The 72089-nt window shown below is 37.4% G+C and overlaps 4 protein-coding genes and 1 pseudogene across 5 annotated transcripts in view; all 5 read left to right on the top strand.

Annotated features, from left to right (window-relative positions):
* The window catches only part of LOC147511100 (protein HOTHEAD-like), a 3525-nt pseudogene extending 880 nt beyond the window's left edge, over nt 1-2645 (top strand). Inside the window, exons 2-5 of the transcript XR_015216029.1 lie at nt 546-843; nt 961-1271; nt 1366-1755; nt 1853-2645. The product of XR_015216029.1 is annotated as a protein HOTHEAD-like (transcript). The remainder of the gene's footprint in view (nt 1-545; nt 844-960; nt 1272-1365; nt 1756-1852) is intronic.
* A 10066-nt stretch (nt 2646-12711) lies between these two features.
* On the top strand, nt 12712-16843 carry LOC147511099 (uncharacterized). Its single transcript, XM_086598361.1, has 2 exons — nt 12712-13299; nt 16811-16843. Exons 1-2 carry the CDS (start codon nt 12712-12714, stop codon nt 16841-16843), a joined length of 621 nt encoding a protein of 206 aa, XP_086454487.1.
* Nucleotides 16844-18033: 1190 nt separating this feature from the next.
* LOC147511098 (uncharacterized) lies at nt 18034-19012 on the top strand. The gene is made up of 2 exons (XM_086598359.1): nt 18034-18039; nt 18086-19012. Exons 1-2 carry the CDS (start codon nt 18034-18036, stop codon nt 19010-19012), a joined length of 933 nt encoding a protein of 310 aa, XP_086454485.1.
* Nucleotides 19013-19419: 407 nt separating this feature from the next.
* On the top strand, nt 19420-26306 carry LOC147511097 (uncharacterized). The gene is made up of 3 exons (XM_086598358.1): nt 19420-20161; nt 21037-21088; nt 26138-26306. The coding sequence occupies exons 1-3, from the start codon at nt 19420-19422 to the stop codon at nt 26304-26306; spliced, it is 963 nt and encodes a 320-aa protein (XP_086454484.1).
* A 6241-nt stretch (nt 26307-32547) lies between these two features.
* On the top strand, nt 32548-34879 carry LOC147511096 (replication protein A 70 kDa DNA-binding subunit C-like). Its single transcript, XM_086598357.1, has 10 exons — nt 32548-32619; nt 32686-32974; nt 33101-33185; nt 33305-33381; nt 33487-33568; nt 33870-33999; nt 34077-34222; nt 34336-34453; nt 34542-34709; nt 34790-34879. The coding sequence occupies exons 1-10, from the start codon at nt 32548-32550 to the stop codon at nt 34877-34879; spliced, it is 1257 nt and encodes a 418-aa protein (XP_086454483.1).
* The last annotated feature ends 37210 nt before the right edge of the window (nt 34880-72089 follow it).

Raw genomic sequence — 72089 nt, 5'->3', positions numbered from 1 at the left:
GGGTCATCAGAAGCAAACAGTCTATGGTAGCGGGTGGAACTGTGGAACTCCACATTGCAGAATTGTTGTAACATTTTTTAGATTATTCCTGATGATCCAATTAAACTCGTTACTTGTGAGCCAAAAAATACGACCAATTTATCAGACATGCATAAGTGGATTTTGATCACCAGTAGCAAGCCTGGAGGAGGGGACCATATATGCATCAGATGAGCACCAAAAGTTAAAGTGGATGTGTACACCCTAGCTACTACTCCTCCAACCGTACACAATTAATGAGACGAAACCTTAAAACCTTCACAAATCACAAGTCATTGATTCCCATTCCTGCTCATGTGTCACTATAAATATGAGTTCATTTGTTGGAGACTGAAGAACCCATCCATCTCTCTCTTCTTGTCTCAACTCCACCGTACCATGGCTTCCTCTTTCCTTCTCATTTACATACTCATCATCCTCTCTAGCGTACAATTTTCTTGTTCTGCTTCTGATAATGGGAGGCATTTCCCAAATATTAAAGCTGCCAGTGAGTACAAATAAAAAAGAACCATTGCAAATCTCGTTGTTTCAAACCGTTATGATTACATCATCATTGGCGGAGGAACAGCTGGGTGTCCTTTAGTAGCGACTCTATCACCGTTTGCTACTTGAGAGAGGGGGTGTGCCTTTCAACAACCCAAATATCTTAAGACTTGAGAACTTTCACCTATCCCTTGCTGATACATCGCCACATTCTGCTTCCCAAACATTTATATCAACAGATGGTGTGATAAATGCAAGGGCCAAGGTCTTGGGTGGAGGTTCTGCCATCAATGCTGGTTTCTACACGAGGGCAGACCCAAGGTAAGGATCGGAACATATATATATTGGGATCTTTAAACTGTTTTATTTACTTTTCTTGAATCTTAGTTTGGACATGATTTCTAACGCTTTTTTTGCTTTACAAATGATCTTCTGCAGCTTTATTGAGAAAGCAGGCTGGGATGCTGAACTCGTCAACCAATCCTACCCCTGGGTTGAAGAGCAGATCGTGAAACAGCCAAATATTGCCCCTTGGCAAGAAGCAGTGAGGAGGGGGGTCCTTGAAGTTGGTGTAGTTCCTGATAATGGAAATTCTTATGAGCACAAGTATGGAACAAAAGTTGGAGGCACCATCTTTGATGAGGATGGTACCCGTCACACTGCTGCCGAGCTGCTAGCTTCGGCTAATCCTAATAACCTACACGTCTATATTCATGCTAACGTTGAGAAAATCATTTTTAATAGTACAGGTAAAAAACAACACAAAAAGACAAACTTTTATTTATATTTCTGCTAGTAATTAGTTAGTACACGCACTGACTTAACTTTGTGTTGCACTTACAGACGAGATGAAACCACCTAGGACTGCTGCTGTGAAGTTCCGTGATGAAAAAGGTAAGAGGCATTTGGCTTTTCTCTCAAGTAAAGAACACAGTGAGGTTTTTCTGTCATCTGGAGCAATTGGCTCTCCGCAGCTACTGCTTTTAAGTGGAGTTGGACCTGCAGCAAACCTCAAGAGACTGAAAATACCAGTGGTCCAAGACAACAGAAATGTGGGAAAAGGCCTAGCTGACAATCCCTTAAACTCTATCTTCATTCCAACGAAGAAACCTGTAAAGCAGTCTCTTATAAGGACTGTGGGGATCACAAAATTAGGTGTTTTCATTGAAGCTAGTAGTGGTTTTAGCCAATCATCAGACAGCATTCAGACATCACGGAATTACGTCCGCAGAGGTCAGTAGTTACTTATTAGAACCTGGAAAAGGGTACTTGGTTTTCAATTAACACTTCAATCAATAAACTAAATTATATGTTATTGCACAATGATCAGATTGGGAAACTTTCAACCATCCCTCCAAAGCAACGGACAGAAGCAGCCATACAAGCCTACAGGAAAAGGAAACCAGACTTACCACATGAAGTATTCAACGGTGGTTTTATTCTGGAGAAGATAGCTGGACCACTATCAACTGGTGAGCTGAGATTAAAAAACACCAACATCAGTGACAATCCCATCGTCACATTCAACTACTTCACCCATCCCTACGATTTGAAACGATGTGTCGATGGGATTCGCTTGGTTGAGAAGATTGTGCGCACAAAATGCTTTGCAAAGCTCACAAATGATGACAAGTTGACAATGGATATGATACTGAACATGAGCGTGACGGCTAATGTGAATCTGATACCAAAGCACACGAATGACACCAAGTCCTTGAAGCAGTTTTGCAAGGATACAGTGATCACTATTTGGCATTATCATGGAGGGTGTCATGTAGACAAAGTGGTGGATCGAAACCATAGGGTTCTGGGTGTGGATGGACTCCGCGTCGTCGACGGTTCAGTTTTCAGTGAAACCCCAGGCACAAATCCTCAAGCTACTGTCATGATGAGGGAAAGGCTGGAAAGGGCAGGCAAGTATTTTTGAAACTATTATATTGTTTTTGGAGTGGATGTAGGTATATGGGTTTGACCATTATGAGGGAAAGGCTGGAAAGGGGGCTGGTTAGTATGGGCCAGGACTGATCGAAGAGACGAAGACACTTTAGGCTGGAAAGGGGGCTGGTTAGTATGGGCCAGATCGAACTGTTTTTATCTCTATTAATGGAATGAAATAATTTCCACTCGCTTGTATCTCTTTTGTTAATTAATGTTGATTTTCGTATTTCGTTATTTTGTTTCCATGATTTTGGGTTCTGTTATATGGTTGCATGCGGTTGTTTTCTTCTCTATTTCGCGCGATAATAGCTTTACTTAAATAAGATGTATAATCCTTTTTATTGAATTGGAACACAATTAGATTTAGTGCTCTTCATTTTTATATTGAATTTGGACGCAGCAATTTATTGTTACCTCAGCTCCTACTGAAACGATTAACAGTACGTGGATTTTGAGTAAGATTATACCCCTACATGGTAAGCTTCATAGGTCAGCCAATTGCACACCATTGACTATGTATCTCCATGTAGAACAAGAGGTGTTACAGCGCTGTTGGGTGATAGCTAAGCGATATCTTCTCTCTAAATCCCAACATATAAAGTAGTATAGACTGAATTGGTAAAAAGGATTATTGCAAATGAAACTTTAAATGACCAAAAAATATATTGAATTTTTTACTTGGTTTCAAAACAGACAACGTATTTTTTTTTTTATATCTTAATTAGTAGAGTATACTATAATTAACATGGACATTTAAATTGGACTAACCTTTTTTCTATCATGAAATACCCTTGATAAAATATTAAAATCAATTATTCAATGCCTTTAAGAAGGACTACTTAGTCATTTCAAAATTTACTACCATCTATACCTTTAAGATTATATAGTAACTTAAGGACGTATGTGTAAATTCAGGTCGAAATCAACTATACGCCCCTATTCAATTGTTCGCGACTTACCCATTATTGATTGCCCAAATAATTACCTTTTATGAAATTAAAATCGAGAAACCAACTGTCTCTCTTCCACTTTACAGCTCCCCCTCTTTTGCAAACAGAAAATGAAATAATATCAGCCATCGTTCTCTCTCTTCCAATTGAGTTCTCCCACAAATAATCGAACCTCTCAACCAAGCCTTCAGTCAAGACAATTCAGGTAGGCCTTTTTGTTTCTTAACATCCTTTTTTCTGCTTTAGCTAGAGAGTTGATCAATTTGCTGTTGCTGTAGCGTCCTGATGGCGATATAATAGATTGTGTTCTATAAGCTTTCTAAAAAACACGTAATACATATCGATGTTGAGTTATTTATATGTGTTTTGTTTGGAGCAACAGAACTTCAACTGGATGCACAGGAAATTCCATCGCACTGCTGGTGGCTACATGGTTTCTCCAAAGAAAGGTACGAAGCAAATATTAAATCTTAATTCTTAATACTGCACATTTATATTCTTCAAGTGATTATTTGGAGTGAGGGTGTAACTTTTAAATATTCATCAGCTAAGTAAGCCATTTTCGTTATCTGTGAAAGTAATCCAATGTATACAAATAGAAGCCAAAGAACGAGTTTGTAGTTCACTTTCTTCCATTCTATTTAGCCTAATAGAGTACTTTAGATGTGTGAACAATTTCTTTTAAGGTGATACGACTTTTGGCTAGCGAATGGCCAGAGTCTAACAGGCTAAGCACCACAAGCGCATCTCTGCTTTGCATAAGTCCATACATAGTTATATACACGCAACAGAGAACAATGGCATCACAACTTTTCAACACCAATTTGTTTTCTCGACACTTAAATGTACAGAATAAAAGGACACTGGGTAGGCAAAAACTGTAGAATATATCCAATTTAGATTTTGATCGCCCTCAGTTACTCTAGAGAGTTGATCAAGTTGCTGTTGCTGTATAGTCCTGATGTCGATATAATAGATTATGTTCTATCTCACCAACAACTAGCTTTTGATCACCGTCATTTACAAGGACAAAAACCTTTGGTAATGGATATTGGTGCTTGGATTTTCTCTTAATGCAAGAAACATGTAAGAGAACATATCGTTAAAAACATAAAGTTTTTCCTTATCTCTGCTTTGTAGAATCCACCGGAAAGACCAAATGGCTACAACGCGATGAATGTTAAGGTTTGCAGTTATGGTCACTTTATGGTGAATTATGTCCTGAAGGAACAATTCCCATTAGAAGAATAACAGAAGAAGATATAGTAAGAGCAAGTTTTGTGCAAAGATTTGGAAGTAAAATAGGCAAGGCCGGTTAGACGCGATTCATCAAGCAGTGACCATGAGGTTGGTACATAATCTTTCATTAAGGTTTTTCCATGAAATTCAACCAAGCTCAATCACCAAATTAAAGTGTACGTACCACTTCAATTAAATTCCTCTTTTCTTAATGGCTGGAATGCTTTTGCTCATCAATTTTTAGTAACTTTCCACCCACAATGAAAGTGTATGTATCTCTTAAAAAACGTTTATAGAGTAATCCATTGAATGCAAATGTTCTGACTAAGAAATTGATTGGACAAGTTCCACTATCATATAATGAAATATAAGAAATTAGGCAGTGAAGCTTTAGAAAACAAGATAACAGACAAAAACATAGTGGAAAAGAGAGTATGGTGATTGCTTATTGAACACAATTTGAAAATCATGTATGTTTCGATTAGCAAGTTACATAATTTGAAATCGGGTATGTTTCCTTTTTTCCCCCAAATCTCTCAGTCAAACAAATTTCAAAGTCAATTTCTATTTTATTAGTTCTTATGGTTTTTACCTTCCATCGGATTTGGTCCTATTGTAGGTATCCATCGGATTTGGTCCTATTGCAGGTACGGGATTATCAAAAGGCTTTATCTGACTCAGAGATATTTGTGCTTGATTAAATTTTCCCACCCTCAACTAGGTGAGAGATGTTGGTTTCTATTTCTATGTGCACTTAGGGTTTGAATATCACTAACACTTGCAGAGGTGCCCCGACAAGCTATCTCCTATTTTATTTTATGTTGATTGGATTATTGTTCTATTTGGAAGCATATTTACATAGTTAATCCTTTCTTGCTATCAGGTTATTAGTATAAAGGAAGCAATGCTTGATAAAGATAGCTGAATGTTACAACTTATGCATTGATTTTAATATATTGTGACATGAGACTTGATTGTTTATAATTTTTTCTATGTTGTTGTTCATACATTGATGGGTATTTACACATAAGGTTCGGATTATCTAGAATTGAATACAAGCCTGAGTGTGGTCATTAGTCATTATTGGTATTCTTTTGATCAATCTTTTGTAGTTTAGATTTTATAACTTTTCATTTTAACGATTTATGTGCCATGATTTCACCATGAAAGAGACTAATTTCACCTGTAGCAGCCGAGTCCGCTTTGAATTCTAATGTGTTCCTCCTGGTTGTTAAACCTTGCTACGATCGCCTACTATCATTGTATTCCCCTTCTTAAAACTTGACACTATTCGAACAAGCCCGCCCCTTAGGAGATGCCCTCTTTTCAAAACTTTCCAACCTTCTCCCGCTTCCTAAATTTGATGATTTGCTTTCATAATCGTTTTAATTTGATGATTTTGAATTGCGTTTTTTTTTTAATTTCATTTTCATTATCTCATACTTGGGAATGTTGAATATTTTTTGTCTGGTTTGGTAATAGTGGTGACTTACTAAGTCTTCATTTGGGCTTGCATTTGGGTTTAATGCTCATTTTTATTAGTGGTTTCCCAGTGCCTTAACGACTGAAATGGAGCCATGGGTTTGAGAAACATATGAACGCGGCTATCATTATTGTGCAGGATGAGGATGTACACATTTTCCTAATGTGTCAACGAGCATATGTGTAAGATTCTAAATACTCATACATCTGTGTATTATAACTTGACAATCCTGGAATGAAGCTGTGCTATATGATTAAGAGAACGACATTGCACTTTAGTTGGATATACTATGATAAACCTTTTAAGAAGACATTGCACTTAAAATAGTCCATATTAGACAACTTTTAATTTAGCTTATCATACTAAAAATGGACATAGCAAATTTAGTTGAACATAGCACCTTCAATCCAGGCGGTTTATACTGTATGTGATAATGGGTAGATGTTCTGTAAATTTGTTATGTTTTCTTTATTCTGGATGGTATAATTATTTCACTTTCTTTGCTCTTTTGACTTTGATGTTTATAATAGAATATATGGTTTGTTTATTAAAGTTGCATGCTTCGATATGCTTAAGTCTTAGCCGATTTTCTATATCACCATTTAGTAACAAACAAGAACAATGTCCTCTTGGTATCATTTATGTTATGTTCATTGGATGGGCTTGGTAAAAAAAGGATCTCTTTGACAACTCTAATCTCATCCTTTATGGTTATCCAATCATGTATGGGGCTTGCAAAGTTCATTACATATTAAATCAGCTGGCATCGATTCTAATACAATTGATTCTATTGTCGTTATGTTGTTAGCCTTTGGACATAGTATGATTTGCTAAATGGAAATTGACATCTTACAATAGCCACGCATTAAATCAATGGCTACCATGTTCACAAAGTGATAATTTTGCCTTTTGTGTGCGTGTGTTTTTTCGAATCATAACTGCCATAATCTCAGTGCTGATAAGCTAACCGGATGCTTTTTTAAAATGGCCATGCCTCTGGTGCTTTTGTTTTTGAGCCATTCAGGTGCAAGACAAGCTTACATGTATACTTGGAACAATCATTTTTTAAATATTTATCGAACTCTTTGATCAGTATGCAAACCATAACTGTTTGCGACTTCTGCGACTTCTCTTAGATTTGTTGTTTTTATATATTTCTGGTTTTGATTTCGCCTGTTTTGCTTTGTGGCCAACTACACTATGCTTTCGTGGTCCTTTGCCCTTTACCGCACCTTTAACCAAGTAGGTTTTGTGTTTCATTTTTAATGTTTCCAACATGCCTTGATTCGTTACCAAAACAAAGTCTACAATGATTAAGTAACTGGAAGTCTGACAATTCTTCACACCTACCTACGCATATTTGATGTCCCTTCACATTCTTTACCATGACTGGGAATATGCCTAATCTAACACTATGTGACCATCTTCTTGGTTGGAATGATTTAAAACCTAATTCCGTATATGCATGTTTAATTATTTATAACTTCTTTGTTTATAGGCCATTCCATGTTTAATGTGACGTGATACACAATCCCTCTACGGCGTCTGATTTTGTTTGATGTGGTTCAGCCCGTATGGCTTTACTCTACCACTAGAATTATGGTCAAGTGTCATTGTGCCCCTCATAGTCATCGACACAGTTGTCATGGATAGTTTTTTTATTCATCTCGGCTATGATTAGGTTTTTCATTAACATTGTTTAGATCAAAATCACTTACGTTATAAAAAGCATTTTGAGCCTTATAAGGATCATTCCAAATACAGTCTTTACATATTCATTGGATGCTGTGATATAAAAAAGGTTTAAATAAAAAAGGATGATCCCAGTTCACTTTCAAATTTATACTATAATTATAATTATTAGATTAGTGTTACATAGAAAGGGCCCAAGGTAGGATCAAGTCAAGCAGCCGTCATAGGCAATGCTTCTACAACATCAATAGCCAATTTTCCCCCATTGGGAGGGGTATGGAGCCTTTTGTACGTTTCCACAAGTATTTTTTACCTTTTCTCTTTTGTCGTTTGTAGTCAATACAGTTCAGAAGCACTTGACAAAACATAAAAATATAGTTTACCTACGAAATGAACGATGAAACTCAAAACGTAAGTAAAACTAAACGATATTACGTGCCTATATTTATCAAAGTTTTCTACTTTCAATCCTATGAGATATAGTGGAGTAGATGATTCGTTCCACTCCTAGTCCTTCCGCAAAGTAATGTTCTCTACGTATAAGTAAACTTAACTCTAAAGTCTAATGAGAGATTTACGAAATGGCAACTAGACTACGATGCAACTACCCACAAGATGCAACTAGTCGACTATTAGAACAACTATGAGAATGCTATGTCGATTCTATGATAGGGAGTTAGAGGGGGATTGATTCCACCTTAACTCGACTTAATCCTACTAACGACGAATCGTCGTAATCCGAATTGAACTGCTTCGCAGAATAATCTGGTTACTCCTAATCCCTAATTACACATGACATTTCTACCAATTCATAACTAGCATGTGAACGATTACACCCATTCTCATGGTGAACTAATCATTTCTAGAGTGGAAAGGAAATTACGACGACTCTACGATAATCGGAATCAAGCTTTCATCAAGGCTTCTCAACCCCCTCTAATGGAGGTTTAGCCAAGAATCATTACGCAATCATTCCCAATGGAATTCAAACAAGACATGATATAAAGATTGAAACTTTGCTTGTTTAAACTCAATTCAAAACTACTCATGTAATAATTGAATTTAACTAATAATGACAAACAATTGAATCTAAGAATTGAACTAAATAAGTAAATGGAAAATGAACTAGATTACCAAGAACACTATTTTATTAATCTAATGAATAATAAAACAATTATTCAAATACTAAATTAATAATCTACTTGTTCTAAAGTAATTAATTAAATATGAAACTAGATCTAAAACAAGATATGAAAAACTAATTAATTAACTAATTGAAATTTTGAAACTAATTAATGGAGGCTAACTAATCTAGGTCTAACTATCTACCATTAACAAATAGTCAAGCTCTTGTTTTTATACTTTCAGATCCAAAAATCGTGCATGGGCTTGGAGCCATGTTTTGGGCCAGAGAATTAGGCCCAAAACCCAATTCTTCCAGTCCAAAAGGGCCTCTTCAACTGCAGTTGGCTTCAATAGACTTTTCGTCTACTTCTGCTCCTCTGATTGGATCAAGGCTTAGACCATTGGAAAGCTCTTTCCGAGCCGGTCGTTTTGACATAGGGTAGGACCAATTCCGAGGTCTGAGTCTAAAGATACGGCCTTCAGAAGTTCTGCTGACTTTGTGTGCTGTTTCTGCCCGCGTCGACTTTTCAGCTTTTGACCGGGCTTTAGAAAGGCTTTGTCTTCTTGAATCTTGGCCTTTAATCACAGAACTCCTTAGCAACCGACCTTTGCTCCTTTATCTCCCTAAAGTGGCACATTTCTGCACATAATGGACTTTGAAGCCTGAAATGCATAAAAACACGTAATCAGTATTAACTCTTAATTATTACTCACATAATTGGTCTAAAAGTATGACTGTTACAGGGTTAAAACTACAATTTTGGGCTTTTATCAGCACTTTGTCGATCTTTTGAGATGTGTGCATCGCTATAAGGATAAGTTTATCTTCGCCCAATTTGAATTTTAGGTGAGTTGGCTTCACTCTTGAACATCTTCTTCCTTCTTGAAACCGGTATTGTTCGAATAAAAGTCGTCTATTGGGATATTTAGGATCACCTTTTGATTGTGTTCCTCTCTTTAATCAAATGAAATACATTCTCATATTTACCATCTTTGCATGAATCACATTTAATCAATTTCGATAATAAATTTGTTAGCGTGCACTTCTGGATAAACATAACTACATTCCGCAACTTATTTTAGTTTTAGAATTACTTGCGTACCTAACCAAATATGATGATGTTATTTTAATTGTCTAGACCATCAACAACTATATATTTAATTCTTTATTCTTATTAGCCTCGTGTGCTTTAAGGTATGTTTAACTTATTTGTGTTTTCTATTCAAATGTGGACTATTATATCTTTTCGTTTTCTTTTATTAATCTGTTAAATTTTTGTTGTCTGCACTGTTTCGTATCTCTACATTTTCAAATCTGTTAAGCTAGGTGTGGATTAGTAACTCCCTAGATATCATTTCTTTTCCTACCTTTGAAAAGTGGTCTGTGCAGGCAACATATTTTCCGTTTACAACCATTTAGACATGGATGCGCATGAGGAGCACCCAAGCTTGAGTTCCCTTAGTGATCGTGACGTACAACAACAACAACAACAAAACCGGCGTAATCGAGAAAGAGAAAGAGTAAGCAATATGAGCTCAGAACAGATGGCCCAACGAAGGGAATGTAGGCGAATCAATTATTATCAACGAATCCGAAACCAAAGAAATGAATAATTGACTTCTCAGAGAGAGCGCATACGTGTAGCGTGGCGTGCCCCTCAATCGTTTCTTGCTGATTGATCATTGGACTCCAACAATTCGACGCCTCCTGAGTTAATCCAAGGCCGACACCCATCTAGAGATGTTTCACACATGTTGCTTTATGGAGAACGTGATTTGCAATGAAGACGTCTGACTCATATAAGGTAATATGCTAGGAACTGTATTAATGCAACGACATCTACATCAGAAATTGGTGGCAATGATGGTAACTACCCCTACTAATTACTTATCCGCTTAGATTCACAACCAATTATTTATCTAGGGAAAATGAATGGACTATAATAAGGTTTGGGCATCCTTGCTGATGATATTCCTGACGACTATGATATCAATAACGTTGGCTTGAATGGGGTCGACATCCAGATCAGCAGTGGCAGCGAAGGTGAGCTTTTTGAAGGTTACATGTGGACCTTACTCTTTACCCAATAATAAATTTGTTCTTTTCGTTTACGTATCTTGCAATACAAGGACCTTTATTTATTTTGTAGACATTGACGCTGATCATGGGGATTTCTGTGTTGATGTCATTAATCCATTCAATGGGATTAATAATGTAATGCACTCTGATGATGTCGGGGGGAACCATGAGGGTTCAAGAGAAGAAGTACTTCCTATGCAAGGTTAAACTTTGCCCTTGAATTAAGTGTATCTATTTTATGTCTTTTGGGGTTTTTTTTTCTACTAGGCTTTCGTGATTAATACATTGACTTAGATGAGTGTGTTGCCTTAGATAACGGTCAGATCGGTCGGAGGAGGGGAGACACGGATAGAAAAAGGCGGAATCATAATTGTGCACGAGGCTATGACAACTCTTCAGATGTTCAGACACATCGTTTACCACAAGCTATGAATTGTCCACGATGCCAAGCGAAATTGTTCTGTCGTGAACCGCCTAGTTTTTGCTACTCAAATTGGACAATAAGCTTGCCAGCTTTAGCCGCACCGACTGAGTTGGTTAATTTATTTACATCTCCATCAACTACTGCTGTCGATTTTAGGAAGAACATACGTGCATATAATCATGTCTTCTCATTTACTTCTATGGGGGTTAAGATAGACGATACTCTAGCTGACGGTTGAGAAGGAATTTACACGTATAAAGCCCGGGGCTCTATTTATCACTGTATCGGTAGCCTTTTGCCCAGTCCTGGTCACAGACCTAGATTTCTTCAAATGTATATATACGATACAGATCATGAGCTTGACAATCGTATGGCTGAAAATGGAGTGTTGGAAAGATGGGTATTGGCTATCATTCATAATGTTTTAAAGGAGAATCCGTATGTCAAGATTTTTCGCCAAGTTTCCCAAAGGTTGTCATCACCGAATCTTCGTCTGCTTATTAGAGATAACCTAACAGGAGCACATCAATATAGCATGCCTACATCTTCTCAAGTAGCAGCGATCTTAGTTGGTGGTGAGGATCCAAGTAACCTAAATGAAAGGGACATCATAGCTCAAAGAATATCTGGAGAGTTTGAGAATGTTCCCGACACGGCTGGCTATTATGATCCACTTCAATATCCTCTTCTACTCCCTTATGGCAGCCCGGGATAGAATTTGCATATGTTCCGTTCTAATAGAAAACGACTCACGAGTCAACAATTTTATTGTTACTTGCTCCAAGTAAGCTTTCAACTTCGATCTATTTAGTGTTTTGTTCTGTATTGGTTTTTCAAAACAATTACCTGACCAATGTCTTCTCCCATTGTTAGATTCAACCAAATAATCCACTTCTACTTCTCCGTAGTGGCCGTCTTTTGCAACAATACATAGTTGACAACTATGTTAAAATATCAACTCTGAGATTAAGGTGGATACGTGATCACCAACAAGAAATTAGGGCTAAGCTTTATCAAGGACTGCAAGACTCTTTAAGCTCAGGAGAAATCCATTCAGGTGTATATTAAGTTTTATAATTTATTACCATATAACCGGTTAGAAATCCTTATACCCATCTTTTAAAAATATTTAGGTAATGTTGGACGCAAAACAATCTTGCCTGCATCTTTTGTTGAATGTCCCCGTGACATGCACCGGCGATATCACGATGCTATGACATTAGTTTAAAAGTATGGGAGGCCGGATTTGTTTATCACAATGACTTGCAATCCGTCTTGGGAGGAGATCACTGATGAGTTGTTAGAAGGTCAAGTTCCAAATGACAGGCCAGATTTGATAGTAAGGATCTTTCGTGCAAAGCTTGAAGAGTTGAAGAATGATTTGTTTACTAAAGGAGTTCTTAGGAAAGTAGTGGCACACGTTCATGTTATTGAATTCCAGAAAAGAGGAATGCCTCATGCACACATCCTTCTAATTCTTGACGAGAATGACAAGCTAACAACTACAAACGATTATGACCAAATTGTTAGAGCGGAAATTCCAGATCCAAATATTGAACCAGAGCTATATGAGATTGTTGTCAAACACATGATTCATGAACCGTGTGGTGTTGTGAATCCAACATGTGTTTCCATGAAAGATCAGAAATGTACAAGAAATTTCCCAAAACAATTTGCACCAGTAACTAATCAAGGAATTGATTCCTATGCTACATATATGAGGCGAGACAATGGTGCTTTTGCAATTGTCCAGAATCATCGTCGTCGTTACCGTGTTGATAATCGTTGGGTTGTACCCTATAACCCGTGGTTGTTAAAAAAATACAATTGCCATATCAATGTTGAGGTATGCTCACTACTAAAAAAAAGTCATATTATGACGCATGTTTTTCATCTATTTTGACAGCTTTATTGAAAACCGTCAAGATAGGTATTTTGGTAAAATTTTTATGACGGCCGCTGCAACATTATGTCGTATAACACAAGCGTCAAGCAAATATGATGGTTTTATGGCGGGTGTTATAACATTATGTCGCCGATATAACACAAACGTCAAGAAAATATGATGGTTTTATGATGGTTGTTGCAATATTATGTCGCGTCTAACACAAGCGTCAATCAAATTTGATAATTTGATGACAGGTGTCCTAAAACAGTCAAGTTAGAAATATAATAAACCAAAGTACTTAAAAATTTCTTGACGGTTTTGTTCAATTTTGACATAACCAACACAGGTGTCATTATAATATTATAATTTATGACTTACTTGGCAAAACCATCAGCTGATATAGTTCAATTTCGATTAAAATAAGATAGGCCCATCAAGAATTATTTTGGCGGTTCTAGCACAGCCGATAACCCTATAATTCCTAAACCGTCAAACATTTGGCTGGTTAACATTTTATTCAGGACTCTTAAATTAGTGTTTCTATTTTATAGTCATGAGAAATACCATGAAGAAAGAGTGTAAAACTTACGGGTTGCGGTCGTTTAATCGAAGCATCAACAACTCAAGGCTCGAGTCCTTAGAAGAAAACCTTTTAATCAAGAAAACCAAGCCAAACAGAAAATCGAGAAAGCCCTTAATTATTCGCCGCCTTCTTCTTGAGATTAAAAGGGATTGAGAAGAAGCCCAACCCTCCAACCCCCGACTCCACCTCCGTAACAACAAAACCACCTCCTTTGCTACTTGAAACCCTAGCTAAGCTCTCTCTCTCTATCTAAATCACACTTGTCTTGAAACAATCGAGAACAAGGGGATTTGCACTCGAACTTAAAATGGGAAGAGGCGATTTTGAGAAGAACGACTCGGTTTTTGCCTGAAGGGGTTTTCAATCGTAGGAGTGGAAAACAGAAAAACGAGAGGTAAAGATGCAGAGAATAATCAAAAGCCAAAAAGATCTCAACTTCAAGCTAATTGTTGGTTTCAGAATTACTCCCTAAATGCTAAGGTACCCACCGCGAAACCCCAACTGAAATCTCACCCTTTTTCTGTGCTTGTTTGTTATTTGATGTTTTTTATTTCATTAAATTTCTTTAGTCTTAAAGATTGTTTTAGATGATATATAGAAATTAGAGAAAGTGATGCACTATTTTTAATTTTTACAAATAATTCTTAATGGCATGCGGTTTAGAGATGAATTTTTTTTTTTTTCGTTGGCGTTAATATGAAAGGGGCACATTATCTGTTCAACTACCTATAGTAAAAAATGTAGATTGTATGCATCAATGCATGTATTCTATTGATATGGGGAGTGTTGTATTATTATTGTCATGATTAACAGTTGATATGGTGAGTGTTGTATATGGTGAGTGTTGTATTATTAGTTAGTGGGCATTAGCTGCAATTGGAATTTGCTAGCATTGTATAACTTGGAGCTTAGTAGGCCTTGTCCTTACTGTCTTCATTTCATAGTCATACACTCATCTTAGAAATGCAAGGGTTACTCTAGGTGGATCCATTAGTTATTCTATATATGTGAATCCATTACTCCTTTGTTCTATTGGTACACTCAGTACCGTACCTTTCACAAGAGTGTCTTGGTAGATCTGTAGCTTACAGTTTTTGCCCCGACATATTACATGTCTGCTTAGGCATCTAAGTTGAAGGCTAATAGTTAAGCATGACATTGGTCATCTATATCTTACTAATTTAAGTCTAGTATCTTTTATTATTGCACTTGGTGAGCCTGAGTTGTTTGCCTCATATAACCTCTTTTATATTAGTCTTTCCGGACCTCTACTTCCATGATCTCATTTACTTGCACACAATGTAAACCATAGACAATAAAGTATATATTATGCTCTCCCGTCAATCCGGTATGTAAGCTTAAAGGAACTACTTTTTGGTTTTATATTTGTTGTCTCCAGATGTGTTTCTCTATCTGCTTAAGCCCTTTACTGATGAAACACGAGACTTGTAGCTATATAATATAGTTAAATCTTCATAAAACAATTTATTCTTCTCCATATTAAGTGACTATTTGTGCGGGAGGATGTTGGACATCTGCCAGACAATGAGAAGAAATTGTTACACTTGATTGATATGGATTTCTCAATAGACGAGTCTTCTTCAGCTATTGATGCATTTGGTGTGTATCTAGCAATTACAATGTTGATCTTTATGTTTTCAGAACTTGTATGCATAAGATTTTAGATGGTCTTAGTGTTTTATTATATTACCTAGTAAAAGAAAAGGAGCGAGTTATTTCTGATTTCTTTAGACCATTGTGGAAGGATATAACATGTGTATAAGTGTTTGTCGTGGCTAATTGGTTATCAACTGCCTCACAAACGGCTTCTAGAGGCTCAAAATGTATTTACTTATTCCTACTTGTATGAATTCCTTTTGTACTGTCAAAAATATTTACTTTTTATAGCTATTTCCTTCTCTGTTTTGATTCCATAATAAGTTTATATATTTGCGTGTCCCCGACACCTTAGTTACAGATCTGCTAGATTTTATATATGCTTGCTTTCGAGTGCAAAAGGTAGCTGATTCTCCTATACGAGAACCTCCTCGTCAAATTCAAGATGATGTTGAGGTGCGCTTGGTAGACATCCACTTGTGTTTGATATTCTAATTTTTCCTTGGTGCACTGAATTTTTTCATTAGGGAAAGCCGAATATAATCAATATTATTCTTTTGGTTGAAAGGTGCAAGTAGTACCTAGTAGACCTTGTTCTTGTTCTTCATAACAACTATTTTTTTTTTTTTTTTTTTTTTTATAGACCCGACACTGTATATTACGGTGGATGTTACACTTCTGATTTGAGAAGAGGAAAAATATCTTTGATCAGAGGGACGATTAGAGAGAAAAAATACAAATTAGAATAAGGAAAGCAAGGGAATCCAGGAATTATAAAAGAGTATGCCTAGAAGAGGAGAATGGAATTCACATACCGAAGTTCATTATCGGTTTGGAGTCCCAAATGAGCCAAGGCCAATGTTCCGGAGGAAGCTCCCGATCATGACCATTGGACCTCCTTACTTTTATTTTGAAAATGTGCCATGTACTTTGAAAGGGATTTGCGATACAATTTCTCGCTTCCTATATGAGATTGAACCTGAATTTGTTGACTCGATGCATTTTAGTGCGGTACACGGAAAAGGGTATGTTCACAACCTTCCAATCCACAACGGATACCCTCTCCAACCTGTTCCTCCACTTACAATTCGGGAAGCGTTACCAAGAAACTAAGAAATGGTGGCCATCATGGGATTTGTAGACAAAAGTTTAACTGCTTGGGTACTTGCATTGAAAGTGCAAAAACAACACAATGAATTAAAGATGCTTTTGAATGTTGGGATGATGATCGCCTTTTTAAGACTCAAAAGTATGTTCTTCTGAATGTAGGAAATGGAATTTGGTGTGGATAGGGAAGAATAAAGGCAAAGACCGCTTGAGCCCAACGAAGTTAGAGATGATTATGGGATATCTAGAGAACCACACTAGGGTCTTTGGCATTAGTCAGACTGACAGATATAAAGCCCTTGCGAATGCATTTCAGGTTTGTGCTCAAAGGTCTCTTCCTATTTATCTTTTATCATGTCCTAAGATTTTATATTCACTTGGGCATAAAACAAATGCAGGTTGACACAGTGGCGTACCATTTCTCTATTTTAAAAAGTGTTTCCCCCAATGGAATCACGTTATTATCTCTTTTTTCTGGGATTGGAGGTGCGGAAGTTGCACTACATAGACTCGGTATACTATTGAAGACTTGTTTCTGTAGAAATATCTGCAGAAATATCGGACGGCAATGACTGTTGTTTTAGCTAGCATTCTTTTTGGATTCTTATATAATTACATTTTTAGTATACTTATTAAACAAGCTAACATATAATTACATTTTTAGTTTAATAATTCTTCTTCACATTGTTTTTTAGGTTATGAATCGATGCATGCTCGAAAAGGAAAAGAGTTATAAGGAAACACTAGCTTGGTATCTCGTTTAAGTTTGTTTGAGGTGGATCAGTATCATCAGTTGCTTTGTATTTTGTTGGATGAGTTATGTAAATTGAATTATTAGGATTATGCGACTTTGTTCGAGTTATTTATTATTTTCTTTGTGAGTATATCATGTAATATGAACAAGTTGTTGGAGTACGTGATTTATGTTGGTAATAAAAATATATATGATTCTAGTTTTTGTAATGGAGTTTGATTTGTTAGGGTGTATGTATGCATGGGTTTATTGGGTATCTCCAGATTTGTAGGAAAATTTGTGGTGCAAAAACATTTGCAGGATATATGCACTACGGGTGCGGAAAATAAAAATAAAAAGGAGACAAGATTATGACGGTTTTCAAAGAACTGTCGTTACACATGCTAGTTCTTGACATTTTTCAGTGTTTAGTTCTTGACGCTTTCCTTAAAACTATCATAATCCGAATTATTTCTTGACGCTTTTCCTAGTAAAATTATGACAGTTGAGTAAAAGTTGTCATTGAAATAGACCAAGTTATGACATTTGGAACTGAATTTATGTCATGTAAGTAGGAGTTCTTATGTCAGCTTCTCGAGAACCGTCATCAAACTAATGATGGTTTTTGTAAACTTTTATGTCGGGCTCTATAATGACGGTTATTTATTTAATGAAAAAACGTCATTAAACCTATTTTATGACAGCTTTTAGCTGTCATTATAAGTGATTTTTTTAGTAGTGGCTCGAGCATTAAAAGTGTCAAATATTTGTACAAGTATATCTACAAGGGTTCAGATCGAGTGACAGTGGAAGTAACATCTACAGACATAGAAGAACAAGATGAAATAAAGCAGTATGTAGATGGATGTTGGATTTGCCCACAGGAAGCCCTTTGGAGAATTTTTGAATTCCCGCTTAGTCAGATATACCCATCTGTGTATTCTTTGCAGGTCCATCTTAAGAATATGCATGAGGTAACCTATGAAGGCAACCAACTCATTGAGGATGTTTTGGCTGATGATAAGAACTCCCGCACAATGTTAACAGAATTTTTTAAACTTAATAGCATTGATGAGGCTGCTCGGCTATATCTTTATCGTGAGATCCCTGGACATTATGTATGGAATAAGACGTCTAATCATTGGAAAGAAAGAAATGGACATAATCGTGTCATTGGAAAGCTTTATGCAGTATCCCCTCTTGAAGGTGAGAGGTACTACTTGAGGGTATTGCTTAATCATGTCCGAGGACCAACATCATTTGAGCATCTACGAACGGTCGGATCTAATGCATACCCCACATTCAAAGAGTCGGTTGAAGCATTAGGCCTGCTTGAAAGGGATAATGATGTTCACGAATGTTTGCTTGAAGCATCGAGGATACAAATGCCCTCTTCTCTACGGAAATTATTTGTTACAATCTTAGTCTATTGTAATCCATCTGAGTTCGTGATTTGTGGAATGAATTCTATAGCTATATATATGGTCGAAGATTACACTGCGTCGGGTTTGAACTCAACGTATGCAACAGATCGTTTGTTATGCGAACTTCAAGTGTTATTGGAACAACATGGTCAAAATATTTCGGGCTACGATTTGCCAGCAATCACCGGTGATCAGGTTGTGACCTAGATGATATATCCAATTTGGTTAGAGAGGAACTGTCTATTCCCATTACTTCAGAAGACATTACTTCTATAAGTAAACTTACTAATGATAAAAAAAATGCTTATGAAAAGATTATCAGTTCGGTCCAACGGAGAGAGGGTGGGGTATATTTTGTTGACGGACTAGGCGGAACAGGCAAAACCTACTTATATAAATCCATTCTAGCAAAACTCCGGAGCGAGGGCCAAATTGCTATTGCAACAGCAACTTCAGGAATTGCCGCTATAATGATGCCTGGCGGTCGTACGACCCATTCTGGGTTCAAGATTCCAATACCAATTACATCTACGTCCACTTGCAAAATAAGCAAGAAGGGCAAATTGGCATGTTTGTTACAATAAGCGAGTATACTGATATGGGATGAGGCTACAATGACACATCGTTATGCGTTTGAGGCACTGGACAGAACTTTAAAAGACATCACAGGTAGTGAATTGCCTTTTGGAGGGAAGGTTTTCGTTATGGGTGGAGATTTCCGTCAAGTACTCCATATTGTTTCACGTGGAACAAGAGCACAAACTATTGATGCATGTATTACAAACTTACCACTTTGGGAGAAAGTGCATGTGATACATCTTAAGGAAAACATGCGAGCGAAAAATGATCCCGCTTTTGCGGAGTTTCTTATGAGCATAAGCGATGGGACTAGACCATTTATTGATGGGGACATGATTGAACTTCCTAGAGATATTGTCATGTCGTGGGAGAATGAGCATTCACGTGTGAATCTTATAAATGAGATCTTTCCAAGATTACATGAAAATGTTGGTGACACTGACTACATGATTAAGAGGGCAATAATAACTCCTAGGAATGAAACTGTTGAATTAGTGAATGATGAAATAATTGATCAGTTTCCAGGTGAAGAAGTGTCGTATTACTCTTTTGATTCGGTGGGAAATGATTTGTGTGGTTTGTACCCACAAGAGTACTTAAATTCTATCTGTCCCAGTGGTCTGCCTCCTCACCAGTTGAAACTCAAGCTAGGAGCTCCAGTTATTCTAATGAGAAATTTAGATCCTAAGAATGGACTATGTAATGGAACACGACTAATATGTAGAGGGTTCGACACACATGTAATTGATGCTAAAATCGTTACTGGATATTCAGCTGGTGCTAGAGTTTTCTTGCCCTGCATTCCGTGCACCCTTCTCAAGATGCAAGGCTACCATTTGAGCTGACTAGGAAACAATTTCCTATAAAGCTAAGCTTCGCTCTTACAATAAACAAATCACAAGGTCAAACAATACCAAATGTTGGAGTATATTTACCCGAGCATGTTTTCTCCCACGGCTAACTCTATGTTGCTTTATCAAGAGGAGTTTCACAATCTTCGACTAGAGTTTTAGTTAAGAGGGGAACATTGAGGGGTCTCTCTGGAACTTACACTAAAAATGTTGTCTACAACGACATCCTCCGTTCTTCTGCAAAGGTAATGAGCCGTTGGTGTCTTCTGTTCTTAGCTGCCTAATTATTGCTTCATATATCTGTATGTTATTTTAATCTTCCTTACTTCGTACGTTGATTGTGTCTCTTATGTATACAATATAGAACTACAGTTGCCTCTGCAATTTCCTTGCGTTGTGCACTGGTTAATCCATCGAACGAGGCTTAATGATGTGTAATCATTTGGTGTGCAATTTGACAAGTCAATTGCACTATTTTTTGTTATAGCAAGGAATTTACATAGGTTTTTCCAAGATAAAAATTAATTTTTATGTTGTTCCATTAAGTTCATTTCTGTTAAGAAGATATATGAATTTGTGAAATTATGCCTATACATATCCATTCATATGTGTAACCAAAGGAATTGATATTGTACTGCATGTGTTCCTACAGCAATATTAACTACGCGAATTAGGTTTTCCTGATATCACTACATCAAGATTATGTTTGACGTGTTTACGTTTGCTGGGAAGTTATTATATAAACTGCGGAGTGGATAATGTGTTGTTACAGTTTGTGATCGTTTCTTTAACTGAATGCAGCTTACTTAAATTTGGAGGCAACAAATTTTTCACAAGCGCCAAGGAAGAGGAGGTAATTATAGCTACCTTAAATTCTACTGTTTGCGTTGTACACTGTTGGTTGCAATGGTATGAGTGCGGAGAGCTCACTTACCTTATTGTTGGGTCTGGGATACCCTGGTGTCAGGGTCAGGAGCCTACTACTACCCTTATTGCTTCCAATATATGTTGAAGCCTATGCCAATTCCTAATTTTTTTGAAGCCTTTATCTACTACCAAGTCTTGAATTACAGTAGAATGGATGGATTCGTCACCACGAAGGGTACTAAACCTGATACTTCTGCTCGGCTGGCTGTGAGGTCAACTGAATAATCAACTCAACTGGGAATCCCGAAACAAAATATGCTGACGAGATTACGTGAAACATAGGCGATAATGTTGCTCACATGCCCCATCGCAAACTAAAAAGCAGAGATGAGTTCTTCGGTCGAAAGGCTCCGAGGATATAGGTTAGGTGGACGTTTTGCATGAATGGTTTACCTAAGAATAGGGTACTATATGATACGGGCAGATTAACCTAACAACAAAAGCAGGCACTCGTGAAAGTCAGTTTCGGTTTTGCTTAGCAGGTCAGGGCACGGGAAGTGATTCCCACAAGGAAGTAGTATCCATTGGGTCAATCATAGTCCCTTGGGTACCTAGCTATGTGTGGAACACCCGGGGGCAATGTTCGGAGCAAATAGATGCCACTGGTCCGAGCTTAGGGAAGCGTCCCGGCATGGGTTACATACAGATCCAGTCGATTATATAAGATATAAGATCCCCTGCATCAGTTCTTGGTCACGCTACGACGAAAGAGTAATTGTGTGGTCAGTCCTTTAGCACTTAAAAGCTGTACCGGCCCTTCTCCCGGGCTTTTAAGATTTTGAAGTCATCGTGGATGGCACGAGTTGAGGACTAGAGTCGGGTGGACGTTAAAGGCTCTCTTTCGTAAAATCTCTTTTTGTGAAATAATAGGTTCTCCCCTTCTTTACTTTTATCTCTATGAGGTGTAGTGGAGAAAGCACTGGTCAGAGAAAGACACCCACACTAAGAGCCGAAGAATCGCGGATCGCCCTGTGCGAGGCGAGAAAAGAGCACCTTGGTCAGTTACATCCGCTAGAGCGTAGGAATCTGATTAGGACGTTGAGTTCTTCCGGTAAGAGCCTATCGGGTCGGGTTTCTTTGATCCTTTGATCTTGGCCCTTTCCTCTATGAGTTTCTCTTCGACCAGGTGAAGTTGCAACGCTCTCTTGGATAGGCCAATGGCCAAGGCTTGCTCTAAGAATGCCCGTTGTTAATAAACATTAACATTATCTTGCTCATCCATATTGAGAAGTTTTTACATTTTGAAATCTTCATTTTTGTAATGTTCTGGAATGTTAAGTACCTCAACTGGCAAGGAAGTTTGATCAATCTTCCTCTCTTAGCAGAAACGGGAAGGTTGTGACTTTCTTTGCCCTACAGGACTTTGGGCATTTGATTAGCAAAGGCCAGGTTAGGGTCAGCCCTGACTCCATTCGCAAGCATGGCAGATTTCCTTTCTTTTCTATTCAGTGGTGAGCAATTATTTCTTTCTTTTTAAGGGTGTGGCTCATCAGTATACCTTGCTTGTCTCTAAGAGGCCTCCCTATCCCTAACCCAGGGAGTGGGTTGAAAGGACGACAACATTCAATCCTACAGGAAACTTGCACGTGTGGCTCAGAGCGTTTAATGAGGCTAGCTCGGACTATGCTAAGAATGAATCTTTTGTGCCGTTCATATGATCATTGTTATGGTCGGCATAACAGCCAACTACAGCTGTAACTGGAACAGCAATCAGTTATTCAGCTGAGTATTAGCTGATGAGACTTGGTGGGTACACATATTCAAAGATGAAATGGAGCATGATGATAACGAGTGTGTGGGAATCCGAGAAGCCATTTACCCCGCATTTGAGCCCCAATGCGGAGAAGTGTTAGACAATTACTCTTTACACTTAGTCTTCATTTCATTGAGAATGTACCTAGACTCCTAGAGAGTAGAGACCTGATCGTCCAGTCTTAGGCCCAAATTCGGATTTTCAGTTCTTCCAATGAATACTGTCTCCCTTGCTATAATGAGAACTTTCCAAGGGACAAGGAAAACTCCATTGATTTTTAGATAAATAACCAGGTTCTGATTGCGGTTGTGATAGGCTTTTCATCTTATGTAGATAAATATCCTTTGCTACTTTATCTTCTGTGTACAAAAAATAATCTAAAGAAAAAAGGTCATAAAGGTTAGTTGTAGGCAGATTGATTATGCAAGGTAGACATATTAGTTCTATTTTGTTGCAACTTTAGAAAAATTTGGTCCAAGATGAAAATAAAATTTAGCGCTTGTGAATATTTGGTTGCAATTATGCATATGTGGGTTGTTGGCTCGCTTCATGAAAATTTTCAAGGTATAGGCGGACAACGAATTTGTTGGGTTTAGAGATATAGATATGAAGACATCAACTTCAACAATGGAAGCTATATGAGATGTTTAATCACAAGTTATTTGATAAAGGCTGTGATTAATCATAGCCATCTAACTCCTTTGCTTAAGAGTTGTTTGAAATTACACATGAAAATATTAGTTAGAAGGTATTGGGTATTTTATTTCTTTTTTTCCCTCACTTATTGCTATTTTTTATGTAGTTTTTAGGGCTGTTTTTCCCTTTTTACGGTGGTCTTGGTCAAGCATTCTTTTGTTCCTGATCTAGCCCTCTATCCCTCCATGATCACTAGACAGTTTAATGAATATACTACATCCCACCCACTAATTGAAATTGGAAGGGACCCTCAGAAAGAGTTATCCTGAAGGTGGATTCCAAAGGTCCAAGTGGTTGGAGGCTAAGGGGGCCGGGAATAAAATTATGGTTTCAATAAATATGTAGCACATTTGATTTGGTATAATTTGGTATACTTTTCTTATTTTTTCTTTATGGTACTTTTTTTCATTAAATGAATGGGGTTGTTGTAATCTAACTATCGATAGGGATCATTTCAGTCTGAATCTTAAGATGCTCACATAGCTATAGGCTCATTGCATCCAACCCATAAAGGAGTTATATATTGGTGCATGTTTAGGTGTTAATTGTGCTTTTCACACATGTAAGATGGAACAAGCCATTCTAATTGTTCCCATTCTCCTTTGGTCTTGGGAAAGACATGCGGACATCTGAAAATTTGATTTAGCAAATTACTTGCTGACATTGAAATGTAGAGGCAGAAGATTGGAGGTTAATGCTTTCTCGACATTCTTTTTCTTGCAAAATTTTTATTCTACAATTGTGCTTGAATCGTTGCTTCATATATCTATTGAACATTTTTTCTAAAATACTGTAGCTGAGCTTACAAAAGTTGGTTCTACTACAATTTAAAGGGGCCAAGCAATAAGGGTATATTATTGATGTAATGATTTTCAACTTTTTACTATAAGTTGGAATGTTTTTTAGGACAATAGAACATCTTACAGTATTTTTTATTTATTTATTTATTTGTTTATATAATATCAGTGGATTTATAGAAGCAACATTTTAGCTTAAACCTATGAAGTCTTTAGTTCTTATCTCTCATATTTTCCTTCTAGGAAAGGTTATATGATCTTATGCCATATTTTTGATATGATGATTCTTAATCGACTTCGTTGATTGGTTTCTCCATTTTTTGTAAAGTTCTTCTCTTAGTATATTCTGTTTAGTCCTCTAAAGCGACATTGCATTCTGATCAGCTTTCCCAGCTGAGATGATCGTACATGGGTCATGGGGACCTTATACATTTGATAACAATACAAGAAGTTATTGCAGTACACTTTACTGATGTTTCAATGTTAGATGGTAATGACATCCGGAACAGTCACAGTGGCAATAAATTAAACGTTAAGTTTTTCTCATTTTGAACTTCATCTAGGAGTCTATCTGATCTGCCGTAGGAGAATTCAATTGGTGATTAGATTGTTCAATAAGTAGATTCCTAGAATATTGCTCAAGTTGAGTCCTGCATGGATTGCCTATCTGCATATTTGGCTCCTACATGGTCAAACACAATTTGATCTTAGTTCCACAACCATTCAATTCGTGCTCTCCCGTGACTACATACTATGCTTCTCACCATTGATAAAAGGAAAATGATAGAGTCCTACAACTTCTTTTTGTTAGTAACAAGCTCAACATATTATGTGGCGTCAAGGTTGCAACTTCGTTAATATAGCTGTCAGACTACCTCCGATTCTCTGAATGTCAGAACTAAATGATACGAAAGAACAGTAAAAGAAGAGTTTTAACGATTGTAGATGCACCTTACATAACTTGAGCAATGGATTCAGCAACCCATGTAGCATCACCAAAGCAATTTCTTTTTTTCTGATTTGTTTTAGCGCTTTTGATTTTAATTTGTTTCCTATGCTGTTTAATCAAATTATTCATAGGGTCATTGATTAGTTGTTTGGCCTTTTTTTTTCCCATGATAGTTTGGAGGCTATGATTTACGTACATCTACTTATTTTCAGTTAGGCTGATGGATTCATATCGATTTTTCCAGGGTTTCTAGGACCAGTTGACATTGATGCTGAGCAATGTCAGGTAAGTTACATTTCTTTTCGATTTAGTTTGTTTCATCCCTGTTGTATCTAACTTGAATTTTTTATGCATTAATTTAAATGAATAACAATAAGAACCAATAAGAACATATGTTATGGAACAAATGTAGCTACCGTCTAAACGTTCAAACATACACATTTCTCTGGAACGGATATGGTCACTTTTACAAATGTAATAGCATTACAACTGGATAACATAAACAAAGCAATTGACTTTACGTTAGCAATATAACCTCGAAGGCAGCCAAGAATACTGAAAGGGATTCAAAAGTAGCTGTGATCCTTCTTAATTTCATAGGACATTATGTTTCTAAAACCTCAGAAAGAATATATTGCAATAACTGAAAAAGTAGCTTAGAGCCAACATTGTTAGGCTCTAACACACCTTAAACATATTATACGCAGAAAACACATGGAACCATACCATAATATATATTCAATGATTTGTTGATTAATGAATTTCTACCTGTTGTTTCAGGGATGATTTTGGCGAGTTTGCCAACTTTTGTTCCAAACTATTCGGTGACAGGGTCAAGAAGTGGGGTTCCGTAAATGAACCTTCAATCTTGGCTACTCATGGCTATTTAAATGGAATTAATGCTCCTGGTAGACGTTCACCACCAAATGGAAACTGTACATCAAAGTAACCAAATAGTGGTTCATGTATGGAAGCCACCTTGAATTGATGCTACTGCAACATCTTTTAAGAGGACTGATGGTGAACAAACATATTGATATACAAAAACACCAGTTCTCCTTATATTTAATAGCAATCGACTTGATCTATTCCTCATGTGAGAGCCTATATTTCTATTGTGCGCTGTGGTCGTGTGATTACATCTTTTCAGTTTTCTTTTTGTTTTTTTAAAGATATTGTTATTTATGCTAGGAGATACATATGGTGGTTAGCTTGTTAGGTTAAAGGGATTGAGTGTGTAGAAGAAGAAGAAGAAATTATGGAGGCACAAGAAGAAGGTAGGGTTTAAAGTATATTTACCCTAACCTACAATACATATATTTATACTAGAGATGGAATAACCTAAATAGCAACAAGCTAAATAAGGTACGGTCTCACACTTATAGAATGTGTGAGACCGACACTACATACTTCAACACCCCCCTTCAAGCTGGAGCATAGATATCGCTCATGCCCAGCTTGTTACCAATATAACTCAGAACTGGACGAATCTCTGGTTTGGTGAATATATCAGCTAACTGATCTCGAGAAGCCACATAAGGAGTACTTATCTCCTTTGTTTCAACCTTATGTCTGACATAATGACAATCTACCTCTATGTGCTTAGTTCTCTCATGAAATATTGGATTGGAAGCAATATGAATGGCTGCCTGATTGTCACAATGAAGAGGGATCGGTAGCTGTACCTCGAAACCTAACTCATGTAGCAGATTACGAATCCACATTAACTCACTTTGATCCGCGAGCCATAGCTCTATACTACCAAGACTAGACTTTGACACAACTGTTTGCTTTTTTAGTCTTCCATGTCACCAAATTTCCACAAAGGAAAGTATAATACCCAGTGGTGGAACGTCTATCTGAAACTGATCCTACATAATCAGCATCTGAATATCCAACAACATCAAAATTTCCATTAGAATGATAGACCAATCCACGACCAGGAGAACCTTTCAAATACCTCAGAATACGAATAACTGCCTGGTAGTGAGGAATCCGTGGTGCATGCATATACTAAGATACTGCACTGACTGCAAAGGAGATATCGGGGCGAGTAATAGTAGCATAGATCAGCTTTCCCACCAATCTATGGTATCCCTCAATATCGGCATACATCTATCCAACATCCGACTGGAGTTTGTCGTTCGAATCCATAGGAGTCTCTACTGGGCGAGCTCCTAAATTACCTGTCTCACTAAGCAGGTCTAATACATACTTTCTCTGTGATAGATGAATTTCACCAGGGAACCTGGTAACTTCAATGCCTAAGAAATACTTCAGTTCTCCTAGATCTTTGGTCTAGAACTGTCTTGAGAGATTGACTTTAAGTTGATCAATACCCTGTTTGTCAGACCCTGTGATAATGATATCATCAACATACACAACTAAGACAATAATCCCTTGCTGGGTCTTTCGGTAAAACACGGAATGATCATATGCACACCTAGTCATTCCATTAGCCATCAAAACCTGACTAAACTTTGCAAACCAAGCTCTAGGAGACTGCTTGAGCCCATAAAGAGACTTCTTTAATCGACAGACTTTCCCCCCTTGAGCAACAAAACCAGGAGGTTGAACCATATAGATTTCCTCCAGAAGATCGCCATGTAAAAAGGCATTCTTAACATCCAACTGAAACAGAGGCCAGTGATGATGAACGGCAAGAGAAATCACAATACGCACAGAGGCGAGCTTTGCAACCGGAGAAAACGTCTCGGAGTAATCAATACCATATGTCTGGGTAAAGCCTTTTGCAACCAGACGAGCCTTTAAACGAGAAATAGTACCAGCCAGGATGAGATAGAACATCCCTGTAGTTAGACGGGATAGAGACAGACAACAAGGACGTAGCAAAAGACTTGACAGATGGTGGTAAATGATCAGTGGAAACATACTTAGAAATAGAATACTGAGCATACTTACTTGGAAGACGCATACTAGCAGGTGGATGTTCAAGTTTTCGGAGTGCAATCGGAACATCAAGGTAAGATGGAATGGCAATAGGATCCACAGACACAGTGGGAAGAGGGGAGGGCAGCGGAGCAGTTGAACTTTCGGCCTCAAACTCAGGAATGGCAACCGGTTGGTGCGGGTGCGCCAGCCCTCTGAAGGCTATCAGTGGGGGCAGGTCGCACTCGATCGCCTGGAACTCGACCATCAAGGGAGCGCAGGTCGCGCTCTGGAAGGCTATTAGTAGGTGCAGGTAGCGCTCCTTCTTCACTCGCTCCCTCATTTTCACCAAGATCATATCCAGCACCACCAAATGGCATAACACAATCCTCAAATGGTTCAGAGGACATCTTCCCTTCTGAAGAGTAAAATGGGACATCTTCAAAAAAGGTAACATCAACACAGACAAATGATTTGCATAGATGAGGACTATAACACTTGTACCCTTTCTGTGTACGTGAATACCCAAGGAAAACACACTTAATAGCACGAGATTCTAACTTATCACGACCTGGCTTAAGATTATGAACAAAGCAGACACAACCAAAAATCCGAGGGGGAAGATGGAAAGAAGATTGACCAGGAAAAAGAACAGAGTGTGGTGTTTTGCCTCCTAATAATGAAAGAGGCATACGATTAATCAAGTATGTGGCGAAGGACTGCCTCGCCAATAAAACTTTGGGAGATTTGTTTGAAACATTAAGCATCGGGCGACTTCAAGAATGGGTCTGTTCTTTCTCTCAGCAATCCCATTTTGTTGAGGTGTATCCACATAGGAGGTTTGATGTGTAATGCCATGGTCATCTAAAAAACTTTGGAATATTGTAGAGGTATAGTCTTTGGCATTATTAGTTCGAAAAACGTGCAGAATACCGATTAGTAATCTCAGCATAGAATTTTTGAAAAACAGAGAATACTTGAGAACGATTTTCCATAATATAGACCCAACAAACACGAGAAAAATCATCTATAAATATAATAAAATACTTGGCCCCCAAAAAGGCCAGTGGTTCTACAAGGACCCCAGACATATGAATGGACTAATTGAAAAGGAGCACTAGAACACTTATTTAACCTATTTTTGTAAGTAGCACGACAATGTTTAGCTAACTCACAAACCTCACAACCTAAAGACTGAATACTAGAAGAAATATTGGGAACTAAACTTCGCAAACTAGCCAGAGGAAGATGACCAAGACATCTATGCCACTGAACAGGAGAGACTGAGACTGTAAAAGCCTGCTTCTGGTGAGAGTGCCCATAATCATCTTGAAAGTAATAGATGCCCCCGTGCTCATACCCCCCACTAACTAGTGTCTTTGTCTATAGATCCTGAAACACAACATGAGTGGAAGAAAATATGACATTATAGTGAAGAGATTGGGTGAGACGATGAACAGACAATAGATTAAAGGGGAAATTTCGAATAAGCAAGACTGAGACAAGTGATATATTACGAGTTAACTGAATAGTACCCCGACCAAGAATACTAGCCTTAGCCCCATTTGCTAATGTGACATATGATGGTGTGTGAGTATACGCAATACTAGAAAACAACTGGGGATTACCTGTCATATGATCAGAAGCTCCTGAGTCAATAACCCAAGAGTTGTTACCACTTGTATGAAGACATGTTTTACCTGAATCGGCTAGAGTCACAGTGGGGTAGTCGGACAAACTCGATGAACTGGGAATAGCTTGTATCCACTTCATCAGGGCTGCAAAGTCTTCTTGAACTCGTTGAAAATTAGTCACTTTCTGATCAACTACTGTGGCATTGTTGGCTTTGTGCAAAGGTGGGAGTCCTGTTATATCCCAACAAAAATTAGCACTATGATTTGTGCGCCCACAATGCTCACAAGGCTCAAAACTGCCAATACCACGACCACGGCCACTCCTTTGGGTACGACCACCCCCACGGCCACGACCCCCTCTACCTCCTCTACTGCCATTACCACGACCAGAAGAGGGGTTGTTATTACTGCTTGGAGGGATCAATAAAGCCGCACTGTCATTGTGCCTTGGAGGAGGTGCAGTAATACGAGACAAACGAGAGTAAGCCTCAGACAGAGTAGGGAGCTTAGATTCAGCTTGAACTTGGGCTTTCACATTAGCAAACTCGGGACGTAGCCCAGATAGGAATTTGGAGACTCAAAATTCCTCTCTTTGTTTCTTCAACTGATTTATGTCTGTAGTAAGTGGGTGATATATATTCAGTTCTTCCCACTTGCTACGAAGAGAATTGTAATATTCAGAGATAGACATATTTCCTTGAGTGAGATCAAAGATGTTCTCATACAACTGAAAGATACAAGAAGTATTCTGAGATTGAAAGTATGATTCTTGTAGATACTCCCAAATCTCCTTCGAGGTTTTAAAAAACCGCACAGTATTACAAACATCTTTCTCCATAGTATTCCACAGGAAATTCTTAACCAAGGCATCATCTTTTGTCCAGGTTGTCTTTCCTTTATCATCTGGGGGATCTGTCAGATGATTTTCCTTACCTTTTCCAGTAAGATAAACAGTAACTGCCTCTGCCCATTGAAGGTAATTGGCAACACCCTCCAATTTGACAGAGGTCATACTAACAGAGAAAACAGACGTATTACCGAATTCATCGGATTTTGGAACAACATCAGTCATTGTAAAGAGAAGAAAAACTCACTTGATGAAAAAGAATACGAAACTGCAAAACTGCGAGACATATGTCTCCTCTTTATCAATACTGAGAGATTGCGGAAGCGAAACAATACTAAGACACCAACTAATACTAAAACTGGAACCTTGAAACTGAGGATCTCTCTCCTAGCATTCTCTAAACAGAGTCGGCTCCGATACCATGTTATTTATGCTAGGAGATACATATGATGGTTAGCTTGTTAGGTTAAAGGGATTGAGTGTGTAGAAGAAGAAGAAGAAAGGATGGAGGCACAAGAAGAAGGTAGGGTTTAGAGTATATTTACCCTAACCTATAATACATATATTTATACTAGAGATGGAATAACCTAAATAGCAACAAGCTAAATAAGGTACGGTTTCACACTTATAGAATGTGTGAGACCGACACTACATACTTCAACAGATATTATTATTGCTTAGTTTGTTTTATTTTTAACGTCATATTGATTCAGTAGACAATACGTGAGCAAGTTATCATTTCTTGCCAATATCTATATACGTATTTTCAGTTCAATTAGTATATTGGTCCAATTAGTAGATTCACCTTGTAGTATACCAACTACAACGCCTATTGTATGTGTACATTTGAACCACAAGAGAAGAAAAGTTACTAATGTGCACCTCAAAACACAATTGCAGAAACTGATACTATTTTCGCATTAATAAGGCGGTATGAATTTCCCCGTATCACCACACTCAATCATTTTAATCTCAATTAAATCAAGATGATTATTCCAAAGAAAAATTATATAAATCAAATTTAAAACATCTTAATAATTAAAAAAACAAGTTAAGAGCCAATAAAAAAAAAAAAAAGTTAAAAGTGAAACATAGAGAGGTAACAATCGTAATAGGCCTGATACACTGTTCATTTTGCCTAGAACCAACTAAAATTTAATAAGAAGGCTGCATACGTGGAAGTTTTCACTTTTCCCTTTGCCCATTAAATATATATATTTAATAATTGCAAAAAAAAAAAAAAAAAAAAAAAAAAAAAAAAAAAAAACGAATCAGCGATTGGGTTCTCCCTTCGTCATTCCTCCTTCTAAAACGCCCGCAATCTATACAACTTCCAGTCCTCCCATTAATGTATATGTTTAATATCAAAAACGTATGCAACACCCTTACAATATTGAACCTCTTAAATTGGTCAAAACCGTTCTACTCCAAGACTACCTATACTATTGTTTATATACATGTTGTGCTGGAGAGGTTGGGAGCATATCGTTCAATTGATCAAGTAAAATATTTGCATCTTCCATGTAATCGTTGGAGTTACATACCATGCTATTATTTTCCTCTCAATCATATTAGTCTTCGCCTTCTGCGCAATCAAAAATTTCTTCTATGGCACCATCAGATGATTATATTCTTTTTTCTTATGTAATCTAGATGCTCTTTCTTTGGAAGTGTGTGTTTAAGATTTCGGCTGAATTTCTTTCGTACATTTAATATGGTTGTTTTGTAGGAATACCTCAATGGCAACAACAAAATTCCAACACCTTTCCACGCTTCGTACAGGCACAACCAAATTGAAAATAAAAGTTCGTCTGACCAGAATGTGGGAGTCAATCCACTGGAATAACAACAATGAGGTCTTAAGTAGAGACTTTCTGCTATTGGATGCTAAGGTAATCAACCGCGTTTGTTTTGCAATCATTCAAAATTTACCACTGATTTTTTCCCCTTCTTGCTAGGGAACCCACATACATGCTAAATTGGAATCGAAGGATTTTAAAGAATTTGACAAATTTGCAAAAGGAGCTTTGTTGGAAGAGGGCAACATCTACGTCATTGAGAGATTTGACGTGGTGTTAGCAACGACCTATCGCCCAGTGGTGCATCCCTTTGTGATAAAATTCAAACCAGAAACATTGATACAGTCAGCTGATGAAGGGGGGGGTGCTGAAATCGCAAGATACAACTTCAATTTCATTGAGTATAACACGGTGCCAGAAAAAGCGAAACAAAAAACTCTTCTATCAGGTAATCAATCACAACCTTATGCTTAAATATTCCCTCTCCGTTTTACTTCCCTATTAAATTAAACCGTATCTTAAAGTTAACGGAAAATGATCAAAGATCTAACCTTATATTTATTTAAACAAGCAGATGTGATTGGTGTGTTGAAAAAAGTCGGCAGCACAAAACAAAAATCTGGATCAGTTTTAAAGGAGATAGTACTCATGGATCAGAAGTTAGTAGACCCTTTATATATCAATTTAAACAAACAAACATGTTGTTGTAACCTAATCAAGTTTATTCAACCCTTAGGCACTCTGAAGTGACCATTACTTTATGGGGTGATTTGGTCAGATCGATTCCGGATGGCATACTAACACAACAGAATGTGATCATTATAGCCACTTCGCTGGCTGCAAGGGATTATCAAGGTAATAATGCATTTACAGTGTTCGCAATTTGAATTGTTATTGAAAATTAATTAATCTTAAATTTTATTCTAAGCCGATGCACTTTTAATATGTCTTTTGTTGTAGACAAGATTACCCTTTCATCTGTTAGTGGTACAAAGATCTATGTCAACCTAGATATTCATGTTGTCACTAATTACAAGTGCAGGTGAGTTTAGCATATTTATCTAACATATTTGCATTCGTTCATACCACATTAAAAAAAAGGTTATGGAAATAAAAATAAGTTGATATATAGGACAAAACTGTACAACATATAACTGTTGTAGATGAACGTAAACTATTTTTGTTTATGTAACAAATGAATGTGTTGTAATCAACCATAATGACATTTGGGCCAATTTCCTCTCTTTTTAATTGGTTTGTGTATATGGTTTACTACCATTCCTTGGCTATATTGTCTTATACACATATCGAGTCCTACAGTCATTTTTATTGTTGCCCACTAGCATTGAAGCTGCAAACATATTAGTCGAGCTTGAGGGCCCTACTGAAAATCTATCTGAAGAAGCACTACTTAGAGATAGGAGAGTTACCATAGGTGAATTGAAGGAAATGGGAAGAGATCAATCATATAAGGTATATGCTAATTTTTTCTTTCATATATGAATGTGTATACCTTTTGCTCAAAATATACTCCATTCTTTCTTATGTAGGGATCAAGTTATAATTGCAGTGCCATTATAGACAAAGCATACAGTACTAATTGGTCCTACAACTGTTGCAAGTGTTGTATGAAAACGATTGCTCAGACTGAACCCAAGACACCTTGTCCAAAATGTAGGGTTAACAGTGAAAAAAAGTGAGTTAAATATATGTTTCTTGTTGTTTTTTTTAGTTTTATTTTAATCGAGTACAAAATAGGAACTATATGTATATCTACTTCTTGCCTATGCACATTTAACATCTAAACAGGTACACACTTCGATTTGCTGTTAATGATTTCTCGAACATAACCACTTTTGTGGCTTTCAACAAACATGCTGAACACTTGGTTAAGAAGTCAGTTGAAGAATTAGAAATTATCCATAAGGCAAGCTAATTAAAAAACCCCATGACTTCCGTCTATTTTTAAAATGAAGGCCATTTGTCTAAATTACCCATTCTTATCCAAATAACAGGACCGAGGGCCCAAAGCAGTTCAAACTGAACTAAGGAAACTTGAAGGCCGCTCTTACATTTTCCAAGTGCAAATTACCGAGTTCAGTGCAAAGGAAGGGTTTGAATCGTTTACCGTTGAGAAAGTTTACCCTGACCAAGCTGTCATCGATTGTCAATTGGATGAGCAGGTAGTTTCACTTGTGTCTTTTTGGTAGGATAACAAATTTGTTTTACTACAATCACATTTAACCATTTTACACAACCTTAGGGAAACCAAGATGCATCTGTGGAGTCAGCTGTTAATGTTGTCGAAGAAGCTGATCCAGGCAAAGAATTAAACTCCGAGATGCAGCCATAAAAAAAAAAAAAAAAAAAAAAGAACATAGTTCAAGGTGAATGTACAACACAACACTCTTGGATGTTGTAATTTAAAAATTTATTTATTTTGTTTATTATTAAAAATCTACATGAAGCATAAAATCAAAAGTCCGTGTGTGACAATGTTTTCACCCCTTCTACATTGCAGAAGACATCCATGGCTGCAAAATCAATACATTGTCTTAACTCTACTTCTTTTACTGTGTGTTCTTAACATGAGGGATTTGGATACTATTTGAGAAGTGTGCCTCTTTATGCTTTTTTTCCGCTGGTGCCTTTGTGTTTCTTTTTTTTTTCGGCACTATCTGTTTCATTTCGTGGTTTGGTGCTTCCAGATCTAACTTTGATTTATTTTTTATATCAGTTATATGTTAATTGTTTTGTTCCATTTTCTTTTCCCTTTGTTTTTTTTTTCATGTACCATATGCTGCAATTTATCTCTTACTTTTCCCTTTCGCATACACCAAACATCTATGTATGAGTCCTAAGGATTGTAACTACCATACCAGTACAGTAGAAATGAAGGTATATGTGGAACAGATGGAATCTCTTATGCAACTTTCTAATGTAGGTAAGTTGAATTTAAGTGTTCTACTAGGCATGTAATCACGCCGCTATTAAATTGTTCGCGAGTTATGCCTTCACATTAATATCGAATTTATTCCCATTTATACCAGATTTAATTGCTTGCAAACTAGCCGTCTTTCTCTTATGCGCCCATTTCTCTCATCTATAGATTAAATTCTTTTTTGCAACAGGTATAACTTCACAAAGGTGACCTTTTAATGGGGATTGATGTTTTTTTTTTTTTTATATGCATTGTTGTTGTTTGTTATTTGACCATCAAATACAATTAGAATGCTTACTTGCGTACTTTGAGCCGCTAAACGTTAAAGGTAAGAAAGGGTTCATACTTGTGGTGTAGAGAATAGATTAGCAAGGAATAAGATATATGCATTAACGTCATATTACTTTTTCATAATTTATAAATGGTTGGCAAACTGAGTCTAACATTCTCAAGGATGGTAATTTCTTATAGAACAACACTTAACAGATATTTAAAATTATTAGTCTGATATTAATTGGCGTAAATTAATTTGTTCATTGTCTAATAGCCATCGTTGTTTGTCTCGGCTGATACTACAATTTAGGTCAGGTTGCGTATTGCATTTCATATGGTTTGCCTCTCCATTTTCAGGTGGTTTCATATTCCAATTTTCTGTTTACCTTTTCTGCAGTTCAGATGGTTTCTCTCTGTAAATCTTTTTTTTTTTCTTTTGTTCTGAGATGAAGCTGTGAATACCCTTATGTTACTGACAAGGTTGTACTGTTTCACATTGGAAGTTAACGGAAGGTATATAGAGGTTGTGGTTAGGATAATTAGAAACGAGCACGAGAAGTGAGCACCTTTCGGACCGGCTTTTGGTGATCAAGAAAATTCTGGGATTAATTTTAATGAGGTTAATGCTTTTGCTGAAATTGATTTAGGCAACCACTTAATCATAATATAATTCGGGATGATGTCAAATTGAAGCCTCTACAGCGTCATGCGCTCATTGTATTCTGATTTCCCCTTGGTGGTAGGGATTTGACGACATGTGCAAGGTATGATTTTGCATAATCAATCTCTTAAGTTAACCACAACCTCTATAATATTCCACATACCTAGCATGAAAGTTTTAAACACTGTTTTTTTGGGGGTCAGCTATCAGAGTTCGGGTTCAGCTTATTTTTTGGTCCACTCAAGCTTTTCAATCTAGGTATTATTTGTTTTATCAATTTTGTTCTCACCTATACTACTTTGACTTGCTTACCTTTCTTTTGTGTGCAAGTATCATTATATATTGCATGAAATTTTATTTTTTCTTTTCTAAATGCATGATTTATGAAGTCAGTGTAGGAACCGTTATTTCAGAACGAATATTTCTACAAACCGCGAGAACCCACGCGCAGCGGAATCAATGGGGTTCTCACGATTTTGAATAGAAAACATACCTTTTAGATCCGGTTTTGATAACTCTAAGAATCCAAGCTTTATGAATCCGAATCAACAATCAACCCCTTGATCTTCTGTTGTATTCCTTTAGAATAGATTGGACGTTGTGTGGACAATGATCTATCAATCCCTTTCTTTCTCACAAAGCTAGATCCAATTTTGGATCTATCTTTCCTTGCCTCTTTTTCTGTTCAGATGAATAGTGAATTTCGACCAGAGAGAGATTATTCTATTTATAGGCTATAATAGGGACCATGAGGAGAAATTAGGGTTGGGCCTCCAGACGGGCTTGGGCTTCCCATGTTCGCCCTGAACACACGGCCCAAGTCTGTCAACAAATGGTTTATTCCACTAAAGGCCATTGTTGCACTACCGCCCTAATCCCAAATTACGTGTCAGCGTTTATGGGCTCCATATTATATGCTCGTTGATCTTCCCGTGTTTAAGATATCGAATGTCCGTTGATTAAGTCAAGTTACTAACAACTACATTAATCAACTTCTTATGTCCTTGAGTAGTACCACTCAACCTCATTGTCATGTCGGAATAAATCCACCTGCAGGGTTTACATGACAATCTTTTTGAGCTCCTCAAGGGGACATCATCAACCCGACTTTTTTATGGGACACGTTCCTTCTATAATCAATAAAGACACCTTACATACAATGTCATTACCCAATCCATCGAGTTCGTTGATTCATAAATGAATCTCACTCAATGATGATTTAAAGCAATGTACAATGCATGTAAGTGCCTGTTATTATATCCGGATTAGGAGGACAAACATCCATAATAATAGAGGCGTTTGTTCTCTTATATAGTCAATATAAGGAGAAACAACCTCACTTGGTCCTGTTCAATACACACAAAGTGTACTAGTGTAATCCTATAGTCAAGATAGACTAATACCAGATTATACTACAACCGTACCAATGGTTTGTCTAAATCCATCTAGGTTGTGAACGATAACTTATACTTTATAAGGTACTTATGATATGATCTTCCATGTGTTCACATCATATCATCTACAACATAAAGTATTAGACACATGCATATAACTAATAACATATATAATATGCATAACATTTGCCCATATGATTCTCATTCAAAATATAAAGAATTAGAGTTAATACAAAAGTAATGCTTTTAGTATATAACCCTATCAGTCGGTACATGCATGGACTGAATTTCAAGGTTCATCTATGTACGTAGGTGTGTATTAGATATTGCGTGTTAATGTGGGTTCAATGGTTTCATATGTTGATGTTGTTCAACAACTGATTGGTTTTTAATATTGTTGAATTTAAAAAAAAAAACACCTTTTATCAAAAGTGGTCTCCATGCCGAATAACATGTTTTAGCTCACATAAAGGGTTCACATTTAAGATTAGCTTTTCAATTTGCAAATCCCCTGAAGGGTTCACAGTTTCAGCCGAGTTGTGGTCTTAATATTCCTATATAGTTCATCTGCTATCGTGGGTTAACTTGGTTTAGAGAGGAGGAGTTCATTTGTTACCCCATTAGGAAAAGGTGTGTGATTCACTTTATTCAACTTGATATCTCTGTGATCATCATATTTTCTTTGGCTATCTTGATACCATTTTTCAGTATAATTCTTCCTTTTAGAGCAGTAAATTTATTAAATCAAAATAATTGTTTTGTTAGTCACTTTTTTTTTTTGGATTATTGTCTTTCTTAAATCCTTAATTTTTGGATATAATTGTGGTTTAGGGCCCTTACACATGAATTGATTAATGGTTGTTCACTGTTAAAAGGTTTCTTCCTTCTCTTTTTTCTTCCTTCCATTGATAATTTGTTTGAACTGAATTTTTGAAAATAGGTTTTTGGCTGTTGTAGTGTGTTTACAGTTATTATTCCCTCCAAATGCGAGACCTCATAATGGAGGATAACTTGGAGTGATCTTATGGTGGTCTGTTGGTAACTTTACTTGCATAACTTGCTATCACCTTTCAAGGTATAGGTATGGATTCCTTGCTTTTCATGTGAAGTTTACGATCTCTTTGTCGCTTGTGATGATTAACCTGTTTGCAAAGAGTATGCATTATTACAATGATATCCTTCTTCTAGCATATGTAACCACCTTATAGACCGTCCTTTTTTGCTTTGCCATATTAAGGTTTTTAATATTAGGCATTGGGGTTGGCTGTCGATCAACTCTATACATGTCAAACCAGTTGAGAGTAATCACCATATGAGGGTACGTATCCTTGGTCCAAGCAGCACAAATTTTATAGGTTTGACAATACTTTTGAATCTATAATTCTTTTCTACCTAAAATTATTTGTCAATGTTCATGGTACTGGGGTTTTTATTAATATTTGGTGCTAGGTTTGTTGTCGATCAACAAAGGAACGAAAGGTGGAGTAATTTGAAATAACAAATTATTACTGGAAATAAAAGACCATTTGGTTACTAGAATTGCCTATATTTAACTTGAAACTTTAGATTTAATACTAAAATTTTCTGATGCATCAATGTTGCTTGAAGTTTTGTGGCTGGTGAGGGTACGTATCCTTGGTCCAAGCAGCACAAATTTTATAGGTTTGACAATACTTTTGAATCTATAATTCTTTTCTACCTAAAATTATTTGTCAATGTTCATGGTACTGGGGTTTTTATTAATATTTGGTGCTAGGTTTGTTGTCGATCAACAAAGGAACGAAAGGTGGAGTAATTTGAAATAACAAATTATTACTGGAAATAAAAGACCATTTGGTTACTAGAATTGCCTATATTTAACTTGAAACTTTAGATTTAGTACTAAAATTTTCTGATGCATCAATGTTGCTTGAAGTTTTGTGGCTGGTGTGTTGTGTGTGGAATCTTTTTAGTGCAATTATGCAGTACATATATGGATTGGATGTCCATGACAAAAGAAAAAACTATAAGTATGCGAACATATAGTTTACCTTCTAACTATTCCGTGTCTGTATTTTGAGCTTAATACCATGTTGAACTCGATAGCGTTGGTCGTATCTTAGTAGTCGACTATAATAAAAAAAATTAGTGAACTGAAGCTGGGAGGGACTAGATCAATTGTTGGGGCCTGTTTCCACAAAAAACAAAAGTCTGTCCTAGAATCTTTGTCACCATTGTGCAAAGAGCGTCATTTGCCGAATGGACAACATATTGTGATCGAGTTATCTATCACTCTTTTTTATTCCTTTGAAAAAAAAGAATTGAGTCAATTGACATTTACCTTGCAGTTCTAAATTTTTTAATGCTTAGATGTTAGGCTAGGGTATTGGCATTGGTTGTTTTTAGCTTTTGCTATCCAACCCTTCTAACGTGAGTTGGCATGCAATGCTTACAGTGTTAACATAGGCAACCATGGTAGTGTAAAGGGATAGTTCCTCAATCTTTGAGGAACTATGCCTTTAGATCTATTATGGTATCCCTTTACACTAAAGTCACTATTATGAATGATTTTTACTGGTTTGAGAAATAGGTTGAAAGGGTTGATTCCTTCTTTTACCTTTTGAACTCCTGCTGAGGGCAGAGCGCTTGGACAAGGCCGGACAGAGTGATATTGCTTTGAGATAATATAATTGCTTTTCGTACCTTGCGGCCATTCTTGGCAGAGGACATACCAGGTTTGTGTTTTGGACTTATCTATTGTGCTACCAAATATTCTTTAAAATTACACTGCCATCCTTAGCCAAAGATCGATGTGGGTGTGTCAGGTTTGCCTCCGTGGAGCCAGTTATGGTCTAGACATCACACTTACGGGGAAACTGATAAGAGCCCAAAACTGTAGTTTTAACCCCTTAATAATCATACTGTTAGACCAATTATGTGAATAATAAGTAAGCGTTAATACTGATTACGTGTTTTTATGCATTTCAGGCTTCAAAGTCCATTATGTGCAGAAATGTGCCACTTTAGCGAGATAAAAGAGCAAAAGTCAGCAGAACTTCCAAATGCCATACCTTTGGACTCAGACCTCGGATTGAGGCCTACCTTATGTCAAAACGACCGGCTCGGAAAGAGCTTTGCAATGATCCAAGCCTTGACCCAATCAGAGGAGCAGAAGTGGACGAGAAGTCTGTGGAAGCCAACTGCAGCTGAAGAGGCCTTTTTGGACTGAAAGAATTGGGTTTTGGGCCTGATTCTCTGGCCCAAAACATGGCTCCAAGCCCATGCACGATTTTTGGATCTGGATGTATAAAAACAAAAGCTTGACTCAGTGTTAATGGCAGTCAATGGTAGATGGTTAGGTTAGAAAATAGAGATAGCTTAGAATAGAAAGTAGCCATTAGAATAGCTTCTAGATCTAGATTTAATTGTTTTATTTAATTAGTTTCAAATCCTTGTTTAGATAAAACCTCTGAATCTTTGTTCTTCATTTCATTAGACAAATAAATAGTTATTATTATTCAATTTCGTTTTTGTCATTTACAATTTATTAGATCTAATTTCAATTCTTGTTATCATTCAATTCTTAGTTATTAATTAGATTCCATTATTGTTTCATTAAGTAAATTTCAATGCTTTATATTATGTTTAGTTTAAATTTAAATGGAAATGATTGAATGATTCAAGGCTAAACCTCCATTAGAGGGGTTGAGAAACCTTGATGAAAGCTTGATTCCAATTATCGGAGATTGTCGTAGTTTCCTTTCCACTCTAGAAACGCGTTTAGTTCACCATGAGAATGGGTTTAATCGTTCACATGCTAATTATTAACGGTAGAAATGCCATGTGTAGTTAGGGATTAGGAAGAACCGATTGTTCTCGCTTAGCGGTTCAATTCGATTACGATGACTTCGTCGCTAGTGGATTAAGTTGAGTTAAGGTGGAATCAATCCCCTCTAACTCCTTAACATCGAATCAACGTAGCATTCCCTTAGTATTACGATAACCGACTAGTGCATTTAGCGGGTAGTTGCATCGTAGTCTAGTCCCCTTTTTTATTAAAGCTCTCATTGACTTTAAGTAGAGTATTGAGACTAGAAAACAAGCATCTGAGGAAGGACTAAGAGTGGAACGAATCACTCTACTCCACTATATCTCATAGGATTGAGAGTAGAAAATATCTTTGATAAATAAGCATCAAAATAGTTGTTAGTTAACTTACGTTGTGAATTCATCGTTCATTTCGTAGGTAGACTATACAATTTTACATTAATCAAATGGCGCCGCTGCCATCTTAGTTCACTTTCGTATTGTTTTCATAGTGTTAGTACTGTTTTTAAAGTCCCATTTCACCCACCCACCCTTGTTTGAATCATCTTTGTGGTCGTCCATTTTAGAGTTGAAAAATTCGAGCAAAATTTACACCGAAGGCTACGCCTCCCTTGAGCCGACCAGCCCTATGTTCTTGGACGAAGCGACCAGCCCCCCATGTGGAGCGACCATACTAAAAACACCGTAAATTGAAATAGCTTCGGGCTGAAGGCGCTCTATCTTGGCCTTGGCGAAATACGTGTTAAATTTTTCGGATTTCGGCGGTTTGATTCAACTTTGATCTTTCATATTTTTCAGTGTTCTAACCTGCTATATACACCGAACAAGCGTAAACAAGACGCTATTCATAAAAGCGAAAGCAAGGACCTTGAATCAGGTATTCCTTTCTTCCAAACCTCGCATCTCCTCGTTAGAGGTTTTATACTAGTATATCGAAATTGTTTGGAGTGTTGCATGTTTAGTTAAGCTCGACTTAGTCTTGGATGAGATTAAGGTCCGGTAGAACAAAACACCTAACGAAATACACAACAACAACCCAACAAACAAATCTATCTAGTATACCACACACTACACCTCTAGCTACTATTTTACACACACCACCGATATAATGGGGGAAGAAAGAGAGACTCCTCTCTCGGACTTCTACAAAGCCTTGAGCGATAGCCCCAAATCTTGCATCGCTCTAGCAGACCAGTGGGGATTTTAATCCCTCCAAATATTTTAATTTTGTTACCCGCTTTTCATGGTTTAGACCATGAAAAACCTTATCGGCACACGTAAGGGATTGAACAAGTCTTAACAACATTCCACCATCCTACGGTTGGTACGGAACAAATTAAATTAAGGGTATTCCCTTTCACCTTAGGCGATAAGGCGTCTTGGTTAACTGCCTGCAAGCTAATTTCAATGGACTCGTGGGCTAAACTTGTTCACTGTTTATGGAACATTTTTACCCACCCTAAAGACGGATGAGATGCTTTCCAAGATTCATTTCTTTTCGACAAAATCCTCATGAATCATTTTCGAGGCTTGGAATCATTTCACCCGATCTGCTTATAGAGTGTCCACACCATAACCTACCAAAAGACACGTTAGTTCGTGCCTTTTTCAAAGGACTTCAACATCACCATAAAGAAGTCCTTGACATAATGAATGGGGGTAGTTTCTTAAGTAAAGGAGCCTCGAGGCTTATAAATTTTTAGAAGACCAAACTAAGCGAAAATAATAATTGGGGTATGATGATATCCCCGGCCCGCTAGTTCTACTAATACAGTTAAGGCCACCGGTATGTTTGAAATTAAACACGATTCGAGCTTAAAACTCTAATCGAATCACTCACTAAAAAGGTAGAGGCCATTTACGTACAACAAAAGCCTATCCCCGTCATGAATGTAAATTCAAATCCATGTAGTTTCGGCTTGAGTCCGAGCATCCCGACTCCCACCGCCCTATAGCCTATGAACGTGTTTCTTCCATTAATAGTGAACCTAACGCCCTTTGGAGACAAAATCCCAACTTCGGTTGGAGAAATAACCAACAAGTCACACCTCGCGGTACAATAATCAATATGTTAGGCCAACGCGCGCTTTAACCAAGCTCCACTACGACAAGGACAGGTCGTGGGTAATTTTAATAATTATAACAACCAAGTGCAACCTCGACAAGGTCAAGCACAAGGTCAAGGTAATTATAATAATTATAATGCTAATAGAGGTATCGTTCCGTCAATAATAATTATCAGAATCCACCTATAAATAATTCACGTGAAATAGTTCCAGTCCACCACCCGTGACTACTACACCCACACAACCGGATCGCCTTTGACACCTTCATACAAGTGAGCCAAAAAACTTTTCCAAACTATGGCTCAATCTAACCAACAGCTTTCTACAATCCGTTAATAATTTAACCCAACAGTTGGCTCAAGATAAAGCCCAAACCAAAGGTGTGTTGCCAAGTCACGCCAATACATAATCCTAAAACAACAAACACGACCTTTGAGGTAACGGATAATACTAGTAATGAATTTGAAAAGGTAGGTGAGATAAATGCCATCACCACTTTCCGCTCGGCAGAGTGGTTGATAACAAGGTAACTATGCCTATAGTTACCCCCAAGATAGACTACACCTACTATTTTACTAGATACGAAATAGAAACCGAAGAGCCTACCATTGTAGAGGTACCAGTTACAACACAACCTAAGAAACGAAAGCCACGGTTAAACATCCAGTGATACCATTGCTAAATATAGACGAAACCACCGCTTCCACAAAAATTAGCCATGTTAACTAGGGATACAAATTACGAGGAGATTAGGGGCGTTTTAAGAATCTAACTATAAACCTTCCCTTCCTCGAAGCTATTAAAAAGCTACCACATCATGCTAAGTTTCTTAAGGAATTGTGTACTACTAGGCGAAGACAAATATACCAAAAGACGCTTTTTAACGAACAATTCCCAACCTTATCTGAAAATAATGGAATTGTTAAGTACAAGGACCCCGTCAGATCCCTCAGTCTAATGCACCTTAGGAGATTCCTATACGACGACGACGTTATTAGACACGGGGGCTAGTGTTAACTTACTCCCATTTTATTTGTATAGACAAATAGGTCTAGACAAGATGCAACCCACTAAAATGACGTTGCAATTAGTCGATCGGTCTATTAAGTATCCTAAGGGTGTAGTAAAAATGTATTTGGTAAAAGTTCAGGATTTCTACTATCCGCTGATTTTGTAGTCCTCGATACGTAAGTCGCTAACGACTGGTTCCGATCATTTTAGGGCGCCCTTTCCCTCGGCAACCGCCAATGTGCTCATTAATTGCCGTGATGGTTCAATGTCCATGTCTTTTGGCCATCTTGTCGTTGAAGTCAATGTTTTAAAACAAGGACACGAGCGATTACCCGGTCGCCTATGGATGGAGAGGTTAGCATGATCGAGAGCTTTGCTCGAGATTATTTCAACAACACGCTCCCCCGATAATCATATTACCAAAATTCTTTCCTTTGGAAAGTCAGACTCCAATATTTTCATTCCTACACTAGTCGATACACATGTTATTGATGAGGACGGGATAGATGACTTTCTCAAAGATGTAGAGGACTACCATAGTAATGTGGATATGACCAATCTAGATGGGGAATTCGATGAGTTTTTTAGAGTAGGTGAAAATTCACCCTATCAAGAACTAACTTGCACAACATCCACCTCGATTCCCCTCCTTCCACCCTTTCAAAGGAATCTCGAGTTTGCACTCGATCCTTTTGTTTCTCCTGTGCTTCATAATTTTTTAAATCCTCCTAGCAAACAGATAATTCAGAAGGACAAACTATTTGACACCTTCATTTTCAGAATTGAGACAGTCCCTACACACACAATGAATGAGTTCGGTGCTAAAACCACATCCCCATTGTTAATGTGTCGTCTTTCTACAACTTATCCATATCCACCACATTCTCCACAACCATTCACTCTTCCACACTTATTTACTAGAACACCCACTCATTCAAAAATGAAAAATAAGGTGCATGATAGGTTACACAATAGGGTTATCCAACTTCGTTTTCATTCCACTAGGCTGCGTCGTAGGAAATCTTGGTGCTTGATTGTGTTTGGATATGTTTTCTGTGATATTTATATATGGAATGATCCACAACTATTTCGGTTGTTGATATATGATCAACTTCATGTTCATACATATGTTTTAGATAAAGTCTCGAGTATCTGACTATAAACGACTCAATTTCTGTGTTTGGTGCACTTCCTTTCACTTTAATATATTGGTGAGTGCACCATTAAGGTAACCGGCCCCTCCTATGGAGTGTGTGGCTGTAAGTACGGATCCTAAGTCCACGGTTCACATAGTTCACGTTTTCCACTCTTGCATGTTTTTCCGGATTTTTGAGTCATGTTTCTCTATGGTGTGAATTATGTCTTTATTGCTTATCGTTTTTCCTTCTAAAAATAAAATAAAAATAAAAAATAAAAATAAAAATAAACATAGTAATCTAGGAAGTCTCGAATCGACTTTAAAAGACCCCATTACTAAAAACAAATTTTCTAAGCTTCGTTGTAAAAATTTGTTTGGGGGTGGGGTGTTCGTTTTTCCGTAATAAATGTTTTATGTCCCATTAGAGTTGCTTAGGCCGTTTTATTGTATTATGCTTCGGATTGACATAATCTATTAATTTAGAGTTCCTTCGTTCGCATAACTTACGTCATGCACGCACTTCGAGGCGTTTTCCACTATCTCGTATGTCATCCGAAGTCGGAATAGAGTGTTTTATGGATCATGGGATAGGAAATTCCCTCCTGATCATTTCCATATCTCATTCGCAAAAATCGGACCGGTAACGAAGCGGCAATTTTGATTTGAAATTCGCGAAAAAATCGAAAAAATAAAAATTTCGATTTTGGGCTTGGGCCCAACCAGCGCCACGACCACAAGGCCAAGGCCTTTACCCTTCTTCAAAGAACAGTTCATCGTTTTTTCCACTCCATTCCGCCATTAACAAAGCTCAAAACCCTAACAAAAATAAAAATTAAAAGAAATACCATAAACTCACGCCAACCATCAAATTTCCAAGCCAAATCTCTTTTAAAACTAAAACCAAACCACCTCCACCAATTTAACCCAACAAAACCACCAAAAATTCAAAATTTGGTCTTTAGCCGCCACCACGCCACCACCACCAATCGCTTTCTTTCAGTCGGTCAAGCTAAACCACCACCACCACATCATATTTAAACCCTCACCCATTCCAAACACTAGATGGCTCAACGCCGAATGATACCGAGCAAGTTTTCATCGCAGACCATTTCGCCCGCTTTTACGGTGACGAATGGCTAGTAGAGACCGAATAGTCTTCGGTACTTTCGACCGAAGCCTTCTACCACGAAGACTTGGTCCGGCGTTTCTACAACACCAGGGAGTTGGAGGGAGTAGGATTTTGTGATGGTAAGGAAGAAGAGAAGGGAGTTGACTAATCGATCGTTGGTTGATTCTAGGCATTCCGCCTAGAATCCATCCGAGGCTACTTTACGAGCCCCGGTTTGACGGGTAGAGCCATTGATGGGCGCATTGTTATCAATGGGAGCTACAATACAAACTCCCATTGGTAATGCCAGTATCCTCGGGACCAACCACCGCTACAGCCCGGTGGATTGGTCGGAATGTCCTAGGGAAGGACAAGGTCAGCGACATCGGTCTGACCTGCCTCCACGTACTATGGGTACTCCAGGAGCAGAAGTACGATTTCTGTATCCTGGAGTTTTTGCTGAGCATGATTAGGGGGGTCGGAAGGTCTTTGGCACCTCTTCCTGTGTTAATCACCAAGATCATGCTGAAGATGAAAGCAGCTCCGGTGTCTGAGAGGATTTACATTACCCTGCACCGTAACACGCTGCATCTATAGGAGTGTGTCCAACAAGTTTGAGGAGGAGGGCTGAGGATAGAGAAGAAGAAGAAGAGGATGGAGGAGCTGAGAATGAAGAGGAGGAGGATGAGGATGCCTCCGGTGATGAGGAGGGCGTGACCCGCTTTGATCACGATGCCTTCCGAGGTGTTGGTCTCGACGCAGTAACGCATGGCTATGCTTCATAGGGGCATCGCGTTCAATAAACACTATTCTATGACCCCGGACTCGACAGGCGACTATTCATCACAACTTCGAGATCCGCACCCACGAGAGGATGAGAGATGGGAGCAAAAGGGGCTGAGATGGAAGCCCGGCCCGGTTTAAGGGATATGCTTGCACGCTTCCCCACCTTCATACGCATCTTCGGCTTCCGAGGACACATTTAGGCATGGCGTCGTCGACGAAGGGCGATCGCTGACCTTCGAGCCCGTGAGCCACCACTAGAGAGTGTGCCCTCCACCAAACCGCGAAATTTGTTTAGAGAGTCCGAGGATTGATAGTAGTTGTTGTTTTATTTATTTTGTTGTTTTATTGTAATGTAACTTTTATTTCCGTAATTTGAATTTTGTAGCGGTATTCGAATGAAATTTTAATATAAGGGCCTATTTTCATGATGCATGGTTGTTTCATATTGACCCCACCTTCCCAACTTGTTTGGGGGTGGTTTTATCAATTCAAGCATGATTTTTGTATAACCCTCAGATTAGAATTAATTCATGGAGTCAAGGTGAAAATATGGTTGTTTAGGCAGAAATATGATCAAGTATCATTGTAGGATGAAATCTAGATTAAATAGGTACATTCTATCATAAAATCAACCTAAAAGATACATTGGGTTTGAATTAGAATCCGGGTTATGAGTTGTTTCCGCTTTTCGAGTTTGGAAATTTTAGAATTTTCGAACCGCCGTAATTAGTTTTGGCAACTTTCCGATCCTTTTAGCAACTTTAAACCTATATAAACTTGATACAAACTATTCTCACAACTCACACTACACCTAAACTCCATCACTCACCCTTCACACCCGCGATTCCCACGTTTCGACTTCATTTTTGCAAATCGCGAACTCGAGCTACCAGCTTCACGAATAAGCTTTCAGCATACTCTACACTTCGACGAGAAAATTTTACTCGAGGCGCCAGCGCTTCCATAGAAGCGACTTCGGCTAAAACACTGGAATTCCAAAATACTAAGAGGCTAGCGCCTCAAGTCAAAAGCGCGACCAGCTACTTACATCGAATTCCAAATTACAAAGAGCACTTCGCCCCCTAGTTGGCCTTCAGCGACTTCCGTGGACCAGAAATTTTCCAGTTTTTCGCCAGTAGTATCCGGATCTTTAGCAGCTATTCCAAAGCGTAATTTTGAGATGACATCTCCAACATTGATACCGAACAGTCTTTCGAAGATTTGTTCCAAAGCACTACTTACGGTGCTTGGTTTCATGAGGTGATCACATACGTTGGTAGGGAACCTCTTATGGTAAGACCGGGTCAACTTTATTCTCCCGACTTGCATCTTATTTTTATAATAACTGCATTTTCTTTGAGAGACCGGACGGAGAACAAGTGTTCTCCATCAACATTGACGATGAACCAATGGAAATTACCGGTTCTTGCTAGCATTTGTTCTTGGACTTGCTATGCCCGGCCGAGATACAAGACCCATGGTGCTATTGGTCGATAATATGCATGTCTACACTTATGAGTCTTTGCACGAGGCTTATGGGGCAGGCATTTTCCGTATTGAGGACCAAGGGGACTATAACGCTGTTCTTGGTAGCCCGTCCATGAACATAGGAACCTGGTATGTTTTGGATTATGCTAAACATTTTAGGGGAATGACGTTTTTCTTGATTGAATGACGCCACTTGCAGCGTTTTCCTTGCTTTAGCCAATGGACGCCGGTTCTATGACCTTCCCGTAACTTTGATGTCTAGTTTAGTACGAGCCCATACCATGAGGCATAAGTACCTTCTTATGCCCGTTCTAGTTTCACGTATTATGCTATGTTTCTTTCCCCTCGTTTTTGTACACGCTTTCACGGATTGGATTAGGGTAGACACGGTGCGACCCACCAATAGTATTATTCGATCTTTCCGCAAACGACTTGGCAAGGGTGGCGGATACAACCTCACCAGGTTGCACCCTACACCCCATCGGACCAAGTGGCACTTAATAGGTTAGCAACCATAAATGATAAATGGCGTGAAGCCCGGCAAATTATCATAGCATGGCAGATCGCGAAGGAACCTCACTTCTTTATAGAAGTGGAGGATGACGAAGATGACGAATAACGAGAGGGAGTGGAGGTAAGTTTTAGTTTCGTTGAGTGTCCGCTATGTCCCCCAAGCAATTTCATTCTTTTAACCCCATAATGGGTAGAACTTCGTATAGAGTTGAGTCAGTTTTATTTCCTATATTAGTATTCTAACCTTCTTTTTGCAGATGTTCCCGAATTCCACGCCACAATGATGGTATTTTTACTACCCTCTTATTTAAATGCTTTGAGGACAAAGCATGCTTTTGTTTGGGGGCATAGAAACACGGTAATTAAGACATCCGCTAGGATATAAATATGTATAATATGCATTTGTTTTCTAGTAAAATTTCAAAATTTATAAATATAAATAAATAAGTTATGCTATACACTTAGGAATATTGGTATTGTTTCTTTCTCTATGCTCTTAACAATCTAGAAGTCTCACATAGCTTTTGCATCGAATAATTGTTAGGAACTTAGGTTAATATGTAGGTAATAATCTTTGCATCTATCTATAAATATATTACATGAGTATCTATGATTGTTTGGCAAGAAAGTTTCAAATCTAGGCTAGAGTACTTATTCTACAAATCCTGGAGAATATAGCCTAAAGCCTTATATGAGTGAAACAATTGAGAAATGACACAAGGGAGAAGTAAAATCCGGATAGAGAAATCACACGCCCACTTGCTTGATCACTAAACCATATCCTAAAAGCGAGAATTTAGGCCCTTTTGGATCGATATAGCCAGAAATTCAAACCTATGAATTATTTTCCGCTAGTCGCCCCTTTGAGCCTTTCATTAGCCCTTCCATAAACCACAATTCCTTTACCCTGTTACAAAAACAAAAAAAAATAAAATAAAAATAATAATAAATAAATAAATAAATATATATATATATATATATATAATAAATCAACCTACCCAATTAAGATAAGTCTGAAAATAGAATGAGTGAAGAAAGAAGAAGAGAAAACCCGTGGTAAACAAAAATTAGTTAGTTGCTTCAAAAAAAAAAAAAAAAAAGTTTCCATCCAAGGAAAAGAAAAAAAAAAAAAAAAAAAAAATAAAAATAAAATAAAACTCCAAAAATAGAATAAAAGGGAGTCAAAAGCCAAAGAAAAAAAAAAAAAAAATATGGCTAAGGATGGAAACAAATTGTAGAAGCAAAAAGTAAATCACAAGGTTTTCTCTAGTTACATAATATGAAGACTCTATTATCTCAGACTTGTCCTTTAGAATATCCATTTCCTTCCTTCTTAAACCATCTCCTAATCCCCGTAACACCTAATAAAGACCTCTAGCTCAATTAGGAATAGGTTAGTGTGATAGTAAGTGGCGATGTGTTTGATCGACTCGAACTCCCTGTGTGTCATTGAGATTGTAAGGTAAAGTGTGCCCAATCTGTATAATCGGAGTAGCTTAAACTTGAGTGGAAAAATCAGAGTGTTGTTTCTTGACTATTATTGTGAGAACCTACTTAAGGACGTTATTCCGAAGTTCTCGAAAACAAACCTCGCTAAACATTTTATAGTACTACTCATTGTGTATATGTTTATTGTAGATGATAGATTATTGTGCATATATTAGCTTAGGTTTTTGACTTGGTTATTCTTGTTCATAGCTAGTGAGACGTATAGATAATTTGGAGCATGAATAAGGAAACAATAGTTTTATTTTCTTAGTCGTTGTAGTATAGATGAAGTTTGTGAAAGTACCTTCACCGAAAACTCTCCCCAGGTTATAACTCGTCCACTAGGGAATTCCTAGTGGTTTAAGGCCTTGTTGCATATGGTCAATGCAATCGCACTCAGTGAAACGAGATTAGGTAGAACTCCATTTTTGGTCACTTATTCTAATTTCTCATCTTTGCTTGAGGACAAGCAAAATCTTTTTTAAAAATTTTGATAAGAGCCCAAAACTGTAGTTTTAACCCCTTAATAATCATACTCGTTGTTAGACCAATTATGTGAATAATAAGTAAGAGTTAATACTGATTACGTGTTTTTATGCATTTCGTGCTTCAAAGTCCATTATGTGCGTAAAATGTGCCACTTTAGCGAGATAAAGGAGCAAAAAGTCGAAACTTCCAAATGCCATACCTTTGGACTCAGACTCCTGGATTGAGGCCTACCTTACGCCAAAATGACCGGCTCGGAAAGAGCTTTGCAATGATCCAAGCCTTGACCCAATCAGAGGAGCAGAAGTGGACGAAAAGTCTGTGGAAGCCAACTGCAGCTGAAGAGGCCTTTTTGGATTTGAAAAGAATTGGTTTTGGCCCTGATTCTCTCGCCCAAAACATGGCTCCAAGCCCATGCACGATTTTTGGATCTGGATGTATAAAAACAAAAGCTTGACTCAGTGTTAATGGCAGTCAATGGTAGATGGTTAGGTTAGAAAATAGAGATAGCTTAGAATAGAAAGTAGCCATTAGAATAGCTTCTAGATCTAGATTTAATTGTTTTATTTAATTAGTTTCAAATCCTTGTTTAGATAAAACCTTTGAATCTTTGTTCTTCATTTCATTAGACAAATAAATAGTTATTATTATTCAATTTCGTTTTTGTCATTTACAATTTATTAGATCTAATTTCAATTCTTGTTATCATTCAATTCTTAGTTATTAATTAGATTCCATTATTGTTTCATTAAGTAAATTTCAATGCTTTATATTATGTTTAGTTTAAATTTAAATGTAAATGATTAAGGAATGATTCAAGGCTAAACCTCCATTAGGGGGGGTTGAGAAACCTTGATGAAAGCTTGATTCTAATTATCGGAGATTGTCGTAGTTTCCTTTCCACTCTAGAAACGTTTAGTTCACCATGAGAATGGGTTTAATCGTTCACATGCTAATTATTAACTGGTAGAAATGCCATGTGTAGTTAGGGATTAGGAAGAACCGATTGTTCTGCTTAACAGTTCAATTCGGATTACGACGACTCGTCGCTAGTGGATTAAGTTGAGTTAAGGTGGAATCAATCCCCCTCTAACTCCTTAACATCGAATCAACGTAGCATTCCCTTAGTATTCTGATAACCGACTAGTGCACTAAGAGTGGAACGAATCACTCTACTCCACTATATCTCATAGGATTGAGAGTAGAAAATATCTTTGATAAATAAGCAACAAAAGAATAGTTTAGTTTACTTACATTGTGAATTCATCGTTCATTTCGTAGGTAGACTATTCATTTTATATTTATCAGAAACATAGCTTATTGCATCGCCCTGATTTGCGAGGAAAATGTTGGTGTCTTATCAATCCGAGTTTTGGGCAGTGTTCCATTTAATGGTACTCCCATAAGTTAGAAAACTCTAATATATATATGTTAGTGTATAAGGTGACATTTGGGTAGTTTTCTGTTACATCAAATGCTTTCATTGTTTCTTTCTCCAGGTTGGTGAGACCCCTTCTAAGGGTGTTATCTGCTGTTGGCCTGGAACAAAAAATACTTAGGCGTTGCCAACAGATAAGCTCCTTGATTCATTTGTGTTATTCGAAGTGAACACTCTAGCTGGATATTTTCCAGTGGTCCGAAAACTTTATCAGGTTACAAAGTATTGCATTTTGAAAACAATAATTCTTCATGCATAGTGATTCACAATCCAAAGTTTCCGAGCATATTAATGTGTTTGTCATTTGATATTTAGTTTTAAATTGCAGTGATTTCTAATTAGATACCAACTTGGTGAACGTGAATTGTACTGGGCAAGTATGTTGTTTACCAACCCTATTATCAAAAATGAGATTGTTTAGGAGATCCTGATGACAATAGTCCAGTCTTGATTAACGCTGGACCTGTGTGGGGTGCCAAATAGATCAGTTCGGCGTTACTCTTTAACACTCGCACTCTAACCCAGAAACTGACACCACCGACGATTAGAGAGTAAGTGATGTTATAATACTTAATTTGATTGTTACTTGAGATGTTAAATGCCTATACCTGAATTTCTCAAGCAATCTTAAATGACTTTAGTTGACAGACGCGTAGCAAACACATGATGCAGCGCAGCCTTGGAGCCCAGCCGTGCACTACCCCTTCTGAAGTTATCAAGTGATATTGAATAGGAACCAGGCACCAGTTACACCTGATCGATGTGTCCAAAGTTTCAGGATCATTTCCTTTCAACGTCTTCCATAAGTCAAATCAATGCTTAGGACTTGACTCCGATAGAGTTATCACCATGTGTACTACTGTTAATTGTATCATATAATTTTGTCATGTCTGAACTGTAATCACCTTTGCAATTGTGTTTGATACTTTACCCAATCAATCAAATTTACTAATTACAGAGCTATGGGCAATGCCAGTTATGTTTTTATCAGGTCTGAATTTCCTTCCAATTTTTAAAGGTTAAACAGCATATATGATGTCCAAACACGATGAGATATGTAGATATTAACCTCATTGGACACTAACATAGCATCACAATATGTTGCTATAAAATACAAATGCGGTGCGCTGTGCCAAAAACTTTATTCCACCAAGTGTCCTATTAGTATAGGTTCTAAGATGTGTCAGTACTATACAAAGCATATCTGATTTTTGTTAGTGTTTTACTTGGAGATTATTCCATGTGAATTCTCCATATTAGTTGATACATTACTAAAGGTCCTCAAATGCAACAACACTACACATAGATCCAACCTTTGTTTTAGAGAAAGTTTTTTTTTTTTAGTTATGCAGATTGCGAACTAAGGATCCTTACAAGAAATTTCATTAACAGAGTGAGTCGAGATCTTTTATCAGAGTTCTTTGGACAAATAAAAGGGTTAGTCCATCACAAGTTGAATCTATGTGTTAATGTGTTGATAGGTCGGAGGTTACTATCTAAATCCAACTTTTATATGAACTGCAGGTTTCCAAACATTATAGAGTTGCAACATAGAACTTAACACCACCACTTCTGCCTTAGCTAGACTTTGGATTCTTCAGTTACTATACGTTGGCCAAACGCACAGAGTCTCACTCTTATTTGTGCGCACTACATGCATAAAGTGTACTACAATTTGTGTACAACGGAAATATTATGCAATCTTGAAGTTAGGGATGTTAACCCGAGGAGTTTGTAGATGCCTATAGAAGAGAGAAGGTCACTGTTGATGGGATTATTTGACCCGCATGCATATAGTCTAATGTATATTAAACTGGAATACTATGAATTTTTTTATTATATTATATATCCATTTGCATATGAATATTGCAGTAGTTTATTGTTCATATATCCATATTATCGCTTAAAATTATAGCGATAAAAAAAAACGGTGGATGTGTACACAAAAGCAACGATTTTGTTTTAACTGATAAATAAATTATGTTGTTTCAAAATTTGCTCCCATACTAAGAGCTAAGAAGATGGTACAGTTACTAGGCAATTACACGTATCTTAGATAAGTTGCATGTTAACATTGAACAAACACGTACCAAGACTTTGATATTTTGACACCCTGTGGGACCATAACACTATAAGCACTGGAACAGGGATTGTACAAGCAAGGAACAGAGCTTTCTCAATATGAAGCGAAACAGTTAACAGATACTGTTAGTCCAGTAACATAGTGAGAAATATCGACAGTTGATCCTTTTGTACTCAAGCTTTTAGATTATTCTTTTATCATTTCTCTTTAATTTTTAATCCGGAAAATCAATCTTCAAAACAGGTTAACGCAGATGGCAATGGCACCATAGGCTGGAATGAGTTCATCACAGCGGCAATGCATATAAAACAAAACGGATGGACAAGAGCGTCTCTATACGTACTGCATTCCAATTCCAATACTTTGATCAAGATCATAGTGGGTACGTCGTATTAGAACAATTATTTTAGTCCCATAACATAATTATAACAAAAATCACGAACACTCCTTCGCAACAAAAAAATGTTGAAACTCCAAAATCATGTTAGGTCGTTTAGGAGGCCATGATTTTCTCATTGGTTGTGGAACATTATGCGAAGTGCCAAATAGTATTGACACCTAATAATAACTTAACATAAGAGTTTCACTTATGTCTTCAGCAGCTGTTTGTTTAGCATGTACTCTCTGGAGGAATTTGAAAGTAATTGGGCTGCCAATGGTTGCAAAATGTTACTTATGTAGCTAACATGATTGTATGAGACGTGGGCGAGATGGTCTTCAGTTGACACTAATGATACACGTTTTGCATCAATATACAAGAGTGAGTGTCGTTAAATTACTTAATTTGATGGTTACTTGAGACGTGCAATGCCTATACCTGAGTTTCTCCCAAAATCTTAAATGACTTCAGTTAACAGACGTGCAGCGGACAAATGATGCAGCACATCCTTTGAGTCCAGCCATGCATTGCCCCTTTTGAAGTTATCAACTGATAGTGAAAAGGAACCATACACCATTTACACCAAACCAATGTGTCCAAAGTTTCAGGATCGTATCCTTTTAAATGTCTAACACAAGCCTGATCAAAACTTAGGACTTGACTCCGATCGAATTATCACCATTCATACTTCTGTTAATTAAATCACCTAATTTTGTCGTGTCCGAACTGTAAACACCTTAGCAACTGTGCTTAATACCCTACCCAAACAATCAAATTACTTATTAAATATGATTTACTAATGCCATGGTTATGGGCAATGCCAATTAAGTTTTTATCTGGTCCAAAACATATGATTATAAATAAACCATTTGGCTTAAAAACAAATATTATTAAATCCCAACTCCTTAAAACATGGTTCCAATTTTGGGCCTTTAATTATGCCTTAACAGTAACGACCAACGTATCCAGCACTTTCCTTTCAAATGCTTCGTCTCCCACAATATTTACTTCAATTCAGGCAAACCATTTTAAAAACGGAAACCCTCTGAAGCTAATGTTATTACTCTCTCTACATAACTCCTCACTCACCATAATTCCCCACACAACATTAATAGCCGATCAATGCATATGGCTGTTCATCTTATTTCTCTTTTGCGTTGGTTTTACTCCTATAAATACCGTCTATTTTATTACATTTCCTACACATTTACTCTCTTTGCTTCTTCATCCTCTCAAACTCCAAGTAGGCAAACAAAGTACGTGTGTTATGCTTTTGTATTGTGCTCTCCACGGTCATATTTGAATTTTTCTATTTACTTCATAATAAGTTAACTTCTACTAACTAATTCTTTTGCCTTCTTTGGAGAATCCATTACAGGCCATGGCGTACAACAACGTACCAATTTCATTCAAGAACTTACTCGATGAGGCGTCTCGGATACTAGGAATGCATTTACCTACTTATGGATCAAATTTCGTCGCCGGCCGGTATGAGTCGTGGGTTGAACTACAACCTACGAAAAAGAGATTTTTTGGATTGCCCACACTATTTAGGGATGATTCGGAACAAGTGGCGGCAAGGTTAGCCGTTAGCTACCTAAAACAAACATTCGAAGTTGAAATAATTGATTTCAATTTTCATGAACTTCGTGAAACACGTACGCAAGTCCAAACTCTTGGAAACCAATTAACTAACCTTCGGAACGAAATAGCCCAAGTTCGCAATAGGAACCTAATACTATAACATCAAGTTCAAAATTTGCAGCACCCACTTGCGAATCCTGAGGTCATAGTTATCAGCGATGATGAGGAGCACGATAATGTTGGCTCAGAATATGAACCCTCTATAGACTTCAACTACAAGACGGCGACCGAGGATTGAAGCTTTTACTGTTTTAGCCGTTTTTTTTTTCCTGTTTCTTATTGTTTTTTAAAGTTTCCTTTAAACATCAATTAATTATTTCATCCAAATCTTGCTTTGTATCAAAGTGATTTATGGATATGCTTAGTATTGAATTGAGTAGTTCAACAATGTAAAGAGTGTTTCGGTCCTCTAAGGCCTATCTATGAAGTATCAATTTTATGCGTGTGTTTGTCAAAAAAATTTAGCTGTTTGCTATTATATTTCCTTTGGCATTGCAACTTATAACAATGTTTTACATGCTTTCACCCTTATTCTGTGTTCATGGTTATTAGTGTTGGCTATAAATTCAAGACATAATATGTGTTATGTTTTATTTTTTTCCCTGATCGTCCTGTTATATATCTACTCAATAGCCACTTTATGTTCTTAATCCATATGATGCCCTCGCTGCAGGTGTGGGTGCATAAAGTTTGTCGAACTGTATTGAATATGGAGTGTTTGTGTGTGTGTGGAGTAAGGGGGGGAAGATTGGATATCATTCAAAAAGCTTAAGCAAAAAAACTTGCATAATTTCGAATTACAGGAAAATTAGGTGTGATACATCCATATTAGAAACTTACATATAGAAGCATGCTATTTTCTGGACTCAAGACGGTGATATCTATCAACTGAAAAATACCAACTTTGACTCTGCAGACAAGAATTGCACAACAACACCTTCAACATTATTAACAGCACAAGACACAACACAGTCAAGGCTGCCATTTGAGCCTTCTCCATAGCATATAGCAGGTCTCACTGGCCAATTTAACTTGGTTTTGTAGAAGGAAGACAGTTGGCGGCAAAGGAACCCCTCATTTCAGCAAACCTTCATGTTGTTTGTGGTATGTTAAAGGAATTGCTATTTTCTCTCGGGTCTATACCTACATCTATGTTGTCAAAAAAAAAAAAAAATCTGACTTCATCGTCTCATTCGCTCCCTTTGTTAGTTGAACTGTGATAGTGGTATGTCTGAATGTGTTTTGCAAATACTTTGATATTGGTATGTTTGAATGTGTTTAGAAATACTTGCTGAAAGTTGATGAGATGATAGACATTGCTGCAAGTAAACCAGTAGTTGGGGTCCTTAAGTTGGGGCAAATGAAACAATTTATAACCATCATATTGAAGAAGATACCACCACTTTGTTTATCTTAATTTAACTGTTTTTTTTTTAATTCAATTCCATTGGCTTCTGGACTGTGTGGTGACATTATGCAATACTTTTGATCTAGATCCTTATTGGCACAGATTGCTTTTGTTAAATCTTCTTCTGATAATAGTTAAAGGGTTATCATTTTTTTTTCTTCTTCGATCAGTTAGGATTTTTTTTTTTTTTTTTCCTGAAATGAGTGTTTTTGCTTTATAGGATCGAAGTTGTACTGGAACTTAAGGATTTCTATCACTATTGCATAGGTTTGTACCTTTGTATTTTTCCTTCTTTTCTTACGATAGTATTCTACATGTAGGATCAGTTCTTGCTTCCATTAAAACTATGCTTAATTGTTGACTATGATTGTTGTATGATATAATCAGTTAAAACCACGTCCATTCTATTTGGACTACTGTTTTAGTTAGCGAGAATGTAGCTGCATTTTATTTCTGTCATGCAACTCTTATTAATTTTTAAATCCTATAAGGCCATCTCTGTGGAGACTATTTTATCCCTAAGCCTTCCAGCCCCATGCGGATGCTCATTTGGAGCTCTGTAGCAATGTTTTATTTTCTTCCAATCACATATTAGATCAATGTCATTCCTGTGCTTTTTAAATCTATGTAAATAAATGATGTACATGCTTGGATCGCATCAAAGCTATATACGTTGCAGCAAAGCAATATCCGATGCATTTGTTTAAAATCTGCTTTTAAAAACTGTTTCACTCACCCTTCCTTTGGTTTACCAGGCGTCTTAGTAACTGTAGCTTGCAAGGACCAGTTCAAGACCTAAGCAGAATACCAAGTCTTGGCTACTTGTAAGTTTGTGCATTTCGCTGGTAACTTCTTCAGTTTCTTATCGTAAAATGAATCAATGGTGAATCTCACCACTTCCACGGGTTGAGATAAGCTGCATTTTAGTAATTGATGATGGGAATGTTTACTTTGGTTATGACATTCAATTTCCAGAGATCTCAGCCGGAACCAACTCCATGGATCAATACCATCAAATCAGCTTTCTGATGAAATCACTACCATGTATGAATTGTTATTCAATTCTGTTTGTTATGCTTTGTCTGTCTCCATTTAACATATTTTATATTGTGGAGAACATGTATATCTATGACTTAAGGGAAGTTTTAATCTCCATCTATTCAATCCAGTGATCCTTTCCTTGGCTGTGGAACAACGGAACTGATTATGTTGAACTATATGCAGTGATATGTCATACAACAACCTCTGAATTTTAAATCCTATACGGCCATTTCTGTGGAGACTATTTTCTCCCTAAGCCTTTCAGTCCCATGCGAATGCTCATTTAGAGCTTTGTAGCTATGTTTTATTGTCTTTCAATCACATGTGACATCAATGTCATTCCTGCGATTTAGAAATCTATTAATGTATCCCTCTGTTTGTATTCCCTGTTTTAGAATCCTCAATTTGTTATTTACTTCCTTACTTCATTGGAATTAATACTTTTGCCACCACGCATGAGGGTTGTAGGTATAGTTGTTAATTTAGCAAAAAAATTAATGTGTAAGTAGGTAAGGCAGTTTTGGTTTAGTCCTTGGGTAGGTCTGTTGCGGTTTACTCCGCTTAGAGATTATGCAAGTACCCAAAATTTCGCGATTTTTGTGGAATGGCCTGTTTGCAGATGTGTTACAATCTTGCTAGATCATGCTTGGAAGTAAGGACCATTCAGAAAAGTTGTTCTCTGTAAAAAGTTTTCAACCAGTTTCAATAGCCTGCCTCATTTGTGGGGTCTGGAGAAATATTTTTTCAGAGTTGAGTTATACAATAGAGTGATTATCAAAAGATCTAATGCCATAACTTCTTTGTCGAAAGGGACTACTCCAGTGCAGCACCTTGCCTTGATATGATGGAAAGACCATAAAGGATCTCACTTTCATTAGCAATTGGTTTGAAATTTGAAAACTGAAAGGGTTTACGCGCGACTCGCTTAATGTTGTCAGAACATGCTCAATATCTGTATCCGGATGCGTGGAAGGGTTGTTTGCTTTAAAACTGACCATGCTCTTGGCTTCCTCAGTAAAATGGACAAAACAACCTACTTAACGACATATGTAACACGTACATTAGGAGATGCAAAGGATCCAATAATGATTTGTTAATTTCATCGAAAACTGCTACGTTTCTTCGGTTAGGGACCATGCAGTTATCTATCAACCTTAACACACAAGCGAATGAGATTTATTGAAGGAGCCGATGTATGTGCCATACAAGATTTATTGAATGTCATTGCGTATGGAACGTGGTTATTGTGGTCAAGCCTGAGAGATGTGGTAAATATTTCTGCTCCTCCTGGTATGCTTCTATTCAATCCTACGAGCAGCAACTTCTCATGATTTCAAGTCCATGGATTTCTTTGCGACCAGATCGATGCTTATACTATTTATTCTTCTTGGCATTGGTGACAAAACGGATAATGCAAGCTCTTCAGACTAATCTTGATGAAAAATCAAAGCAGTATATGGATCCGGCCTTGACTCAATTGTTTCTAATTAACAACATCCACTATATGGTGATATCTGTGAGAAAGTTTGAGACAACTGCTGGCAGTTGGAATTAGTAGACTATGGATATATAATTGATTAGAGATAAAGCTTTTTTCTTTTCCAGGTCAGAGGCAAAGGATTTGTTAGGCGATGATTAGGTGCAAATACATCGTAGGACAGTGCAACAACATGCAAATCAGTATAAAAGAGTCTCATGGGGAAAGGTTTTCTTCTCCACTTTCTTCTTGATTGTTATGTATATCATTTGTCGTATCTCAATGTGTGTTGCTTAAACGGTTTTTGCTTAAGCTCTAAATTTGGTTTAAAATTCCATTCTTTGAACTTCAGACTTTTATAAAACTTTTTTGCTCCGCAAGTCAAACTTGCTCGCAATTCTTTTCTAATTCTATAGATATTTGAGGGGTGAGGTTGAGCATTTGTCTATAGAACGTCTTATTGCACATTAACTGAATTTGACGAACCTGATCTAGATTCAAAATTAACTGTTAAAGCTTTATTGTGCAACATCACTTCAAGGATTCCTGTGGCGTGGTTCAGTGCGTCAATTATCAAAAACTTAGCAAGTAGAGATAGTCTATGGGGATCATGAGCAAAAAAAGTTATTATTTGGGCATAATTAGTGATGTGAGAGAAGCTATCTTCCTATGGATTTTCGCTTCTTCTTTCCTCTGTTAGTTATTGCCTGTAAACTCTCTAAGGTGGTTATTCCTTCTTAAAAGGATGTTCCTAGAGAGTTGTCATACTTAGATTAACTTCCTTGAGTTTGTTGTAGTTTCTCTTTTGAAGTTTATAACAGATAAGGAAAGACAATAATGTATTAGATTGGGCTTTCCCTTTTGGGAAGTAGGATGTAACCTCACTTCCGTAACTAGCTTGTAGTTCTCTAAGGGGAGTGAAGCGAGGTCCCTCCTCTATCTAGAGGGAGGAACGTAACGTCTAAGAGTATGATCTACTTTTTCTTTTGATAGCTCGATAGTGAAACCTAAGGCAAGTAGCTAACTGCATCAAAAGCATTCCGCTTTCTTCTTCTATCATTATCACAATTGCTTCCGCAGATGCTGGAAGCCAAGTTGGTTACACCCATACCTCCCAGACCAGTATCAGATCCACCTCCCAAGAATCATAATCCTAATACCTGGCGTGAATATCACATGGGAGGAGCAGGGAACTGGACTGATAGATGTTACAATCTGATAAACCTGGTGCAAGATCTTATTGACAAAGAACTTCTGAAGTTTGAACCACCAGAAGAGAAGCCTCGACGTCTGCTGCTATTGATGCATCCGCTGCCATTAAATTTGCTGCTATCTCTGACTTACGAACAAGCAGTCCAAGGCCTTACCTTGTTCCTTATCTTTACCTTGAGAGATGGGAATTGGAGGAGAAGCTGTGATCTGAACTTCTTTTGCCTGTTCACGACTCTCCGATGAAGGCTTTCAGGCCTAACCACAGTTATTTCTGGAGGAAGGATAAAAGGGATCGACCCTACACCCGGTTCAATTTTGAGTGAAATCCCCCAGCAACGTCCTTACTTAACTTACCTGGCTCTAGGGAAAGACATTCTTTTCTTTAGGAAATGACCTCAAGCTTTGATTTATATTTTTTCTAAAGGCAAAAAGGGGGGGCATCGCGATTTAGCTGTTGTCGAAAGGGAAGATAGTTCTTTGATCCGAAGCAGTTCTTCCTCAAGTTGAACCAGCTCGGTGAGACCCGGCCTTAGCTCTTTGAAGCAGATGTTGAAGGAAAAAGGGCTGCTATTAGCGGAATCAGATCTCTTAGTTGAACTAGCTGAAGAAAGATAAGCCGTAAGCCAAAACCCGAAAAGGTCTTCCTTTCAAAAGGCCTATTTCATCATGATTGCGGCAGCCCACGACCAAAATATTTCAAATCTTAGGCGGAAAATGGATTATTTTCGCATGGCCGGATCGAGAACTTCATGGCTAATAGGCCTACAGATGTTTTACGCCCCGAAATAGACTTGCTTTCACGTCTTTCAGCTCCCCCTCTTTCCTTAGATCAGGTTAGCGCTTATGCTGCTTCACACAACTATATTCAATTTATGCTGCTTCACACAACTATATTCAATAAATTGAGTCGAGAGGAAAAAAAAAAGCAATTGAATCGGCTGTCATACTTCCTTTCTCCCCTGAGTTCGCTAGCTTCGTTGTATGGAATGACCGGACTGACTTTAGGGAAGAAAGTGGTGACATACCAAAGGCAAAGAGTTGGGTTCTCTACCGCACCGAGCAAGCCGTTATTGGGCTTTCCCTTTCACCAAAGCTACTTGGGAAACTTCCACGAGCTTCGTTTCTTGGTAGGGTAACCTCTGTCTTCATGTTCACATCTTTATCTGACTCTTTCTTTCATTGTGCCTTTCGCCTCCCTCGAAGTCAAATCAATCCTCTCGGTCTCGAACTCATATTGTCCATTGTCTTGTCCTTGAAACTATCATCTACGTCTCTGGTTTTGAAAGCCTGGAAAGCCATCACTTTCGAGCGCTTTTGAACCCTATATCCGTCCTTTTCAAGCCATTTTCAAAGTCACCGGTGATCGATCTTCTATCAAGTAAGTTAGTCACTCGGGATTGGAAACGTCTTCATTTAATCATTCATTCGCTAAATCTATCATTTGATAAACATCGCCAGGTCGACCCAAGGATGGGGATTCAAACTAAATCAAGTTCGCCTTGGAAGTTGGAACTTCAGTTCTTTGTTTGCGCTTCGCTTTCGACTTGATCGTTCTTGCTTTCTCCTTTCTTTCTATCGTACTTCACTTTCCCGTTGCGGCTCTTTTTCTCAATGAAGTCTCAGTACCGGTCGCTATTGAGGACAGGGTAAGGGCTATGTTCTTCTTAGCTTGACTCTCCTATTGATCCTCAGCTTTGCCCTTCTGCCTTATCGTTCGAGTGATTCTTCTTTCTTTCTCCTGTCCAACTAGAGCTGGGATAAGGAATAGAGTAAGATAAGGGCCCACCGAGAGTTAGCTGTACTTCAGAGGTTCCTTCTCTCTTTCTTCTTTCTTTAGTTGACCAAAGTTCCAGCTATAACCAAACAACTGTTTTGCTAAGATTTCGTGCCATTCTTTCAATCAGTATAGAAAAATCAATCATTACTGTTGCCCCAGGAGCAGCTGATGTTGAAGCTGTGTTCGACAAGCCCAGCACGTAGATGAGCAAGCCTTGAGAAGTAGGTCCATGTTGGAACTCTCCCTATTCAGTTGCCTACTTCACTTGGAATAGATGGTGACAACTGTAAGAGCTATTCACTTATTTATAGGCAGGACAAAAGAGGTACAAACATTTGCGACATCTATCAATTAAGAGAAAAAGAAAAGAAGGGATAGTTGTTGATTCATCTTATATGAAACTCTTCTTACTAATCACTCAGGCCTCTGGTATTTGTTGCTGTTTTGAATGTTTTCATGGTGGCTACACTGAAACTGTTGGAAGCAAATTTCAAATCTTAAGTTCTTCCATGTCAGTTTTGAAGCAAGATTAAAAAAATGAAATTCTCTTGGTTGTTTTCACCCATGCATCTTCTACTGCATATTTTGCGAACTCTTTCGGTTCAGGGCATGACTTCATCAGGGGGTGGTAGTGGCATGGGAGGTGACGGAGGAAGTAGCAGTGTGGTTTCAAGAGCATTGGTTAAGGACAAGTCATAAATATGATGAAAGTGTACCATTTCAGTGTACTGGACCTCAACTGGTTTCTCTAGCACCAACAAAAGATGCGTCTATTGTAAAAGGTTTCCCTTCTGCTATTAAAACTCACATGGAGAGCCAACATAACGGGGGATAACTTATTGAAAACAATAACGCATTTGTGAACTCTCACTCTGAAGTCCCCCATCGGTGGGAAAGAGTTAGCACACCGCAACTGGATAGTGGGGCCTCTGCATTACAGGACCAACCACAGGTATGCACATTTACTCAGCTACTCATCAGTAAATCTCATTCATACTTGAATCTGTACGTACCTTGCTTTATGCCTTTCTATAACTCTTTTTTATTTACTATACTTCATCTAAATCAATTAGCCTGCTGTTAATTGAGAGTTCCTGAAGTTTCATATATTGTCACAACACGTGAGTAGAATCTGGTTTCCCGTTTAATTAGGTGGTCTAATTATTGTGAGTTCAAGACACAACACACATACGTACACACTCTCCTATAAAAAAAAATTTGTGTGCTTTCTCTCAAAATTTGCTAGCTTCCAAAAAATCCAATTTGAAGATTAATAAAAAATGGCGAAGTAAAATTATGTTTACACTTTTCGGCAATTTTTTTTTAACATCGCGTGCATAGCACGTGCATCTTGCTAGTTCAAATAAACATTTTACTCTCACAAAGTTTTAAGGCATTCCGTCCAATTAATTGGATGTCCAGCTTACATGGACTGTTAAAAATTTCCCCAATTCTAATTTGCCTATGTGGCAGTTGTTTAGACCATGGAGGTGGCATCCATCCAACATTTCGATACACCAACTCATAAAATATCAACTGGAATATCGGTTAAACCAAATTTCAAAAACAGATGACCTGATATTTCAGCATCACGTCTCCCCCCTATTTATTTCTTTCTTCCTCATTATATGCTCCAACTCCATTAATGGTGGAAACTACAAATTGTCTACAAAATATTTTTTCCAAAATCAAAATTGAACAAACTAAAATGCCATTAAACAAGATTAAACAAAAGGGTCTTTATTATGTTTGCAAAGGAAGAGCATCCATATTAATTAGCATGAATTTAGTGCGACAAAAAAGTGAGAACCATTACCAATTTGAGTAACTACGTACATCTGTTTTAGCTAAAGGGTAAGTGTAAGAGATGCAAGCTTATCTAGTTCTCTTCTAATAAGAGCACTAGTTGTAAATTCTTCAAATTTGAACTCTGGGTATTCATGAATCTGGTTTCTTATTGAAACCAACCAGTCCTTTTCTTCCTTTGTTGTGTTCATAAGTTGTAGTGAGTAGTGCTCACTGAATTCTCCATGAAATGCAACACCAACAAGACAACAAACAACAAAGAGAATTAAAACAATACCCAGTACTCAAAATTGAATAATTTTGATTGGAAAGCATCACATTTTTGTTAATACCAAGAACTAGAAAAAGATTGTTTTAATTGTGTTAGGAAATGTTTTTAAATTTTGAGATCTCGAAATTTGGTTTAACCGATATATCAGTTGTAATTTGATGAGTTGGTGTGTTGAAATGTTGGATGGATGCCACCTCATGGTCTAAACAGTTGCCATATAGGCAAATTAAAATTGGGGAAATTTTGAACGGTCCATGTAAGTTGTAAGTTGGACATCCAATTAATTGGACGGAATGCCTAAATTGATTTTTTTTTTTTGAAAGTACAATGTTTATTTGAATAAAAAAAAAAGTACATTGTCTGTTTTGAAACAAAGTGCAAAGTTCAATGTATTTTTGGTTATTTTCCCTAATTTAAAAGTCAAATTTTAATTTTAACAAATTTGGCTGGTTAGGAAATTTTAACGAACTCAAAATTCAAACTTTTTGGTGAAATTTTGGCCATCCCGGAACAAGTTTGCAATGCTTCTCATATATTTTTACCTTGAGATATGTGTTTCATTTTCGTGGAACACCAAGCATGACATATATGTTCTCCAACTCTCAGGGCCGGCTATGAGTTTCTAGGGGCCCAAGGCAAGCCCAAAAAATGGGGCCTATTCAAACAAAGCTATTTTTGTTTTTTTTTTGTAGTGCCATAAGCTGTTGCGTTTGGTTTAGTGGGTTTGAGCTTTCCACAGTACTTTGAGGAGCAGGGTTCACACTAGTTTTTAAGAATCTAATGAATATGTATTTGATTATTGGGCTTGGACCATGTATATAGGTTTAGAATCTAAAGAATAGAGGAGGATTTAATTATTGGGCTTGGACTATGTAAGTTATTGGTTTGGGCTAGTATGACGGTTTAGACATATAAATAGTTTTTATTGTCTTTTCGGGGCCTTTTTTTGGACCTAATTGTGGGGGCCCTAAGCGGCTACCTAGTTGGCCTTGCCCCAGAGCGGCCGTACCAACTCTCCAAGGAAAAAAAAGTGATGAAGGCATGTGCGCTCGTAATCTCAATTTATTTGATTAGAGACATAGAGTTGCATAATGCGATGCATATGAAATATAGTTAATGACCTCTTCAACTTTACCAGTGAGACTTATTAGTGTACTTGATACTCACTACCAGAGCAGCCACCACAAGAACAGTTGCAACCATGTTCAATATATATGGTGTATAGTAGAGTTGATGAGAACCATTTTACTCCCATTTTTTGAACTTCAACACCAAGTCTCACATTTACTTTGATTACATTTGTGTTTGAATCTTTGGGCTTCTTTCATCTCTGTACTTTTCTTGTTTTTCACTTGTAGTTGTAAGTCTAAGAGCATCTTTAGGTAGTGGTAGCATTTTCTTCAAATTTGAAGACGAAATTTGGAGAAATGGGACGCAAATTTTGACCAACTGTAAGTGGTCGCAAATATCATTATGAAATTTGGAATAGGGCTACATTGCGTGACATTGATAATGCTGTACGATATTATCACTGTCACCCCCAAGTTGAAAAAAAAAACTCACGCGACATTTCCACTGTCGCACCAAATTGAAAAAGTAAAAAAAAAATAACTTGCGCGACATTAGCAATGGCGCACGACAGTACCACTGGCGCGTGGTACTGGTCAAAGTAAAAAAAAAAAAATTGCGGCAACATTTGCAATGGCGCGCGACATTACCACTATTGCTCCGCATCTGCATCCGAAATGCCAAATTTGAGAACAAGAATGCGGCTGGACAGGTGATGCGATTGAATTCAAGGAACAAAATATCGCCGATATATCTGATATATATCATTTTTTTGGTACACCGACATCGATATATCCGATATATATCTACCGAATATTGAATCCTTTTTTTTCGATATATATCGGAATTTCCGATATAACGATATATATCGACCGATATAAATTGTTGACTTTGACCGATATATTGTCGATATTTCCGATATAATCAATGATATTTCCTATATAATCGACGATATTTCCGATATATCGACATATAAAACAAAATTTTGATTGGTCACAAAAAAACTGGATATATCCGATATATATCGGTGTTTGGGTACACCGATATATTCACTGAATTCGATATTTTGATCCTTGAATGAATTTGCTTTCACCTAGAGTTGGAATTCCGAAAAATTTCGAGTTTTGGAAGCAAATTTGAAGAATTTGAGAGGTGATACTACCACCTAGAGATGCTCTAAGTCTATCAATCCATCATTTCTTCTCTTTTATAATATTTCTCCTCATTTTCTGCTTTGTCAATTCTATTTCCTTTTCAACAATGTTAGTTGAGGGTTTTTTTTTTTGTGATTATATCATTGCTAATATCATTCATTTTTTGACATGTTTCCAAATAATTGTCTCAGTACGACTCTTATTAAGTCTCTAATGCATCAATTAACGCTAGCTCATCGATCAATGGCTTGCATAACAACAAAGAGGGAAGAACAAGTATAGAACAGACTAAAGTGTGAACAAGTAATAATGGTCGTGTCAATGGGGAGTAATGTTAAAGATTGGTCGATGGCCTGGACTCTAATTAAATCTAGCTTATGATACTATAGATTTGCAAACTATTGTACTGTATACACCAGTATTCACAGCCATGGTACGCACCAATTCTAGTTCTAATTTCCCGTTTTAATGGTAAATAATATCCTCAAAATTTTAGTAGGGAGGTGATTTTAAAACCTAGGAAAACTGACAAGGTTATTCTAATATCTTTTCTTAGATGAAATTTTGATAGGGATGTAAGTGATTTTAATATCTACCATGTGGGAGAAGAAAGACAAGAGCGCGGGTCGCTCCCTTGGACAGGCAAAGTCGAGGGCGGGGCGTGCTCAATCGCTTGGAGGTTCGTCAAGGCAAGAGCGCGGGTCGCGCCCTAGTCATTTTGACAAAAGTTTGACAAATCGTATGTTTTCTATAAAGGAAAGTCTCAAATCCTTTTAGAAACAATAGACACGAATATGCTCATGTTGTGCTATATAAACACCTCTGTAACACAAAACCAATATCAATCATGCAATATAAAACTTTTTTTCTCCCGTGGACGTAGGTTGCCACATTGGCACTAAACTGATAGGGTTATATACTAAAAACATTATTTTTGTATTAACTCTAATTATTTATATTTTGAATAAGAATCATATGGGCAAATGTTATGCATATTATATATGTTATTAGTTATATGCATGTGTCTAATACTTTATGTTGTAGATGATATGGTGTGAACACACAGAAGATCATATCATCAGTACCTTATAAAGTATAAGTAATCGTTCACAACCTAGATGGATTTGGACAAACCATTGGTACGGTTATAGTATAATCTGGTATTAGTATATCTTGACTATAGGATTACACTAGTACACTTTGTGTGTATTGAACAGGACCAAGTGAGGTTGTTTCTCCTTATACTGACTATATAAGAGAACAAATGCCTCTGTTATTATGGATGCTTATCCTCCTAATCCGGATATAATAACGGACACTTACATGCATTGTATATTGCTTTAAATCATCAATGAGTGAGATTCATTTGTGAATCAACAAACTCGATGGATTGGGTAATGACATTGTATGTAAGGTGTGTTGTTGATTATAAAAGGAATCCGTGTCCCGCAAGAAGTCGGGTTGATGATGTCCCTTTGAGGAGCTCAAAAAGATTGTCATGTAAACCCTGCAGGTGGATTTATTCCGACATGACAATGAGGTTGAGTGGTACTACTCAAGGACATAAAAAGTCTATTAATGTAGTTGTTAGTAACTTGACTTAATCAACGGACATTCGATATCTTAAAAATGGGGAGATCAATGAGCATATAATATGGAGCCCATAAACGCTGACACGTAATTTGGGATTATGGCGGTAGTACAACAATGGCCTTTAGTGGAATAAGCCATTTGTTGACGGACTTGGGTCGTGTGTTCTGGGCGAACATGGGAAGCCCAAGCCCGTCAGGAGGCCCAACCCTGATTTCTCCTCATGGTCCCTGTTGTAGCCTATAAATAGAATACTCTCTCTCTGGCCGAAATTCACTATTCATTGTTCTAAAAAAAAAGGAAGAAAAGTAGATCTAAATTCGTTTATGATCTTGAGAGAAAGAAGGGGGTTGGTAGATCGTTGTCCACACAACATCCAATCTATTCTAAAGGAATACAACAGAAGATCAAGGGGTTGATTGTTGATTCGGATTCATAAATCTTGAATTCTCAGAGTTATAAAAACCGAATCTAAAAGGTATGTTCTCTATCCAAATCGTGAGAACCCATTGATTCCACTGCGCGTGGTTCTCACGGTTTATAGAAATATTTGCATTCTGAATAACGGTTCCTACATGAACCACTATAAATTATTGTATTTTGTCTCTTTAATTAGGTGTTAAATTCTACATGGTATCAAAGCAGAGCTCTTAATCTCTCCTGTAATCGAACCTAAATAAACAAAACACTATGACAGATCTAAAACCATATCCAAAGTCTGCTGTTACAACAGAGACTAATTTTAATCCCAGTTGGAAGCTGTCATCAATTCTTTTGAATGGAACAAATTATATACCTTGGTCTAGGGCTGTTTCGCTATTTCTAGGTGGCAAGAGGAAATTGGGATTTGTTAATGGTACAAAGGTGTGTCCTGCCATTAATGATGCCGAATATGAGAATTGGGTTTCCAATGATTAGCTTGTTCAATCCTGGTTACTCAATTCGATGTAGTCAACTATTGCTGGAATATTTACTTTCTTTGATTCTGCAAAGGAGATGTGGGATTCAATTGAAGATTTATACGAAAATCAGATCAATTATGCCCGTGTGTTTGAACTTCAACTTGCAATCAGTGCTTTGCAACAAGGTGAGCAAACTTTTACAGAACACGTTGGGAATTTGAAGAAATTGTGGGATGAGTTAAACATTTATCGTCCACACACCACAGATGCTAAGACTCTTTTGAAAGGGGTGAAGAGGATAAAATCTTCACAGTTTTTCGTAATCTTAAACCAGAATATGAAAATCTAGAAAGCAATATTCTAATGGAAAACACTCTTCCATCACTTGCTGCTATTTATGCTACTATTCAGAGAGAGGAAACTAGGAAGAAAACCATGAATTCCAAGGTGAAGTGCTCAATCTCTGAATCCACTGTATTAATTGCAGAAAACGACTTTTGAAAGAAGTCACAGGGATTTGAAAAAGGTAAGGGAAAAAGGGAACCATCTCATTGTGATCATTGTGGAAAGAACTGGCACACCAAGGACTGTTGTTGGGAATTATATCTGCATCTTAAAAAGGAAAAAAGAACTATCCAAGAAAGAGCATGCCGCAGTAGCCGAGACATCAATGTCCAACTCAGATATTAGTCATCAGTTGAGTCAAATTCTTCAACAACTCACTAAGTCCATGCCATCTAGCAAAGGTCAGTATGGATCGACTCATGTGTCAGGTAATTTACATGCCTATTTTACTATGCCAGAAAATAGTAACTCATGGATAATTGATTCGGGGGCTACTGATCATATGGCTAATTGCCCTGCTTTGTCCATAATTTTGTGTCCAAAACCGAAAAACATAATATCTCCATAGCCAATGGCTCTACTGTTCCCATTCTAGGTAGTGGTCAAGTGAATTTTTTTAATCAAAGTCTCAAAAGTGATGCTCTAATTGTTCCTTCCTTCCCTGTTCAACTTTTATCTGTTGGCAAACTTACAAATTCTTTAAATTGTGATGTCATTTTTTCTCCTAATTCTGTCGTCTTTTAGGATCAAAAGTCGAAGAGGACGATTGGTGAAGGAATTTATTCCAATGGACTCTATTTGTTGAAGT

This window comes from Coptis chinensis, chromosome 3 (genome assembly GCF_015680905.1).
Source record: "Coptis chinensis isolate HL-2020 chromosome 3, ASM1568090v1, whole genome shotgun sequence".
NCBI lineage: Eukaryota > Viridiplantae > Streptophyta > Magnoliopsida > Ranunculales > Ranunculaceae > Coptis > Coptis chinensis.
Note: the sequence above shows the minus strand (reverse complement) of the source record. Positions and strands in the feature narration are given on the sequence as shown.

What these genes read in the sequence shown, in the direction of transcription:
- LOC147511099 (XM_086598361.1), top strand. Translation starts at nt 12,712, where the DNA reads ATGACTTGCAATCCGTCTTGGGAGGAGATCACTGATGAGTTGTTAGAA. An exon ending in ATTGCCATATCAATGTTGAG is followed by an intron (nt 13,300 to 16,810) that starts GTATGCTCACTA and finishes TTCTGAATGTAG; the next exon opens with GAAATGGAATTTGGTGTGGA.
- LOC147511097 (XM_086598358.1), top strand. Translation starts at nt 19,420, where the DNA reads ATGACACATCGTTATGCGTTTGAGGCACTGGACAGAACTTTAAAAGAC. An exon ending in CGTTACTGGATATTCAGCTG is followed by an intron (nt 20,162 to 21,036) that starts GTGCTAGAGTTT and finishes AACTGAATGCAG; the next exon opens with CTTACTTAAATTTGGAGGCA. An exon ending in CAAGCGCCAAGGAAGAGGAG is followed by an intron (nt 21,089 to 26,137) that starts GTAATTATAGCT and finishes CTGTTGTTTCAG; the next exon opens with GGATGATTTTGGCGAGTTTG.
- LOC147511096 (XM_086598357.1), top strand. Translation starts at nt 32,548, where the DNA reads ATGTGGGAGTCAATCCACTGGAATAACAACAATGAGGTCTTAAGTAGA. An exon ending in TTCTGCTATTGGATGCTAAG is followed by an intron (nt 32,620 to 32,685) that starts GTAATCAACCGC and finishes CCTTCTTGCTAG; the next exon opens with GGAACCCACATACATGCTAA. An exon ending in AGGGTTAACAGTGAAAAAAA is followed by an intron (nt 34,223 to 34,335) that starts GTGAGTTAAATA and finishes ACATCTAAACAG; the next exon opens with GTACACACTTCGATTTGCTG.